Source organism: Odocoileus virginianus, chromosome 19 (assembly GCF_023699985.2).
Source record: "Odocoileus virginianus isolate 20LAN1187 ecotype Illinois chromosome 19, Ovbor_1.2, whole genome shotgun sequence".
NCBI classification, from domain to species: Eukaryota; Metazoa; Chordata; class Mammalia; order Artiodactyla; family Cervidae; genus Odocoileus; species Odocoileus virginianus.
Genome location: NC_069692.1, coordinates 29,264,972 through 29,337,060, shown reverse-complemented (window position 1 = coordinate 29,337,060; position 72,089 = coordinate 29,264,972). Strand labels below are relative to the sequence as shown.

The window sequence follows — 72,089 nt, the reverse complement described above, 5'->3', positions numbered from 1 at the left end:
AGTAGGTACAGGGAAGTAAGCTATCAATGTTTTGTGCTATGCTATAGTCCAGTTAAGAGTTAAAGTTAAGGAAGTGTAAAAAGAGTTGAAGTTTGCCCCATATTCATCACACATCTGCCTTTCAATCTTCCTTGACAGCTTCCTTTCCTTCCCCTTACCTCAAATCTTCCACTGAAGTAATGTGTCATTCATCACAAGAGAAAATTCCTATGGATGTTTCACGGAATTTCAGGGTTTACAGCTCGCTCTTTTGTTTACTATGTTCTTTAATGTATTCTTTGGCAGATGGTAAAAGCAAAGTAATTAAGGAATATAGCTTTATTATTGGTTATGGATTTGATATTTATCACCAGAAGGTAATTTATAATCTTTGATTCTAAATACCACTATCTAAAGCAAATCTTTTACTTGCACATTCACAAGATTTTAAGGTGTATTGAATGAAAACAAAAACACAGACTTGTAAAATTTCAACATTTGTTCTTAAATACTCCTATTTCTAAGTTCTTAAATTGAAAAATTCAACATGAGACTTCTTTGTTTCAAGGCACTTTCAAGACAATTTAAAAGAAGGAAAGCAGATGAATAATGGAGCTTCTACATGACAAGGCAGCATGAGGGAAAGATCTAGGAAAGTAAAAGAGTAAGATACAAATTTAGCTAGGAAAGCTCTCATGAGAAGGACAAAGAGTCGTGGTATTTTAAGACCAATGATTTAGATGGGGAAAAAAGAGAGGCAGGAAAACATACTTCACAGAAATATCAGCTAGTATGTGAATTTTTCAAGAAGAAACCAGGCAAACTAAACTCAAGGTAGTGAGGACTTGGCTGACTTTCTTTATAGGAAGGCTCTTAGTGGGCTATTATAAGGTAAAGGCAAGATACTTGTATGGTTAATGGGAATAACCCAGAAAATGTTCATGATTACTACAGTGATATCAAAACTATAAGGAACATTTAATGGAATCTTACATTATGTGGGTGCAAGTCTTTTCAATTTGTCATGTTATTTTTTAAAATGAATTTTTATAGTAGTTTTGGATTCATAGAAAAATTGAGAGGAAGTTACAAAGATTTTCCACATATACCCTGCTCACAGGTACATATGCATAACTTCCTTCATTATTAACATCCTTCACCATAGTACAATTATGTTGATTGAAAGAAAAGTGAGTTTAGCTTTATTCAGGAAATCTACTGAAGACTATGGCCTGGGAAGTAGTTTCTCACAAGCTCTGAGGGGACTGCTCTGAATGGTAGGGGAAGAGCCAGTAGGTCTATAAATTTTGACGCTGGGAAATACATGAAGTCTAGCATACACCTTGGTAGAACATTCCTGCTAATCACAAAAACAGAGATCTCAAGTTAATGATTTTATTGCTTTTCTAAGTATGGGAAGATGCAAGAATCTGGTGTCATTGAAATTCTTTCTTAGATATGCATCTTAACTATCTAGGGACTGTATATCCAAAAAACACAGAATGCTTCATCCTATTTTCTACCATCCTGAATTCCCCCCAGGTTACACTGCTGGTAGGCAACTGCAATGGGTTGTTACTTTACCCTTTGTGTAACTGGGTGATGAGCAAGACTCTGTCCTTTTTGCTTACAGCTTCAATTGATGGACCAACATTAACACATCATTATCAGCCAGAAGTCATAGTTTATATTAGGTTTACTATTATTTTTGTGCCCTCTGTAGGTGTAAACAAAGGTATAATGACATGTATCCACCATTCTAATACCACACAGAGTAGTTTTACTGGCCTATAAATCTTCTGTGCTCCACTTTCCTCCCTCCCTAACCCGTGAACAACTGATCATTTTACTGTCTCTTTAGTTCTGCTTTTTCCAGAATGCCATATAGTTGGAATTATCCATGCAGACTTTTCAGCTTGACTTCTTTCCCTTGATATTATGGTATTTAAGTTTCTTTCATGAATTTTCATGAAGGGTCAAAACACAAGGATACCACTCAGAGGATCACAATAAGAACACAATGAGAACATTAGGAAACTGAAGCTGCCTGAAGGAATAATGGATTTATCTCTCCCTTCAGGGTGAGTACTACTGAGTAGAATGGCAGGTAGAGTGATTCACATTCTTATTTTCCCTGAAAGATTAACTGTGCTTATCTTTAAATATCTTGTTTTATTTTTGCTAAAACCCTTAGTTTAAATTTTTTGTCAGTTTAATGCAAAATAATATGAGTGCACTCTATGGTTGGTTGGTTATTGTCTGAATAGAACTGTATGCAATGGCATCATGAACGAAAAATAGGAGGGATTTGTGCAGGAAGATTCTTCCTTTTGCATACTGTGCAGAAAAGAACATGCTGATGTGAAGTCACCTTGAAAGATATCACCATTTTCTCCCTCCACTGGACAAGGCAGGCATCTATTTGTCCAGTACCACATGGTAAAAGTTACAGTGGGTGTAGGAGATGGGTTTCCATCGGTGCTCATGCATACTGGTAATCTACAGCACCAGGATTTTTCATTCACCATGGTACAAGAGATAATTTCTTTTTCCTTCAAGCTTGATGATAAATCACAGGTGGTAAAGGGCCTCAGGATCACAAAGACATTGGGGAATGACTGGGTGTGTGACAGCTGGAGCAGGCAGTTGCACTAGTAGATTTTTGTTATGGGGACAATGAGGTTGGTGTTGTCAGATATGCAAAAGAAGCTGGGAAGTCATACTTTTAAAATTTCTCTAAGTTTCAACAATCAATTTTTGCTTAAAAACTAGGCTGACCAGCGTTACTCCAATCAAAGAGAGCACATTTTTAGGCCAGAGACTGCCTAACTCAATGGGGGATGGTGTAAGGTTGTGAAGCTAATCTAAGTGAAATAATTGAAGAGGAAACCCCAACTCTGAAGACATATTTGATCAAAGGTAGGTTTTCCTGAAGAAACACTACCATGGACGGGAACCCTCTGGAAAAAGCCATGCCCATAATCCCCTGGGGCTTCCTTGGTAGCTCAGTTGCTAAAAAATCTGCCTGCAATGCAGGAGACCCCAGTTCAATTCCTGGGTCAGGAAAATCCTCTGGAGAAGGGCTAGATTACCCACTCCAGTATTCTTGGGCTTCCCTGATGGCTTAGATGATAAAGAATCCACCTGCAAAGTGGGAGACCTGGGTTCGATCCCCGGGTTGGGAAGATACGCTGCAGGAGGGCATGGCAACCCGCTCCAGTATTCTTGCCTGGATAATCCCATGGACAGAGGAGCCTGGCAAGCTATGGTCCATGGGATTGAAGAGTTGGACACGACCGAACAACTAAGCACAACAAATAATCCCCTGCAGACTGAGCTGTACCTGTGTGAACTGATAGCCTTCCTTTCCCTATCCAAGCCGAATATACAGAGTAACTCCCACATGCTGAACAATGGCGCCTTCTGTTCCCCCGTCACTCTGTCCTACTAATATGTATGTCAGGTCAGCCAGCAAGAGAATGAGGGAAAACTAGCTTAGGAGGTAATGATATATACAGAGAATAAATCTAACAATTGCCTGGAAGGATGAAATCTCCTGACATGGTGAAACTAAGCACAAAGCAAGTTGAGGAAACTTAGTAGTTTTAAAAACAAGACATGACTATTTATTTAAAAAATTAGAAACACCACTTAAAATATATTTGGGTCATGGTTCATTTAGTTTTGAGTAAATTGTAAATTCTCCTTTTTTCTACTTGCTCCAGGAGATCGTGAAGCTCAGAGAAGACCAGCATGTTGCTGTCCATGGGGTCACAAAGAGTCAGACATGAACGAGTGACTGAACAACAACTTGCTCTATAGTGCTTCATGTTTTTAACTAATACCTCGCACAATACATTGCATATGGCAGATGTGCCAAGTTGCTACATTGATTTGTCACTGTAAATACAGATGAAATATGTACTAAGAAACTTTATCTATCTCAAAGCAAATTTTCCTATATGAAGATTTACAAATCCCACAGAGATCTTGAAAGATAATCAAAAATCTAAAGGGAAAAATATATGAATGGAAAATAGCAGTAAAAAAAAAAAGAAGAAGATTTAGTCTAGATTTTTTTTTTATTTTTAAGTAAAGTTTCGAGTTCAAAATTAGTTTAAAATTACAAGAGAATCAGTCCTACTTTGCCTCAAGACAGGGGGGGAGAACAGTGGGAAAGAGACAAGGATGAGCAAGGTCTAATCTTTAAATATGTACATGTTTTCTCATGTATATAGAAGAGTTCCCAAAACATTACAGAGATTTATAGATATCCTTCATCCAGCTTCCCCTAGTGTTAGCAGTTTGCATAAACACTGTAGAATTATGGAAACCAAGAAATTGCTAGAGCCACAATTCTGTTAACTATAGAATATACTTGAATTTTGCCTTTTTTTGTAATGCTCTTTTCCTGTTCCAGAAACAGGCCGGTGTCTCACACCTCATTTATCTGTCATACAACCTCATATCTGTAATCTTTGACATTTCCTCAGTCTTCTCTTGTCACTGACACTTTGACTTGTACTGCAAAGGTATTTTGCACAATTTCCTTTGAATTATAATTATCTTATTTTTATGGTTAAATTGACTTTATGCATCATGCCAGGGGGTGGCTCATCTTTTTTAACAACTTCCATTATTATATTATTTGCAAGTCTATAGATAGGTACCTTCAATTGTCTATTCTTTTTATAAATACTAAGAATATTGGGTTCAGGTTGGGGGTCACATGTATACCAATGGCCAATTCATGTTGATGTACAGCAAAAACTGTCACAATATTTAAAGTATTTATCTTCCAATTAAAACAAATGAATTAATTTAAAATAAAGAATACCACTACATAAATTTCTTGGGAAAATATATCTGCAAGACAAATTTCTAAAAGTTGGATTTCTGAATCAAGAAATTCCTGGATATTTTGACAGACGTTGCTAAATTGCTCCCAAGTTGGTACTAATTTACACTGTCATCAGCAATGCTCTCCCTACCAATTTTTTAGTAATCTACTTTTCCCCTATAATTTGAAATCATGGCTGTTTTTATTTTACTTTTTATTATAGTAATTTGTGTACCGTTTTTGTCTTCCCTAATATATAGTCAACCTATTAGAGACAGAATTTGTGCCTTTCAGTGTTTCTGAAATAATGTTATTACACATCAGAAGAATTCAGCAAACATTTATTAAATGATTGAATAAATAATGTCAGCATTAGACTTTAATTCCAGGTTACTTGCCTCTAGGCACCAGGTCACAGCTGGTGAACTACTGTTTCTAAACAATGGTCCAAATAGCAATAAGGAGATATGTACCAGGTAGTCACCATTAAGTAATCATCATTATCCAGTAACTTTGGCATCAGGCTCTCTGGACTGTAGAAATTAAACATAGCTTGTCTTACAGAATTGCTATATTCTAATAGTTTAAAAAAAATTAAGATAAGAGGCCCCAAATGGAGTCACTTTGCTAAAGCCACAGCATGAAACCAAGACTTAATTACGGTTGCAGCTTCTCCTAGGAGTGAAAATTTAGTCTAGTCAATCTGGAATTACCTGGTCAACCTTAGTGAGGAAATCTTCCCAGTAAGCCCCTGACATCCCCTAAAGGAGGGTGTATTTACCACAGTCCCCTTTTTCCTCATCACTTCCTCATCCTACCCTCTCCTGCCTAGAAAAATCTTTCATTTTGTACAGATCCCCAAAGCTCCCTTCTATCTGCTAGATGTGATGCTGCCCGATTCGTGAGTCATTGAATAAAGCCAATAGATCTTTAAAATTTACTTAGCTGAATTTTAGTTTTTAACATTATATAGTCAAGACTTTTATTTGGAGGAGGGAGTGGTTAGTCCCAGCAGCAAGAAGTGCATTCTATGTATTTAGCTTCTCAATGTAGTATTATATAGAAAGATCTAATAAACTTCAGCAAGATTTCACATTAATAGAAAGAAAAACATGTAACTGATGACACTTCTAAATGATTTCACTCTTACCAGTAGTTAAGCGGATTATTTAAGCAGGTGAGTTACTGTCTCTTAGAATTCTCTCTTGAGTGACCTACTCTTAGTGAAGAACTGTTTGAGTAAGATTTAATGTTCAGAACCACCTGCTATAGCAGAATTCTTTTTCAGCACAGTCTGTTCACTGCAAAGCTGCCACACTGTAAAGGTTGTTTGAAAGGGCAGCAGTTTTCTCTTGGGTGTGTTCCTGGCCCCTTACATCAACTCAATAGTCCCTGAGGAGTGTTGGGCCAAACTTCTTCCTTCGGGCATGGATCAGAGCTGTTATGGATGCCTAAGATCTTAAAATCTCAAAGAAAAGGACTAGAAGAAACTTAATCAAAGGTTATATATTAATTATAGAACTACACATCAGAATTTTAATTTTCCCAGAAAGATTAAGTTTCAGTCCACGACCACAATGATAATGTAAGGGTATCTATAAAATAGTTATGACCAGAACAGTCAGCTCAAAAAAGAAAGGTATAGATTATTAATAATTTTTCCATGTATTCTGGAAGCTTATCTTAGAATCTTCAAAATTATAACTTTAAATGTCTTCAAATGAGTGTCTACTTGGCAATTAATGCTGCCTTTGTTATAGAAAAAAAAAGAAAACTTTCTCAAATTATTCTTTCTCCTAATTATCTTTAAAAAAAAAACAACAACAACAACCAGGAATGGCTCTTAGCAGTAGTTTTGACTTGATAAGGAACTTTTATAATATTTTGGTTTAGCTCCCAAAGGCTTTATTAGTTCAATTAAAACAATTTCTGCAAGTCTATCACTTCTATATTATTTTATCCCCTTTTAACAAAGGTTATCTGAGAAAATATTAATAGAGCAATTAAGCTATTGTGATTAATACATATTTCCCCTTGAATACAGATACCTGAAAAGGAAAGAAGCCTCAGGTATTTAATTTTGATAATTCAAGATTTCTGGTACTACATAGTCACAGCCACAGAGATGTCCCTTCATGGTAAAACCCAAAGTCTCACATTATTTACCTCAAAAGTTATTTTAACCTGAATGGTTCAGATTGAGGCTTCTACATTTTAACTTCACATTGCCTCTCTAGCCACTGACACTCTAATTTAGGCAATGTCTCCTCTACTCTGTGCCTGACATTCATTCACTGATGGAAACTTACATTTGAAAAGTATTTTCATCCTGTCTAAACAAAATCATGAACCTGGAATAAACGAACAGTTTAGTTATTTAGGTTTTAAATATTTGAAAGCTTATAACCACCTCTCAAAGCAGTAAAGCTATTTAAACCTCTAAATATAGTAATGAGCAATAAACACACACAGTTTGATACTTAATAACCCATATATACTCGCAATTAAAGTGATTGCATCATAATGAGTTTTGCCTCATAGTGGGGGAAACTTGTCTAATGGGGGAAACTTGTCTAAATACATGTCACTGGTATTTCAGGTTAAAGTCAATTTTGCATGAGAGTGCCACTGGAGATTGGAAACTCTATGGGTACACTTTGCTGTGGAAAATACAGCCATTATTAAATAATCTTCACTCAATTTGGGTTGTAGAGAGTAGGTCAAGAGGCTGCACTGCTTTTGTCCATTTTTTGCCTGTTTGAAGGCTGCCCAGTCAATGTGCCTGGAGCTCAGAAGCTGGAGAGTTCAAGCTAATTTTGAAAAACCTAACTAAGGCTGCAGACTCTCAATCTACAAAAGTGTGGAATACAGATTTCAGCAGACAATTCTCTACCTTGGTTTTATACAATTTTACATTCACAGAAATAAGCTCTTTCTCAAGCAAAGTTCCGATAGAAGGGCAAGTATTCATTCTGTCTGAAACATACCTGATAAACAGCTTCACAGAGAAAGAGGTCACCCCTTGACCAAACCTAGAGAGCATATTAAAAAGCAGTGACATTACTTTGCCAACAAAGGTCTGTATAGTTAAAGCTATGGCTTTTCCAGTAGTCATGTATGGATGTGAGAACTGGACAATAAAAACATCTGTGCATCAAAGAATTGATGACTTTGAACTGTGGTGCTGGAGAAGACTCTTGAGAGTCCCTTCAACTGCAAGGAGATCAAACAAGTCCATCCTAAAGGAAATCAACCCTGAATATTCATTGGAATGGCCATTGCTGAAGATGAAGCTCCAATACTTTGGCCACCTGATGTGAAGAGCTGACTCAATGGAGAAGACCTTGAGGCTGGGAAAGATTGAAGGCAGGAGGAGAAGGGGATGGCAGAGGGTGAGATGGTTGAATGGCATCACCAACTCAATGGACATGAATTTGAGCAAACTCTGGGAGATGGTGAGGGACAGGGAAGCCTGACTCCTGCAGTCCATGGGGTGGTAAAGAATCAGACACGACTAAGCAACTTAACAACAATCCCTAACCACCAGTTAACGTATGAACTCTCAGGGTGAAGAATAGCAGACCTACACATTTTAAAAGAAGCTCCTCTAAGGATAGATACTTTCTGCTGAAAGTAGACCAATTCCATATGCTCCTGCTTGCTGCCTCACCTAGAGCCTGATACAGAAACACATTATCATATCCCTGGTCACATGATACAGAGACATATGTGTGCTGCCAACGGTCTTCCTTACTCAACTCCTAGCAGAACACAAGAGGTCCTAGTGCTGCCCATATAATAGGGGGCTTGAGGTGATTGAATGGGAAAACTCTGAGATATTTCAGTGATGGAAGATACTTGATGATTTTACAAAAGAAGGATCAAAACCCCTATGTTTCTCCCCACAGAGAAACTATTGTCAACTCCAGACCTTCTAGAAAATTCTTGAGAAAGAAACACTTAGGAATTCTTACAGAACATCCTTTTTTGTAATAGACATTCTACAAACACCTCTAAAAGACACAAAGAGAGATAACACATGGTTTTGCTTTCAAGATCATAACCTAAAACACAATTTCACAAATATCCATAGAGAAAAGGACAGAGGAGAACATTAAGCTAGTTTTTCACTATAACAAAAACTACTGTAATGATGTAAAGTAATTAGCCTCCAACTAATAAAAATAAATGGAAAAAATAAAAAAATAAAATAAAGTCAATAGACTATTTGAACTTTGCCCAAAAAAGACTTTTCATCTGACTAGGAAACTTCCCAGCAGGAATATTAAAATATGATTTCAAATTAAAATTAAACAGTATTATAAATGAGTTACTCTATACTTGTTTTATATATGTGTACATATGTATACTTGAGGCTGGGTACTTCTCAAGTATATGTCCCTATTAGAGCGTTCAGTCTTTATAAAAGCTGTCAGCGTTCTCCCCTACTTCACTGACTCTTCAAGCTAACTTCTGGGCACTGATTCACTGACATAAACAGCTGCTTTCCAGGCACTTGTCATGGAGGATAACCCTGGCCCACTGCAGGAAAACCAAGCCAAACTTTTTCAAGAGAAATAAAAATAAATGTCTGGGAGAATCTGCAATAGTTTTAACTCATTTAAGTTACAGAACCCTCCATTTCATTGCTTAAAAGAAACAGAGATATCTCACAGAAGCCAAGATCAGGGATGAAATCAGGCCTCAGAGATGGATTCATATCTGTATCTTACATGTGTTTTCCTCTGAATACCTGATCTATGGCTCCCTCTATCTACTGGCCAACTTTTGCTACTTGAGTTCATAAGTCTGGCTGAAGACGTCTGTGTGCTAAGTCGCTTCAGTCATGTCCGACCCTTTGCAACCCCAGGCTCCTTTGTCCATGGAATTTCCCAGGCAAGAGTACTAGAGTGGGTTGTCATGCCTTCCTCCAGGGGATCTTCCTGACAATCTTGACTATACATGAGTTTATTTTATAGTTTCAGCCTCAAGAAGAGAAACTATCACTATCACCTCCCTCTACTGTGCGCCCTCCCCCTATCCCAATTACAATTAACAAGGGAAAGAACTATGATTACTCAAGTGGTAGTGTGACTTATGCTGAACTAACAAATCATGGGCAAAGAATAGGGTCTAGAGTAAATACCAGCTTTGTCCATCTTGGAGCAGATTCCTATGCTTGATTCAGCTGAAAGGTTAGAATTATGCTTTATAAAATTGCTGCTCAGTTCAGCTCAGTTGCTCCGTCATGTCCGACTCTTTCTGACCCCATGGACTGCAGCATGCTAGGCTTCCCTCTCCATCACCAACCCCCAGAGCTTACTCAAACTAATGTCCATGGAGTCGGTGATACCACCCAGCCATCTCATCCTCTGTCATCCCCTTTTCCTCCTGCCTTCAATCTATCCCAGCATCAGGGTCTTTTCAAATGAGTCAGTTCTTCACATCAGGTCACCAATGTAATGGAGTTTCAACTTCAGCACCAGTCCTTCCAATGAATATTCAGGGTTGATTTCCTTTAGGATTGACTGGTTGGATCTCCTTGCAGTTGAAGGGACTCTCAAGAGTCTTCTCCAACACCACAGTTCAAAAGCATCAATTCTTCGATGCTCAGCTTTCTTTATAGTCCAGCTCTCACATCCATACATGACCACTGGAAAAAACACAACTTTGACTAGACAGACCTTTGTTGGGAAAGCAATGTCTCTGCTTTTTAATATGCTGTCTAGGTTGGTCATAGCTTTATTTCCAAAGAGCAAGCATCTTTTAATTTCATGGCTGCAGTCACCATCTGCAGTGATTTTGGAGCCCAAAACAATAAAGTCTGTCACTGCTTCCATTGTTTCCCCATCTATTTGACATGAAGTGATGGGGCCAAATGCCATGATCTTAGTTTTTTTTGAATGTTGAGCTTTAAGCCAACTTTTTCACTCTCCTCTTTCACTTTCACCAAGGGACTCTTTAGTTCTTCTTCGCTTTCTGTCATAAAGGTGGTGTCATCTGCTTATCGGAGGTTAATGATATTTCTCCCAGCAATCTTGATTCCATCTTGTGCTTCATCCAGCCCAGCATTTCACATGATGTACTCTGCAATATATAAGTTAAATATGCAGAGTGACAATATACAGTTGTGACGTACTCCTTTCCCTATTTGGAACCAGTTGTTGTTCCATGTCCAGTTCTAACTGTTGCTTCCTGACCTGCATTTCTCAGGAGGCAGGGCAGGTGGTCTGGTATTCCCATCTCTTTCAGAATTAATAGCACACATCATTGCTGCTATAAGCACACACGCTGTAAAAAAGCACAATCTCTTTAAAGCACACATTATTGCTGCTATCAGCTTACTGTTATGTAAATTACAGGGAAAAGAAAGGGTGTGGGTGGGTGGGAACTGGGAAGGCAACACATTGGGGCCCACAGTCGACATTCAGGGATTCCATTTCTATAGGAACTCTAAAATGTAATGTTTATGACTTGATAACATCAGCAGTAACTGCCCTGAGAGGTGGCTTGGTTGAGGCCTTTAGCGGATCAGGAGAGTCTATACAAAGACACCCTCAAGGCACTCACTATGAGGATGTTGTTTAGGATATTATTTATTATTTCATGTAGATATACAAGAAACTCATTCCAATCTCCATATTGAGACAAATATATTTTTGTTTTATGGATCCCAGGGTACGTGTTAACAAAACATGTTCTCTTCACATTTGCTTCTGGATATTCAGAAGTACTAAGTATATTTTTAGATGTCTTTTGTATTTTATCCCCCTATCTTGATTCATCTTTTTTTTAAAAAAAGAAACTTTATTTTTGCCTGTGATCCCTCATTTATTTTAAACCATTTTCCTTGTGATTTTATGTACAATTAAACTACCCTTTCTATCTTACTGAATTAATTCTGGAATTTAAAAAATCTCGAGTTTAGAAAAAATATTTTAATATTCAGGTCTGTATCTCAGAAAAAAATAATTTTTAAATGGAAAAACAATTTTTAAGTGGCAAAACTGGATGTTTTTTGATACTATAAAAATGCAGAAAATTTCCCAGGGCTTGCTCAGCAAGTTTCAAGTTATTTTTCTGTTTTGGGCAGTCCTAGTTGGAAATCCTTCTCTTCCTTCTATTTACTCATGCTCTGTTGTAATTATTGCTTCTTGGTCCCAAAAGCCTTCAAGTTTCCTTCCAAAAGTAAAGATGACATTTTTTAAAATTCTCACATGGTTAGAAATTTCAAAACATATGCCCAAAAGGGACAAAATGAAGAGTAATGCTGTGTTTCAAGCAGCTTTTCATGTGTCAAGAAAAGAATATCTGCCTGTGTTTCACTCCACAGGGAGACAGGCATATACGTGACCCTCCTCTGAAGTACTGACTCTATACAAACTCAGAATCTCTTTTACTCCACCCCTGTATCAACTTGCTATTGAGACACAAGTCATTCAGGTAAGTTTTCAGCATAGCCTGGATAGCCAGATTAGACAGTCATCTATCTAGAAGTGCTGCCTTTATCAGAAGCACTGCAGTTAACTTGTGTGTCTCGCTCTTAAAAGAGCTCTTTCTGTCTTTAACCCAGGCAATGTGCTGAAGGCCCAGCCCTTTGGCATCTCTAATTCTGTCATGGCCTCACAGCTAGGCATTCTGGCATGTCATGGTCAGTGCCTCGTAACTAGAAAACATCCTATCACAGCTGGATAAAACATTTACTTTCTAGCCAATATCCACATATGTTTGACCTATTAGAACCCACCAAAAATGCTAAAATAGTGGTGTATTCACAATTAAACTAGTAGACAAGCATGTTCTTTTGAACTCTATTTCAGCTATACTTGTGTCTCTTGAATCCTTCCCCCTTAACCTTTATTTCCCAGACACATACTAATTCCTGCAACTCCACTCTGTGGAGAGTGATGTCATCTGTAGGTGGGGTGACTCCAAGGAAGGAGACAGGAATTGGGATGCCCACCACCAGGAGTCTTGTAGCTCAGGGGACTTTTCAAAGCTCTTCCATCCCAGATGTTCCAGCATCCTTTGGGTTCAGTAGGCTTGGCTTGACTGCAGGAGGTCATCCCCCAGCCCCCAGAGCCGGAGATTCTCCCAGTCCTTCAGTAGACAGCTCATTGCCAGGCACATCTTCCTAACACCCTCAGATCCAAGACATTCTAGCCCTGGGATCCAAGTCTGCCCAGGTTCCAGGGATGTGACACCAGCCTAGGTCACCATGTCTGAGTGGACTTGAGTCAGCATTTCCTTTTCTTTTTTTTTCTATTGTATCATTTGAATTGGGGCATATAAGTGACTTACAATGTTGTGGATCTTATTATCCAATAGGCAGCAGTTTTATTCACTTATTGGAGAAGGAAATGGCAACCCACTCCAGTATTCTTGCCTGGAGAATTCCATGGACAGCGGAGCCTGGCAGGCTGCAATCCATGGGGTAGCAAAGAATCAGACACAACTGAGCGACTTTCATTTCAACTACACTTAAATCCTCTCTTTTCAGAAATCTTCAGTGATGATACTTCAGATTGCTAGCAGGGGGGTACCAAGAGTTATCATTTACTGAAGTAAAAATGACTGACCTTTGACAGCAACTCACTGCTGGCCTTTAAAACACCAATCATCTATTTTTATTCCATTCACTCTCTAAACATGTTAAGCACCAAGCATTGGATTTGTGAAGGTTAACAAGACACATTTTCCTGATTCTTGAGCAGATTGGATCCCAGTACAGGAGACAGAATGTAAAGAATTAAGTTATGACTTAATGGGTATGAGGGAAAAAGCTGAATCAATGATGAAATGCTCTTAGAGAATATTAATAGGACAAAGGAACCAACTTGGGATAACATTTTATTTTTGGGGGGTGGATAACATTTTAAAGATGTACTGTCCTTTGAGCTGAATTTTAAGATGGGTGATTAGAGGTTTGGAAAAGAAAGGATGTCACAGCAGGTGCCTAAGATGCAATCTGGGTAAAGAGCCACAGCAGGGCTTCTCAGCTTCAGCACCACTGGCACTCAGGGCTGGATAATTCTTGTTGTGCAAGGTTTCCTGTGCACCTAGGCATGTACCTGGCCTCTACTCACTACACATCAGTAGCAACCCCCACAAACCAAGTTGTGACAAATAAAAAATGCCTCCAAACATCACTAAATATTCCCTGAGACTGAAAGCAAAATTGACCCTAGTTGAGAACAGCTGACCTACAGGAATTAAAGCATCAGATACGGGCAGGGGCTGGTTAATGGTGACTGAGAGGGAGATTGGTGCGAGACTGAAGGGTCTGATGCTGTTGCTGTTTAGTGGCTAAGCCATGTTTGACTCTTTTGCAGGACTGTAGCCTGCCAGGTTCCTCTGTCCATGGGATCTCTCCGGCAAGAATACTAGAGTGGGTTGCCATTTCCTTTTCCAGGGGATCTTCCCAATCCAGGGATCAATCTCATATCTTCTGCACTGGCAGGCAGATTCTTTACCACTGAGCCACCAGGGAAGCCCAAAAGGTCTTAGACACCATGCTAAAATTATTTTGAATGATTTGGGACATTTAAACAGAGTCCTACATTTCATTCATATTAATATGTACTGCCTCTCCAAATAAACCCTGAATACTTAGACTTTATAAGCAGTTTAATGCTGCATATATCAGAGATATTAATCAATTCCTAAGTGTATCTTGAGAAAGACTGCTTCTTGTTTCCAGTGCATATTTGATTGTACAATTTCTCCTCCAAATGCTATTTAATCCTATTTTTAGGAATGTCTTAGATGTCACCATTGACATCACTCCATTCTGTAGCTTCGAAGCAAGAATGGCGCTCATTAGCATTTTAAAAATAAATCACTGCATGGATACATGCACAGGTGTACTTAAGTGAAGGAAGGGGAGAAATTAAGGAAAAGAGGGAAAAGAAAGATGCTAATGGCAGAAGGAGGAAATCTTTCAACACAGTATTAAACACACAGCTCTTGTGTAGTGAGAAAATTGGCTCTAAACAAAACTAAGCAATGACATTCTTTTTAGAAAAGAAATAAAAGATCTTTTCCAAAGGAGACTATTAAAGTTAGTAATATTCGTTAGGCCATAAAGGGCTGATATACTGCTGAAAAGTCAGTCTCACTGTTGTATAGTTAAACCTTGTATTCAGTCCTCAAAAATGACTAACAACAAAAAAGCAATGCTAAATTGAGAACTACTAACTATGATTTTAAGGCAAAGGGCAACTTGGGCATAAGTTTTAAAAACCTGAAATCATGCATTTGGGATCAGACACACTAAATATTATGTCCTTTCCATCGTTCAAGCCAGAGCTTTGAGAGTCTGACACCATGAAGTAAGCTGCCTGATAAGGATCAAGGCGTAGAAAGTACAGTGCAAACTGGTTTCCTGAATTTTAAAGGCAGGATCGCCACGCGCATCAGGGTGTAAAGGGAAGACGCTGGTGCCCCAGAGACGCAGCTCAAGCGAGACTTCCTTTTTGTAAGTAGGGTTTGCAACAATTTGATGCTGAATGCCTCTGCTCACCTCAGGAGATTTTGCAAGAGAAAAGAGAGAAACAAGAAGAGACATCTCTGGAGATAATTTTTCAAAAAGTTATCTGGTGGCCTTCAGTAACCCAGCATGTTGTCCTGAAAAAAGACTTTTTGAATCCTTTGATTCCAGTGAAAGGATGCTCTCACTTCCTATTTTCTCAGACAGGTAGATAAGGAAATTATCAGGTTGAGAACTGTATACAGTACAATGTGTTTTATACATATATGTATATATACACATATATAGTTATATATAGTTTCACAAATAACTATATGTTATATATAGTTTCACAGAGGTTTTGTGCAGTTACTGTGCTTCTTGATTAATCTCTTTTCCTACTTTTTTTTACTGTGGTAAATTATATTTACCATCTTAGCCATTATTAAATGGTTCAGTGATATTAAATACAGCCACAGTGATGTGACACTATCACCACTATCCATCTCTAGAACTCTTTTATCTTGTAAAACTGAAACTCTATACCCATTAAACAATAACTGTCTGTACCCTTCTCTCCCCAAATCCTAAGAACCACAATTCTAATGTCAGTCTCTATATATTTGACTAATCGAAGCAACTCTTACAAGTGAAATTATACAGTTTTTGTCTTTCTGTGACTAGATTTTTTTCACTTGGCATCATGTCTCCAAATTTTATCCATACTGTATTATATCTCAGAATTCCCTTCCTTTTAAAGGCTGAGTAATATTCCATTGTACAAATATGCCACACTTTCCCCAGCATCATTTGTTGAAAATACTGTCCTCTTCCCCTTGAACGGCCTGTATATCTCTGTCACAAATCATTTGACCATATATGTAAGGATTTATTTATGGCAGTGCATGTTATTCAATTTTCTATTTATATCTTTATGCCAGTACATACTGTTTCAGTTACTGCAGGTTTGTAGTAAGTTTTGAAATTAGAAAGTGTGAGTCCTCTGGCTTTGTTCGTTTTCAAGATTATTTTGGCTATTTAATGTCTCTTGAGATTCCATATGAATTTTATGATGGGTTTCTCTATTTCTGCAAAAAAAAAATAAGTCATTGGGATTTTGGTAGGGATTACACTGAAATTATAAACCTGCTTGTATACCTACCTTCAGTCACCACTACTGAAGGCAGTCCTGACAGCTTAAAAATATTCTTTCATTCCATCAACATGAGATGTGCTCCCATTTATTTACATCTTTAATTTCTTTCAGCAATGCTTGGTAGTTTTCATTTCACTTCATTGGTAATGCTAATGCCAAAGTATTTTACCCTGTTTTAATGCTGCTGCTGCTGCCGCTAAGTCGCTTCAGTCGTGTCCAACTCTGAGACCCCCTAGACGGCAGCCCACCAGGCTCCTCTGTCCCTGGGTTTCTCAGGCAAGAACACTGGAGTGGGTTTCCATTTCCTTCTCCAATGCATGAAAGTAAAAAGTGAAAGCGAAGTCGCTCAGTTATGTCTGACTCTTCGCGACCCCATGGACAGCAGCCCAGCAGGCTCCTCTGTCCATGAGATTCTCTAAGCAACAGTACTGGAGTGGGTTGCTATTTCCTACTCCAAATTTAATGCTAGGATATATAAATAGAATTTTTTAAATTTCCATTTTCATACTGTTCTGTTGATCTATATAAGGGCAACTGATTTGCACGTTGACTTTATATACATCTTCTGTGAGTCTAATGGAGAAGAAAATGGCAACCCACTTTAGTATTCTTGCCTAGAGAATCCTTCTCTGATGAGAAATTTGCTCATAATTTTACTGAGGATCCCTTGTGTGTGACAAGTCACTTCTCTCCTGCTACTTTCAAGATCCTCTCACTATTTTGTCTTTCGAAAGTCTAATTATAATGTGTCTTGTATGAGTCTCTGGGTTCATCTTACTTGGAGTTCACTGACCTTCTTGGATGCTTACATTCGTATCTTTCAACAAATCTGGGAAGTCCTCAGTTATTGTTCCAATATTTCCTCTGTCCCTCCCTCTGTCTCTTCTTACTAGGACTCCCACAATGTGTATTATTGTTCTATTTGATGGTGTTCTAAAGGTCCCTTGCTCAGTTGCAAGATCATTATTGATTCTTTGCAACCCCATGGACTATAGCACACCAGACTCCTCTGACCTCCACTACCTCCAGGAGTTTTCTCAACTTCATGTTCCACTGAGTAAGTAAAACTAACCATCTCGTCCTCTGTCACCCCCTTCTCCTCCTGCCTTCAATCTTTCCCAGCATCAGGGTATTTTCCAGTGAGTCAGCTCTTGCCACCAGGTAGTCTAAGTATTGGAGCTTCAGCTTCAGCATCAGTTCTTTCAGTGAATATTCAGGGTAGATTTGCTTTAGGATTGACTGGTTGGATCGCCTTGCTGTCCAAGGGACTCTTAAGAGTCTTCTCCAGCACCACAGTTTGAAAGCATCAATTCTTCAACACTCAGCCTTCTTTATGGTCCAGCTCTCACATCCGTATGGCTACTAGAAAAACCAAAACTTTGACTACATGGACCTTTGTCAGTAAAGTAAGATATCTATGCTTTTTAATTTGCTGTCTAGGTTTTTCATAACTTTCCTTCCAAGGAGCAAAAATCTTTTAATTTCATGGCTGAAGTTACCATCCACAGTGATTTTGGAGTCCAAGAAAACAAAGTCTGTCACTACTTCCACTTTTTCCTCATCTGTTTGCCATGAAGTGATGGAACCAGATGCCATGATCTTAGCTTTTTGAATTTTGAATTTCAAGCCAGCCTTTTCACTCTTCTCTTTCACTGTCATCAAGGGGGTCTTTAGTTCCTCTTCACTTTCTACCATTAGAGTGGTATCATCTGCATATGAGGTTGTTGATATTTCTCCTGGCAATCTTGATTCCAGCTTATATACATTAGGCTTTCTTCAACACTATTTTTTTTCTGCTCCTTAGACTCAGTCATTTTTTATTTTCCTATTTTCAAGTTTGCAGATTTTTTTTTCCTTCTGTCTACTCAAATCTGACTTTGAATCTCCCTAGTGATCTTTTTACTTCATCTCAGTTATTGTAATTTCAGCTCCAGAATTTTATTATATTTTTAGGTTTCCTATCTCTCTAATGATATTTCCATTTTATTCACATATGGTTCTCTTCACTTTTTTCATATCTTCCTTTAGTTATCTTGAGTATCTTTAAAACAATTGTTTTTAAAACTTCATAGATCTGCCATTAGCAATAGTTTGTTGATTTTGTTTCCTTTGAATAGATTTGACTTTCTTGTTTATGTGAGTGCCTTATGATATTTTTACTGAAAAGTAGACATTTGAACCTAACAATATGGTAAAGACCAGATTCACCCTATTCCCCAGGATATGCTGGTTTTTGTCATAGCTTCTTTGTTTGTTTGGGGTTTTTTGATTATTATAGAAGATTGTCTCTGTGTCAAAGATAAGCCTAAAGTATAAATTTAAGGTTTTCTTAGGTCTTTTTTTTGAGCTGGTGACTTTCTATTGGTATGTGCTGTCACTTAATTTTACTCATAGTTGCTTTGGTATGGTTGCCTTTGAATGTCTGATTTTTTTAATGTTTGCCTCCCCAGTGGGGAAAATAAGTGGAGAAAGAGTCTCAGGCCTTGAAATCCCCCTGGAAGTCACTTCAGCCAGATAGGGAGGGGCTTGCAACACTGTGAGAAGCTACAAAAACGATGGCTGCTTGCCTCTTTGTCTGCATATCTGTGGTCAAAGCACCAACTGGTGAAACACACAGATTCCTGATACTTGAAGGACAACATCCATTTTTCCCCAGCGTGACTCCCTCAAACTCCTGGAGCACACATGCACAGCTACCTACCATGGGGCTAGGGTGGGAAAATGCACGAAGAATTAACCCAAATTGACCCAAATTAACAGCAATGTACTGTCCAACGCTCTACCTGAAAGTTGCAAACCTTAAATAGACCCTAGTGTCCCACAGTAGTTACGTAAGACAGATTCTGGCAGGGCCACTGTCATCTAGCAGAGGACAGATTCCTGATACCTCCTTCTCTACCATCATAGAATCGCCCTCAATTTTATACATATTAAATATTTTATACATATTAAAATATTTTATTATTATTTCATGTAAGTGTGAATCATATTATACTTGGTTAAATATAGTGTCCATGAACTTGCAACAAAGTTTGTCGGTTCACTTCTTTGCTGGAAGAATGACTCCAGAGGGCTTTCTTCTTTTTTTTTTTTTTTAGTATTATATGTTGTTCGGTCACTCAGTTGTGTCTGACTCTTTGTGACCCCATGGACTGCAGCACACCAGGCTTTCCTGTCCTTCACTATCTCCCAGAGTTTGCTCAAACTCAAGTCCGTTGACTCAATGATGCCTTCTAACAATCTGATCCTCTGTTACCCTCCTTCTCCTCCTTCCTTCAGTCTTTCCAAGCATCAGAGTCTTTTCCAAAGAGACAGTTCTTTGCATGAGGTAGTCAAAGAACTAGAGCTTCAATTTCATCATCAATTCTTCCAATTGATATTCAGGGTTGATTAGTTTAGGATTGACTGGTTGGATCTCCCTGCTGTTCAAAGGACACATAAGAGTCTTCTCCAGCACAACAGTTTGAAGGCATCAGTTCTTCAGTGCTCAATCTTTTATATGGTTCAACTCTCACATGCATATATGACTATTGGAAAAACCATAGCTTTGACTATATAGACCTTTGTTGGCAAAGTAATGTCTCTGCTTTTTAATATGCTGTCTAAGTTTGTCTTAGCTTTTCTCCAAGGAGCTAATGTCTTTTAATTTCATGGCTGCAGTCACCATCCACAGTGATTTTGGAGTCCAAGAAAATAAAAATCTGTCATTGTATCCATTGTTTCACCATCTATTGGCCATAAAGTGATGGGATTGGACGTTGTGATCTTAATATTTTGAATGTTGAGTTTTAAGCCAGCTTTTTCACTCTCTTCTTTAACCTTCATCAAGAGACTGTTTAGTTCCTCTTCCCTTTTTTGCCCTTAGGGTGGTGTCATCTGCATATCTGAGGTTATTATATTTCTCCCAGCAATGTTGATTCCAGCTTGTGCTTCATCCAGCCCAGCATTTCACATGATGTACTCTGCATATCAGTTAAATAAGCAGGGTGACAATTTTCAGCCTTGATGTACTCCTTTACCAATTTTGAATCAGTCTATTTTTCCATGTCCAGTTCTAACTGTTGCTCCTTGGCCTGCATACAGGTTTGTCAGGTTAGGTGTTCTGATATTCCCATCTCATTAAGAATTTCTTTCTGTTGTGATCCACATATTCAAAGGCTTTAGTTTAGCCAATGAAGCAGAAATAGATGCTTTTTTCTGGAATTCCCTTGCTTTTCTATTATCCAGCAGATGTTGGCAATTTGATCTCTGGTTCCTCTGCCTTTTCTAAATCCAGATTTTACATCTGGAAATTCTTGATTCACATACAAGTGATGCCCAGCTTGAAGGATTTTGAGCATTCCTTGCTAGCATATGAAATGTGCCCAATTGTGTGGTATTTTGAACATTCTTTGACATTGCCCTTCTTTGGGATTGGAATGAAGACTGATCTTTCCAAGTCCTGTGGACACTGTTGAGTTTTCCAAATTTAGCATTTTAACAACAGCATCTTTCAGGATTTGAAATTGTTCAGCTGAAATTCCATCACCTCCACTAGCTTTGTTAGTAGTAATCCCACTTGACTTCACACTCCAGGATGTCTGGCTCTAGGTTACATCATTGTGGCTATTTGGGTCATTAAGATCCTTTTTATACGGTTCTTCTGTGTATTCTTGCGAACTCTTTTTAATATCTTCTGCTTCAGTTAGGTCCATACCTTTTCTGTCCTTTATTGTGCCCATCTTCGCATGAAATGTTGTTCTCTTGGTATCTAATTTTCTTGAAGAGATCTCTAGTCTTCCCAGTTCTATTGCTTTCCTCTATTTTATTTTATTTTATTTTATATTTGCATTGTTCACTTAAGAAGGCTTTTAAAATATTATATCAACAGGAAAATCATTCATGTTAACATGAAATAACTTAGTCAGAAAAATACCTAAGATAATAACAGGATACTCCACCAGCTGTTACTTCATTTTACCAGTTTTAAAATAATGAAGTTTATATTTTTAGAACTTAAAAGAAGCAATGCTTGATCTATGAATACTCTAGAATGATGTAGATAGGAATTTATATGCATATATTTATTGCACATTTACACATCAAATTGATGCACATAGTATAATATGTGGTCCTTTTGTGAAGCCTGGAACTCAGAGGATTGCATTTTTTTCTCCTTTTGGCCTATTCTGAGTAATTGCAGTGCTCTCGTACAGAAATAACAGGGCAAATCTATTCTTCTGTTGGCTTTTGGCTGTATTTGTGCACTAAATTTTTATTCTAAAAAATTAAATGGAAACTATAATTTTTAAAGTGAGAATTTTCATTTATACTACTTTAAAATCTTAATGAGAAAAATTTTTTTTAAAAAGCAATGGATCCATCAGTCCAGATTTGACTTCCTGCTTTTTATCAAAGATCCTTAGCCTCTTAGAAATTAAAGTCTGAAAGAGTTTAAAATCAAATGTGTATAACAGGCTAAATGTAAGTTGTTATCAAATAAATTATTTATTTTACCTTATGTTTCTGGATTTTCAAAGAAAAACCTGACCATCACATAAAATTTGATAACAAAAAACTATAAAAGTTACAGAAACTTCTCTTCAATTCCACCACTCTTAACATTTTGACATAGAAAATAGTCACCTTTGGTCATAGTACTAACATTTAAATACAGTTTCTTTACCCTTATTCTATTGCATTTTTTCTTTTTGCATTGTGGAGATGTTGCTTTATTTTACTCTGCTTTAAGGTTGGTTTGATACTGTATCATTATAACTTCAAGATCTTTTAAACTCCTCTGGAAAGTCTTCAGTAATGGCTAAGTAGCAGTCCTTAAATGAGTACACAAGGTTTAAAATAAATAAAAATGAATCTAACTTTTAAAAATTTTAATAATAATAAAATAGCAAGCATCTGTTAAAATTATTGACTTGGATCTAAATGTACTAATATGAAAAAATTCTGTAAGATTCTCAAATGAGTAATATGTAAGATGATCCATTTGTGATTAAAGAATACATACATGTGCATATTTAATGTGCATGTTAATATAAAGGCAAAGGAAAGGAAGGATCCACTGCAAATGCTAAGAGAATTTACCTCATGAAGAGAAAATTTGCTAGGAAAATGTATTATTACACTCAATTGAAAAAAAATTTAAGTATTTTAAAACAAAAGTACGTGCTCATGGTAAAAACTTAGGAAATATAAAAGGTTATGAAAATAACTCATTCCCAGCACTCAAAGAATCACTGCTATTTTTTAATTTATTTTTTAATTGAAGGATAATTGCTTTATAGAGTTATGTTAGTCTCTGTCCAACATCAAAATGAATCAGCCATAGGTATACATACGCCCCCTCCCTCCGGAACCTCCCTCCCACCTCCCTCCCCATCCTACCTTTCTAGGTTATTACAGAGCCCAGGTTTGAGTCTCCTGAGTCATACGGCAAACTCCCATTGGCTATCTATTTTACATATAGTAAAGTAAGTTTTCCTGTTACACTCTCCATACATCCCACCCTCTCCTTTCTCCTCCCACCCCATTTTCCATAAGTATGCTTAGGTTGCTCAGTCAGTAAATCATGTCAGACTCTGCAACCCCGTGGACTGTAGCCCACCAGGCTCCCCTGTCCATAGGATTTTCCAGGCAAGAATACTGGGTGGGTGCCATTTCCTCCTCCAGGGAATATTTCCAACTCAGAGACTGAACCTGCATTTCCTGCATCTCCTGCATTGGTAGGTGGATTCTCTATCCCTGAGCCACCAGGGAAACCCAACTATTTTTATATGTAAACTTCTAAATATAAGGTTTTATATTCATATTGCATGTCATTTCTTATAAAAATTATATCACAAATACTACATTTATCACTTCCCTGCTATCTATGTTATATTTCCATATTAATCAATTTTATAGCTGAATGAAATCTACTTAAAATGTCCCTCTTTATGGTTACTTTATTTTTTTGCCTTCTAAACAATGATATTGCACCATATACTTATATCAACAATTTTGCATTTGTGTACAATCATTACCTTTTATGAAAGTAATCTGTCTACCAGAATCTCTCTTAAAATGGCTTACATTACTTAGCTCCCATAAGGATAACTTTCTTTTACCTGCTGTTTTTCTCTGGGGATCCAGCTTAATTTGATTTCTGTCAGTAAAGTATATTTAGTTTTTTTGTCTTCTGACATATGTATTCCAAATAAAAATTCTTTTTCAAAGTGGCTAGAATATAGATAATTTCCAAGGATTTCATTTTTAAGGCATCATGTTTCATACTTTGCATAGGCTATTTGAGTTTCCCTTTCTAATTATCATAAAATAATCTTAATTATAGGAAAATAATTTATTTCAGAATTCAAATTCATATAATGTTAGCTAACTGAAGGCCTGAAAATATTTTAGCATCATAAACACATAGATTAAAAGATAACTCTTCTAAATAAAGAATGAGAAATACAGGTGGAGATTTAAAGTATAAAAATATATCTTTTATCATATATTGTGAGCTTTGCCCTTTTGAGCAGATACAACAAGGATTAGAAACACTTTAAAGTTCTTTCTAACATTCTATCATTTTATGACCAATGTGCTTGTCTTTCAGTGTTTTTAAAACACACACCCTGGGATACGCTTGTCTATTTATGTTAGAGATGGTATGATCTTGATTTATTTATCTGTGTGCAGGCATAATGTTTCATTTATCAGGAGTGACAGGAAATAAACTTTGTGAACTAAATCATTAAAGCAACATTTTCAGGTCAGTACTTTTAATCCCTTTATGCACAAATATGTTTTTTCAGTTTTTTTACAAACTTTCTGTTGAAATTTTTCCATGTATATTACCATGCATTGATGAAAGAACTTTATCTCATTAGGAACAATTATTACACTGTGGTAAAGTATGGAAACTTAGTTTGGGGGGTTTCAGAGCTATTTGCCTCTTTAATATCTGACCCCACATTAATGTAATAAAACACTTTAATTAAATCATATGTAAGCTACATTTATTTATAAGAACGCATCTGATCTTCCAACATGTGTTTTGTCTAGTTCCTCTGTTGATTTCTGTCACTTTTCCCTGGTGATTTATTGCTGGTAAATCTACTTCTCAAGTTTATGTAAAATAATCTGGGTAATGGCACTTAGGTCCTCTGCTATTTGTTTGCTGCTTAGGTATTATTTTCATTTATCTTTTGCTTTATTCTATATTTTAAAGTTTGATGTTACTGGACAAAACGAGATTTTAAAGTGTTCTTGAAGTTCCTCTGAAAAAAATGTCTCCCCAGCGTTTTCAATTATGAATCTTTTTATGATGGTATTCTAAAAGCAAAGCTGTATTATTGACACAATTATAAGGAATTCCACCATATACTATGAAGGCTGTACAAGATCCCTTGTCATTTTGCGGCTTCCCTGGTAGCTCAGCTGGTAAAGAATCTGCCTGCAAAGCAGGAGGCCCAAGTTTGATTCCTGGATCAGGAAGATCCTCTGGAGAAGGAAATGGCAACCCATTCCAATATTCTTTCCTAAACAATTCCATGGACAGAGGAGCCTAGTGGGCTACAGTCCATGGGGTCACAAAGAGTCAGACCCAACTGAGTGGCTAACAAACTGGTGACTCAGCTGGTAAAGAATCCACCTGCAATGCAGGAGACCTAGGTTCTATCCCTGGGCCAGAAAGATCCCCTGGAGAAGGGAAAGGCTACCCACTCCAATATTCAGGCCTGGGGAATTCCATGGACTGTATAGTCCATGGGGTCGCAAAGGATCAGATACAACAGAGACTTTCACTTCACTTCACTTTGTCATCTTATCAATTCAAGAACATACTCCAGCAAATTCCACCCCCCATCTCCCATTACAATGATCATTTTCTTTCTACTTAACCATTCCCTTGCACATATAAGCATTCTGTCATTCTACCATCTAAAATATTTTTAATCCAACTTTTCCCATCACCACTTTCCCATTTCTTAGTCTCTCTTCAAGCAAAATGCATCAAAACTTTCTGTACTCAATGTTTCTCATTTTTTGTCTTATTCTTCCCTCATTTGGTCTAGCTTTTGGCCTCTACCTCTCCACTAAAACTATAATTTATAAAGTTGTCCAATGATTTCCACATTGCAAATTCCTATGGTCAATCTCAATCTTCATTCTACTTTGCATAACATCAGCATTTGACACATTTAACCTCTCCTTCCCTCCATATACACTTTCTGAACTTGGATTCAAAAACATCTCCCTCATTGTTCCTTGCCAGTCTCTTTGCTTGTACTTTTACCACAAATCTCTTAGTCTTGGAATGCTGCAAGACTAAGATTATCATCCACAGTTATACCATGGAATAGTATGCCATTTGTTAGCTATGCCATTTATTCTCCTGGTCTTAGATACTCTTTCTATGAGGATGACTCCTCAATTCACATATATAGTCCAGATATGTCTCCTAATTCTAGAATTGCATATTCAACTGTCTACTCAACGAATCCTTTTAAGAGTCTAATTAACATGTCAAACCTCATCTATTCAAAACTAAACTTTTTCTTGTCCTTAAAACCTGCTTCCTCCAGCCCTCCCTACCTGAGTTGACTGCGATGCCAACCATCAAATTCCAAAGGCCAGAAACCTTAGAGTCATCATTGGCTCCTATACTCCACAGCCAATCTGTCATGGAACTATCTTTGTTTTTGTTGTTATTCTTCCTTCAAAAGACACAGAAAGAAAGCATGTAATAGGAAAAAATGTTAAAGATTAAAACTAATTTTTTAAAAAATGATAAAGGTGTAAAGTCTTAAACTGGTTAAAAAAAGAAAGAGAAAGAAAGTGAGAGAAAACCCAAATTACCAACATCAGAAATGGATTGGTACATACTCTGTAGATGTTTAAATAAGAAAGACATTAGGCATGATTCTATGCCAAAATATTAGAAATTTTTAAAAAGGACAGATTATTTAGAAAAACACATCTTACTAAAACTAACAAGAAAAAAACTAAAAAAAAAAAAAAAAAAAACCTATCAAGAACATTTCCACAAAGAAATCTTCAAGCACAGTTGGTTCTGCCAGTTAATGCTTCTAAACAGTTGTTAGAAAATTTATTTTACACATATTCTTACAATAAAAAGGAAAGAAATAATATCTACCAACTCTGTTTTCTTTCTGAGGCTAGCATTTTTAAGTCCAAATCTTTACAGATATCACAAAAAAAGGAAATTAGCTATCTCTCTCATAATCATTTCAAAAAATTTTTATAAACTAAATCTAGTGATATCACTGCTTTATTTGAATTTTGTATTGATGTTCTAGCTACTGCTATTAGTCAAGAAAAACATCTAGTATAAGGATTGGAAAGGAAGAGAGGAATATACCATTCTTCACAGAAGACCCAGTCATGTCTATGAACAAACTAGTAGAAGTAATTTTACAAAGACACTTGATTAAAATGTCAATATAAAAAGTGTTTCTAAATACCAATAAAAATAACACATTTTATTAAGGTTTTGTGTACAAAGGTCTCAAAAAAATCAGATTTCTAGGGAAAATTTTAATGAAGAGGTGCAAGATCTGAAATTAAAAATTACAAAATTGAGAGAAATTAAAGAGGACCTAAATAGACAGGAACAAACCATAATAACTCATTACTCTAAAGATACCCCTCAAATTAGTTTTCAGGTTCAATGCAATTTACCAAAAATGCAAGCAATTTTCCTATGGAAATTTAGAAGCTAATTATAAAACTTATAGAGAAATGCAAAGGGCAAAGTTCAGAAGATCTTCAAGAAAAGAAAAAAAAAAAGCTGAATGGCAAAATACCAGAAAAACATCAAGTATAATTATAAGTTAAAACTTAAGACAGTGAAGTATTTGTGTTCATATAAACAAATAGACCAATGAACCAGAACAGAGAACCAAGAAATAGACTCACATATAGTATCTCATCCATGACAAAGATATCAAAGAATAATATTCCCAAACAAATGGTATTATATCAGTTAGATCAGTTTGAAAAAATAACCTTGATCTTTACTTCAGTCTAGAAGCAGAAATGAATTCCAAATAGAGCATTAAGCAAATGTGACTGTTAAAGCAACACATATGTTAGAAGACAACATACTATAATATTTTGTGATCTTGAAGTAGGCAAAGATGTCTTAAGCAGAGTATAAGAAGGCACTAACTATAATCAAACATCTTAAAAACTAAGAACTTCTCCATTACAGCATTATTTACAATGTCCAAAACATGAAAATAATGTAAGTATCTGTCAACAGATGAATGAATAAAGAAAATGTACTATATACACACAATGGAATACTATTCAGGCATAAAAAGAAGGAAATTCTGCCATCTGTGATAACATGATAAGCCTAGAGGGCATTATGCTAAGTGAAATAAGTCAGACAAAGACAAATACCATATGATTTCATGTATATATGAAACCCAAGAGATAAACCTCATTGAAACAGAATGGATTGGTGGTTGCCAGAGGCAGAGACTAGGGCCAGGAGGGAGGGGGAATGGATGTAGGTAACAAGGGGAATACATTTTACTTATAAGATGGATAACTTCCAGAAATCTAATGTACAGCATGGTGACTATAGTTAACAATACTGCATTATGTATTTAAAAGTTGCTAAGAAAGTAGATCTTTAAAGTTCTCACCATACACACACTCAAAAATGGTTACTGAAGTGATGGATGTGTCAATTAAACTTATTGTGGTAATCATTTTATAATATATATGGATACCCAACTTGTTAAATACCTCCAACTTACACATGTTATACATCAATTTTATCTCAATGAAGCTGGTGGGGAGAAAAGAAACTAGCACAGATTCTGACACTCAGGAGTACATAATAAAACATATTAAGAACTTCCCTTAAAGTTATAGCATTTAAACAGTGTAAAGGCAAGCCACAGAACAGATGTTTGCGATAAGTATACACAGTGGACTATGCATTAGTTTTCTGTTTTTACCATAGTACTTTACCAAAAAGCTAACAGTTTAAATAACACAACTACTATCTTACAGTTCTGTAAATCAGGATTAGGACATGGCACTCACTGGGCTAAAATCAAGGTATTAGTGATTTAATACCTTGGCTGTTTTTCTTTCTAGACAGTCCAAGGGAGGATCTATTTTCTTGCTTATCAGAGTGGTGGTTATAGGAGTAAGGTCCCTGTTTCCTTGCCTGGCTGTAAGATATAGAGCTGGGCCCAGTTTCTTAAAGTTGACACATTCCTTGATTCAAGGCCCCCTTCTTCCAACTTCAATGCCAGCACTGGTGGGTCAGATCCTTCTATCCCGTCCCTCTGATCTTCTCTTCTGCTTTCCTCTTATACTTTGAATGACTCATGATTAGACTGGCATCACCCAGATCATCCAGGTTCAGTTCAGTTCAGTCACTCAGACATGTCTGATTTTTTTTGTGCCCCCATGGACTGTAGCACACCAGGCTTCCCTGTCCATCACCAACTCCCGGAGCTTGCTCAAACTCATGTCATTTGAGTCGGTGATGCCATCTCACCATCTCACCCTCTGTTGTCCACTTCTCCCACCTTCAATCTTTCCCAACATCAGGGTATTTTCCAAGGAGTCAGTTCTTGGTATCAGGGGCCAAAGTAATGGAGTTTCAGCTTCAGCATTAGTCCTTCCAGTGAATATTCAGGACTGATCTCCTTTAGGATTGACTGCTTGTATCTCCTTGCAATCCAAGGGACAGTCTTCTCCAACATCACAGTTCAAAAGCATCAATTCTTCAGCACTCAGCTTTCTTTATAGACAAACTCTCACATCCATACTTGACTACTGGAAAATCCATAGCTTTGACTAGATGGACTTTTGTCAGCAAAGTAATGTCTCTGCTTTTTAGTATGCTGTCTAGGTTGGTCACAGCTTTTCTTCCAAGGAGCAAGCATCTTTTAATTTCATGGCTGCAATCACCCATCTGCAGTGATTTTGGAGCCCAAAATAATAAAGTCTGTCACTGTTTCCACTATTTCCCAATCTATTTGCCGTGAAGTGATGGGACCAGACGTCATGATCTTAGTTTTCTGAATGTTGAGTTTTAAGCCAGCTTTTTCACTCTCCTCTTTCACTTTCATCAAGAGGCTCTTCAGCTCTTCTTCGCTTTATGCCATAAGGGCGGTGTCATCTGCATATCTGAGGTTATTGATATTTCTCCCAGCAATCTTGATTCCATCTTGTGCTTCATCCAGCCTGGCATTTTTCATGATGTACTCTGCATATAAGTTAAATAAGCAGGGTGACAATACACAGCCTTGACATACTACTTTCCCTATTTGGAACCAGTCTGTTGTTCCATGTCCAGTTCTAACTGTTGCTTCTTGACCTGCATACAGATTTCTCAGGAGGCAGGTCAGGTGGTCTGGTATTCCCATCTTTTGAAGAATTTTCCACAGCTTGTTGTGATCTACACAGTCAAAGGCTTTGGCATAGTCAATAAAACAGAAGTAGATGCTTTTTCTGGAACTCTCTTGCTTTTGTGATGATCCAACGGATGTTGGTAATTTGATCTCTGGTTTCTCTGCATTTTCTAAATTCAGCTTGAACAGCTGGAAGTTCACAGTTCATGTACTGTTGAAGCCTGGCTTGGAGAACTTTGAGCATTACGTTGCTAGTATGTGAGTTGAGTACAGTTGTGCTTAGTTTGAACATTTTGGGCATTGCCTTTCTTTGGGATTGGAATGAAAACTGACCTTTTCCAGTCCTGTGGCCACTGCTGAGGTTTCCAACTTTGCTGTCATACTGAGTGCAGCACTTTCACAGCATCATCTTTTAGGATTTGAAATAGCTAAACTGGAATTCCATCACCTCCACTAGCTTTGTTCATAGTGATACTTCCAAAGGCCCACTTGACTTTACATTCCAGAATGTCTGGCTCTAGGTGAGTTACCATACCATCATGGTTATCTGGGCCATGAAGATCTTTTTTTGTATAGCTCTTTTGTGAATTGTTGCTACCTCTTTTAATATCTTCTGCTTCAGTTAGGTCCATACCATTTCTGTCCTTTTTTGTGCCCATCTTTGCAAGAATTGTTCCCCTGGTATCTCTAATTTTCTTGAAGAGATCTCTAGTCTTTCCCATTCTATTGTTCAGAACAAAATCTATTATTCAGAATTCTCCAGGTCAGAGTACTGATCCCTTCTCCTGGGGATCTTCCCAACCCAGGTATCGAACCCAGGTCTCCTGCGTTGCAGAAGGATTCTTTACCACCTGAGCCACAAGGGAAGCCCTGTCATCCAGGCTCCTCTATTTCAAACTCATTAACCAAATCTGCAAGGCCCCTTTTGTCAAGAGAGGTAACATATTCATAGGCACCATGGATCTGAATGTGGACACTCCTGAAGACCATTAATCTGCCTACCACATATATAAATACAATATAAAATAACTTTCATAAATCAGTATTGGGAAAGACAAGCCAGTAGGAAAAAATGGACAAAATGATCTGAATGGTATTTTACAAAAGAAGATATCTAAGTGACTATTAAGCTTATGAAACATCTTCAGATTTCTAGCCAACAAGGAAATGACAATATCAGTGGAATTCCTCTCCCCATGCTCCAGAACACTCTATAATGTGAAGTATATACAGTTCTGGTATTGTTAAGGATATGGAACAATTAAAATTCAATTCTTACTAATAGACATGGAAATTGGTATAATCACTTTGGCAAACTCCTTGACAGTGTCCACTAAATTTGAACAAAAGCACATTCTGTGACCCAGTAATTTCAGTACTAAGTGTGTGCGAAATTTAAAAATGCCTATATGCGCTCATCGGAAGAAGTAGAAAAATGTTCATAAGAAGCATTGTTCATAATAGTCAGAAGAGGGAACAAATTGAATGTTTATCAAGTGGAGAATGCATAATAAACTATAGCATCATAGAATAGTAACCAATAATGAGAATGTAGGAACTGCAAATACAATTCACAAATGTAATATTAAACCAAGTATACCAGGTATAGAGTACAAAACACGATTTTTTTTTTTTAACCACAAAGTTAATCTGGTTTTAGAAGTCAGGGCAGAGATTTCCTTGGTAGGAAGCAGTGACTGGGAGATGGCAGATGGGAAAGATTATGGGTATTAATAATATATTTCCTGATCTGAATGTTGATTAAATTGGTGAACCTATTTTGTGAAAATTCAGGAATTTGTGCTTTTACGATTTGTACATTTTCTGTACTTACTATACATCAAAAACCTTACCACTTCTTTGCCTAAAATTCTTCAATAGCTCCACATATTTTAATAGTAAAACCCTAAAGCCCTATAATGGATTAGTGCCCTATATACCCTGGCTCTTAATTGAGGTATAACTGATTTACAATATTATATTAAAGTTTCAAGTGTACAGTATAGTGATTTAATATTTTTATAGAATACCCTCCATTTAAAATTGTTGTAAATATTGGCAATCCTGTGTTATACAATATATCTTTGCAATTTATTTATTTTTTTTCCATTTATTTTTATTAGTTGGAGGCTAATTACTTTACAACATTGCAGTGGTTTTTGTCATACATTGAAATGAATTAGCCATGGATTTACATGTATTCCCCATCCCGGTCCCTCCTCCCACCTCCCTCTCCACCCCATCCCTCTGGGTCTTCCCAGTGCACCAGGCCTGAGCACTTGTCTCATGCATCCAACCTGGGCTGGTGATCTGTTTCACCCTAGATATACAGGTTTTGATGCTGTTCTCTTGAAACATCCCACCCTCGCCTTCTCCCACAGAGTCCACAAGTCTGTTCTATACATCTGAGTCTCTTTTTCTTTTTTTGCATATAGGGTTATCATTACCATCTTTCTAAATTCCATATATATGTGTTAGTATACTGTAATGGTCTTTATCTTTCTGGCTTACTTCGCTCTGTATAATGGGCTCCAGTTTCACCTATCTCATTAGAACTGATTCAAATAAACTTCCAAACTCATTCTATGGGGCCACCATCACCCTAATTCCAAAACCAGACAAAGATGCCACAAAAAAAGAGAACTACAGGCCAATATCACTGATGAACATAGATGCAAAAATCCTTAACAAAATTCTAGAAAACAGAATCCAACAACATATTAAAAAAATCATACACCATGACCAAGTGCGCTTTATCTCAGGAATGCAAGGATTCTTTAATATCCGCAAATCAATCAATGTAATACACCACATTAACAAATTAAAAGATAAAAACCATATGATTATCTCAATAGATGCAGAAAAAGCCTTTGACAAAATTCAACATCCATTTATGGTTAAAACTCTCCAGAAAGCAGGAATAGAAGGAACATACCTCAACATAATAAAAGCTATATATGACAAACCCACAGCAAGCATCACCCTCAATGGTGAAAAATTGAAAGCATTTCCCCTGAAATCAGAAACAAGACAAGGGTGCCCACTCTCACCACTACTATTCAACATAGTTTTGGAAGTGTTGGCCACAGCAATCAGGGCAGAAAAAGAAGTAAAAAGAATCCAGATAGGAAAAGAAGAAGTGAAACTCTCTCTGTTTGCAGATGACATGATCCTCTACATAGAAAACCCTAAAGACTCTACCAGAAAATTACTAGAGCTAATCAATGAATACAGTAAAGTTGCAGGATATAAAATTAACACACAAAAATCTCTTACAATTTATTTTATACATAGTAGTTTGTACCTTTTAATCCTCTTCCCCATTTTGCTCCTACTCTCCCCACTGGTAACCATTAGTTTTGTCTCTATATTTTTGAGTCTGTTTCTGTTTTGCAATATTTATTCATTTTATTTTTTTAGATTTCACGTAAATGATAACATATGGTATTTGTCTCTCTGAGTTATTTCACTAAGCATAGTACCACATTTTTATAAATGACAGAATTTCCTTTTTTATGGTTGATGATGGCATCACCGACTCGATGGACATGGGTTTGAGTAAACTCCAGGAGCTGGTGATGGACAGGGAGGCCTGGCGTGCTGCAATTCATGGGGTTGCAAAGAGTCAGACACAACTGAGCGACTGAACTAAACTGAACTGAACTGAATATTTTATTGTGTAAATATACCTAATCCTCTTTATCCATTCATCTGTTAATGGACACTCAGCAGCATTATTTATAATATTTAAAATATAGAGGCAGCCTATGAACGTTTGATCTTTTCAAATTTGTGTTTTACTTTTCTTCAGCTGTATACCCAGGAGTGGAATTGTTGGATCATAAGGTAGCTCTATTTTTAGTTTTTTGAGGAGCCTCCATATTGCTTTCCACTTTCCTCCATATTGTGGCTGTTCTAATTCACATTCCAGCCCGCAGTGTACAAGGATTACCTTTCCTCAACATACTCTCCAGCATCTGCTTTTGTGGTCTTTTTGACGATAGCCATTCTGACAGGTGTGAAGTGATAACTCATTATGGTTTTTGATTTGCATTTCTTTGATGATTAGCATGTTGAGCATCTCTTCATTTGCCTATTTGCCTATATGTCTTCTTTGGAAAAATGTCTATTCAGATATTCTGTCCATTATTTTAGTAGTGTTGAATTTTTTTCTTTTTTTTGATGTTGAGTTGTAAGAGCTGTTTATATGTCTGGGACATTAACTTCTTAGTTATACCATTTGAAAATATTTCCTCTGGGTCTAGTGCCAGCACATTGGCATGTAGGGTCAGGTCCTGAGCCCTCAAGTTGGCAAGGCTGTGTCCAGGGGCAGCTGTGGGCCCAAGGCCTCTTTGGGTGGCAGGCCTGCTGGTAAGTGGAACTGTGTCTCCCCACTCCACCCCAACTATTTGCTTTGCCTGAGGTGGTCCAGTACTGGTGCCCACAGCCTGGTGGGCGGGGCTGCGTCCCAAGGCTAAGGGTCTAGAGAGGATTCTAAAATAGTGCTGGAAAGCACCAGTGCTCACCAGAAAGAATGAGTCCCAAAAGTTGCTGATGCTGGTGTCCACATGCTAGAGGTGAGCTTCAGCTGCCTCCTTGCCTCTCCAGGAGACTCTCTGAGATCAGCAAATTACTGCTCTCCTTTCAAATCACTTGTAGCTCAGTCAGTAAAGAATCTGCCTGCAATGCAGGAGACCTGGGTTGGGAAGATCCCTGGAGAAGGGAATGGCAATCTACTCCAGTATTCTGGCCTGGAGAATCCCATGGACAGAGGAACCTGGCAGGCTACAGTCCACGGGGTCGCAAAGAGTAAGACACGACTGAGCAATTAACACTTTCAAATTACTGCTTCTGCCCTGAGTCCCAGAGTCCTGTGTGCACTCTGTAAGAGTGGAGTCTCTACTTTCCAGGGCCATCTAGGCTTCCCCAAAGAAAGCCCTGTTGGTCTTCATAGCCAAATGCTGTGGGGATTCATCTTCCTGGTGCAACATCCCTGAGCTAAGAAGCTTGATGTGGGGCTTAGAGCCCTTATTCCTTGGTAAAAAAAAACTTTGCATTTGTAATTATTCTCCTATTTGTGGGTCACTCACCACTACAGTATGGTTCTTTACTATATCTTGACATCACCCCTCCTACCTGTCACTCTTGTAAAAGGTCATTTCTGGTATCTGCCAGTCTTTCTAGTGGGGGCTCTGTAAAGAGTTGTAATTTGGCGTGGGCGGTGAGAGCAGGTGAGCTCAGGGTCTTTCTGATCCACCATCTTGCAATCTGGCTTCCTTCTCATTACCTTCCTGGTCTCATTTCTTACTATTTCCCTAGCTTACTCTGTTCCAGCTGTGCTGGGCTTCTTGCTGCTTTCATGTCATTTCCTCTCCCACCTGAGAGCTTCATTTATATCTTTTCAGTCTTCATGGAATTCTCTGCTCATATATCTATCTCCCTATCTTGATGAAGTCCTTCAAATCTTTGCTCAAGTCTCACTCTTTCTAGAAGGCCTACCCTGACCACTTCCACCCTCAGCACAAGCATAAAAACTGACTGCCCTGAGTTTCTTAAACTGTCCTATTTCTACAGCCTTATCTTCATATTTTATATATATATATATATATATATGTATATACATATAACTTATTAAATCTTTTGTTTACTGTCTCTCTACTCACTTTAGCGTTAAGTACCATTTCCACAAAAACAGATATCTTGTATCCCAAGGACACTGTGCCTAATATAATTTGGATGAATGAAGTGAATGCATTAATCAAATAGCTCAGTCTGAGATGCATTCCTCTGTTAGTGCTTGGTGGATTTCTCAGAGACAAACAATAGAGTTTACCTCTAAATATTGTCCACAGCTAACTGTCTACTAAAGGAAACATACTAGAATTCCTAACTGGATCATTTCTACCATTTAGTAAGGAACAATTTGCCCAAAAGTTTGTTATATGTTGGTAAGCAAAGAATAATCTAGTGTCTCATTGCACAAAAGGATTAACATAGAAGTCCTGTTGGCTATCTTTAGAAGGACCTGCCTTCAAGGTTGTTCCTTGACTGACATCTGGGAACTTGAATTTCTGGAGTATTTCCATGATTCTCTAGCTGATTGGTTTATGTATCTAGATTCTGCAAACAGTGTAGACTTTGTTAAATGCTTGCTTTCCTCCTAGGAGTCCTTAATGTGGGTACACGCTAAGCAGAGGGTACCTACAATCTCTCAAAATCCTGGGTGCCAAGTCTGTAATGAGCTTTCCCATCCATACCATTCTATATGTGCTGCCACAGTCCAATGCTGGAGGGATTAAGCAGGTCTGGTGTGACACATCGAAGAGAGGAGTCTTCAACACTTGTGCCTAGTTTCCTCCAGTTTGTCCCATGTTCATTTTCCCTTTGCTAATTTTTTCCCTTATCCTTTTTTATAATTAATCTAAGCCATGTACATGACCATATGCTGAGTCCTCTGCGTCTTGCCAGTATATCACCAAACCTGAGGAGGTTCTTGGAGACCCTTGACACATTCATCACACACAAATAAGATAGTAGAAAATGTATAGCACAATCTTCTCACTTTACACAGTATCTCAGAAAACAAATAGAAAGGAATGCAGATACTGTGACTTATTCATTAAGAAGATGGTACAGTAACTAGGGCAGAACCTGTCTATTGCGGATATAAAGAATATATACACGGTGTGAAGGTCTCAGTCCCAATAGATCTAAAAATAAAAAATAAGGAATGACTTTTATGCAGCCAAACATAATATCTGAGCTGCTTCTGATCATCTGTAGCAAGTGCCCTCAGAGACCAGGAATATGCCATGCACAGTGAAGTGGGTCTGGAAGGATCTGAGGCAATGTGGAGTACCGCTGTCCAGACCACCAAAGACAGGAGCTGTCCAGGGGTGGCTGATTGTAGCCATGCAGAATTTGAAGGCTGATACTTCTATGATTTTGAATTCAAGTCAGAAAATCATACTTTAAGTAAAGGCTTCCAAAATTTAGTATGGCAACAAACTAAATATTTTTAAAAGGCCAAAGTATACCCTATGTAGTCTACCAGTTCAGAATCCTGTCTGGCATATATGAATTTATAAATTGATGTTGGTTTCTGCTGAACATCAACATGAATCAGCCATAGGTCTACCCATGTCCAACCCACTTGAAGAAGTCAACACAATACTATAAAGCAATTATCCTTCAATTAAAAATAAATTAATTAAAAGAATTATAAATATATGTATTTAATTTATATCTTAAGCTTCAAATGAAGAGAGAAATATAAATCAAATTGCAATATAACAGTACTACAAAGACCTGGAATCATTAGACAAAATAATCTTAGCTCTTGCTTGGTGGTAATTTGCTTTCAGAGAACAGAATTAGAGAAGTTCATGAACAACAAAGCAAATGACATCAAAGATGGATATCATTAGAGTCATTTGAATAAATTAACAGAGCCAAAGTGTTTATTATTTCATCCTCTAGAATAGAAACCTTTATTTTTCACAGATACCAAAATGATAATGTCTTTTTTTTTTAAGTCCAAAGCACAAACATAATAGTGACCACACCCTCCACAGAAGAGCTGATCTGTTATTAATCCAACTCACCTCATCCCCAGGATGAACAGTTCCAAAATTACCACTTGGCTCAAGATCTGGTCTCACCAGGACTGTGAAAATGAACACAACCAGTGTGAAGTCCTCAGGCATTCACACAATAGATTTAAGACAATCACTTCGACCTCTTGTCTTACTATTTGCCTTTTCTCTGAGTTATTGATTTGCTCTCCAGATCAATCCAAGAGAAATATGCCTTTGTAGAAATGTTTATTATCTTTTCAGTGGGTTCCTAGTGGAAGTTTGAATTCTCTAAACTGGACTGCTAGTCCAAGCATGATTCAATCTTATCCATATTGAATGTGATGTGACTTTAAATGGACCATTTATCTGCTTGCCCAGAAATATCTGAGTAGGAGGTAGAAAAGTAACATATTCAGAAGTAAAAATGTTCATGTTATTATCCCAAACACAAATGTTGATGATAACTATTCTGGGCAGCTTATTTCGCTCTCCCTATTTTCAAGGTTGTAGCTCAATAACAGATCTCTCCTTACTAAAAATAAACCATTTGTCTTTCATCAAATTAACTAAATATGTCCCAGATATGTGTGAGACTGTATTGCTCAAAGAACAAAATCTCTAAGGGTTGATTTATTCTGTTCTAGAGAAAACTAAAAATGCTCAAATGATTTATGTGTATGTCTGTGTGTGTATGTATATACATATATGTGTGTGTGTGTGTGTGTGTGTGTGTGTATATTCAATATATTTTTCTTAATATATATTCTAATTCAAGAATAGGAGACATTTGTTTCATTACAAATAGCAGTGTAAAATATAATTTTAAAAACTCTCTTTTTTCATTGAATTAAGTTTCTTTAAAAATATACACCTTGCATAATCTTGATAGGGCTAAGGATAAAGTTTTAGAAAATAAAAAATCACAGACGCATCATAATTATTCTTTGAGAAAAAATAATTCAGCATCTTTTTTTCAGTAGGAAATGAGTTACTTTGCTGCTAAGAATGAAACATTTGGGTTAGGTCAAGTTGACTGGGGCTTAGGAGGACAGTTTTTGTTCAGGATATTCAAGGCACTATCATTCATCTCAGAAATAATTGGAATAGATAACAGCTGAAGTTATAGGCACCAGGAAAAATTCTGTTCAAGGATGCATCTTCTATCACTTACTGGCCCCACTGATTTTGCAAGAAATTCTACAAGTTGGTAAATCATGGCTTTACTGTGCATTTCCCTCATTCTGTGTCCCTATTTTAAAACACAAATATCTCAGAAAGGTGACAAATTAAGTGCCTCACACCATTATATGAGGCTTCCCATGTGGTTCAGCAATAAAGAATCTGCCGGCAGTGCAGAAGACCTGGGTTATATCCCTGGGTCAGAAAGATCCCCTGGAGAAGGGCATGGAAACCCACTCTAGTATTCTTGCTTGGAGAATCCCACAGACAGAGGAACCTGGCAGGCTACAGTCCATGGGGTCACAAAGAGTTGGACACGACTGAAGTGGCTTCAGCAATACATGAACTGTGGACTTCCAGATGTTCAAGCTGGTTTTAGAAAAGGCAGAGGAACCAGAGATCAAATTGCCAACACTCGCTGGATCATCTTAAGAGCAAGAGAGTTCCAGAAGAACATCTATTTCTGCTTTATTGACTATGCCAAAGCCTTTGACTGTGTGGATCACAATAAACTGTGGAAAATCCTGAAAGAGATGGGCATACCAGACCACCTGACCTGCCTCTTCAGAAACCTATATGCAGGTCAGGAAGCAACAGTTAGAACTGGACATGGATCAACAGACTGGTTCGAAATAGGAAAAGGAGTACGTCAAGGCTGTATGTATATTGTCACCCTGCTTATTTAACTTCTATGCAGAGTACATCATGAGAAACCCTGGGCTGGAAGAAGCACAAGCTGGAATCAAGATTGCTGGGAGAAATATCAATAAACTCAGATATGCAGATGACACCACCATTATGGCAGAAAGTGAAGAGGAACTAAAAAGCCTCTTGATGAAAGTGAAAGAGGAGAGTGAAAAAGTTGGCTTAAAGCTTAACATTCAGAAAACTAAGATCATGGCATCTGGTCCTATCACCTCATGGCAAATAGATGGGGAAACAGTGGAAACAGTGTCAGACTTTATTCTGGGGGGCTCCAAAATCACTGCAGATGGTGATTGCAGCCATGAAATTAAAAGACGCTTACCCCTTGGAAGGAAAGTTATGACCAACCTAGACAGCATATTAAAAAGCAGAGACATTACTTTGCTAACAAAGGTCCGTCTAGTCAAGGCTATGGCTTTTCCAGTAATCATGTATGGATGTGAGAGTTGGACTGTGAAGAAAGCTGAGAGCCAAAAAATTGATGCTTTTGAACTGTGGTGTTGGAGAAGACTCTTGAGAGTCCCTTGGACTGCAAGGAGATCCAACCAGTCCATCCTAAAGGAGATCAGTCCTGGGTGTTCATTGGAAGGACTGATGCTGAAGCTGAAACAACAATACTTTGGCCACCTCATGAGAAGAGTTGACTCATTGGAAAAGACCCTGATGCTGGGAGGGATTGGGGGCAGGAGGAGAAGCGGATGACAGAGGATGAGATGGCTGGATGGCATCACCCACTCGATGGACATGAGTTTGAGTAAACTCCAGGAGTTTGTGATGGACAGGGAGGCCTGGCGTGCTGCGATTCATGGGGTTGCAGAGTCGGACACGACTGAGCGACTGAACTGAACTGAAGTGACTTTGCACAGATGCACGCCTTTATACAAATAGTGTGATCAGATTGCTTTTCTCTTCAAAAGGGCCCTAAAAGCATTCTCTGATCTTTAGCTGCTCCTAGGAAGGTGTCACTTTCACTTTTCACTTCCCTTTATTGGAGAAGGAAATGGCAACCCACTCCAGTATTCTTGCCTGGAGAATCCCAGGGACGGGGGAGCCTGGTGGGCTGCCGTCTATGCGGTCGCGCAGAGTCGGACACGACTGAAGCGACTTAGCAGCAGCAGCAGCAGCAGGAAGGTGATGGGGTTTGGAAAAACAACTGAAAACAAACTTTACCTATTTCTTGTACTCACCATCCTCACAACAGTGAAAACTCTGCCCTAAATTTATTATTTATCAAGTTTTCATTTGGATTATCTTAATGATAATGAAATTTTACTAATACTGTATTTTTACTAACATAAATATAGCACCATTAAATTTTAAATATGGTATTTGTTTTGTACTATAAATAACTTCTATTTTTTGACTAAAGTAGTGGTGAAGGTTTTTGTATAGGTCTCAGATGGATTAAGAATTGTGATGTTGCTGATCTCAACACTTGCCTGGACTTAAACAGCACTGGAGAATCAAAGATGAAACTCAAGCTATCCACTGCTTAGTGACTAGTGATCACATAGTACTGGATCTTCTCATTATCTACCTCAATTCCCTGCCTTTATGGTTTAATATTAGAACCTAAGTAGGGTTATAGAAGGAGACCAACAGAATTCACTAAAAATTCCAACACCTGATACTAATATGACATTGTAAATCAACTATGCTTTAATTTAAAAAAAGAAAGTAGTAAATAATAGCAAATGCTTTAAAAGATTTTTCCAACTTTAGAATAGTTACTGGGCTATTTGTCCCTATTCATAAATTATAACTTTGCCTGTGTAGAATATAGTCTTTCAATCCAAGCCACACTCATCCAAGTTATTTGGCTGGAACACTAGTCATATACATACTCTTCAGCCTACCCTGGAACTAATGGGGAGTACCATGTTGGTCTATGTCTCAGAAAGATGCTTGGCAGGTCCAGACACTAAACATGCATTGCCAAGTGCTTCAGAGACGTGAAGAAATAGTGGAGCCCCTCATCACCCACATGGAAAGATCAGACTATATGGCTCGCCTCTCAGTCTTTTAGCACAAAGAGAGTATTCAAGCTACTGACAACTTGCCCTGTATTCTAGTCTACTGATTAGGGCCTATTTCCCTCTGCATTCCCACTACCTTGCTACGCAGAGGCTAGACCTTTTTTTCCCGTGCTCTGCCTCATTTTCCCCAGGATGCCTCAGGGGGCTTGATGCTTCCATTATTACTTTCTGTACCCCTTACTTTACCCAACACCCCTCCTCCCAGATATAACAGACACATTTGGATGTCTATTTCAGTCTGATTTGAATTTGCCATGCTCCCATCCAAACCTGATATATAACTCTTACTTCATTAATTCCAGTTCCTATCACTGACCTCTTTCCTGTGCAAATCCACTTACCACTCAACTCAGCACTTTTTCTCCCAGCATGTTACCCAGCTGCACGTGTTTCAAACCCACCTGTAAATTCATGTCACACATCCACTCGATCCCCCTTCTACTTAAAAATTCCTGACTTCCACTGCTAATTCCCTGCCTGCTCCTGCTTCTGCCACACCATGAGCAGCAGGTATTTCAAAGGGCTTTTCATAGCAGCCTTGACGGTCTATCTTTAAAAAAAAAAAAAAACACTGCACTGCCCTCCCTTTTGCCCTTCACTGAACTCTACCAGGCCCAGTGAAAAGTTTAGTAAAGTTTGTGCTTGGAAGGTATTATGTTCTGCCAGACCTAGCCATCATTTTTCTAACAAATTGGATTTTAGGGCTCATCAAGGCAACTAAACTGGTCTGTGCATTTCAGATTCATGCCTCCCCACGCCCTCACCATATTTCATGACCAATGTAGTTCTGTTTGGTTGCTCCTCACCCATCTCTGGCCCTCCTTCACTTTGGTCAGCTCCACTTACACCTGTGTTGGTAACTTACCCAATTTGATATTTCACCTTCTGCAAATATCTCCATGTCTGCGAGAAGTTTGGAGCAAGCAGCACAGGAGAAAGGGGTGGGGAATGGGTCAGCTGCCAATGAAACAGACCATGTAGAAAGGCAGATAAAAAGAGAGAAGCTAATGGCAAATCACCAACTTGTTATTCATGAGTATATCTGAGCATATCACTTAGATCATGTAAATAGTGTCCTATTGCATAAATGAGAACTCTCATGTAAATTATCTATAGACCTATAACCTCAAACTTCTGAGCACAACACTTCAGGGTCACTTAGACATACTGCTAATGCTTAAAAATAAAAAGAACCATCAAACAAAATAACTCTGAAAAAAAAATACTGTATGATTTGGGGAACTATATGCACATACGTGAGCTTCCGTGATGGCTCAACAGTAAAGAATCCACCTGTTAATACAGGAGTTGTGGGTTTGATCCCTGGGCTGGGAAGATCCCCTGGAGAAGGAAATGGCAACCCACTCCAGTATTCTTGCCTGGGAAATCCCACGGACAGAGGATCCTGGTGGGCAACAGCTCGTGGGCTTACAAAAGAGTCAGACGAGACTGTGACTAAGCAACAGCAATGCAACATGCACATAGGAAGAGGAAGTTTAGATCAATAATATCACCACAAACAAAGAGCAATACCTCTTAGGTCAAGGGAAGTAAGGTTTACTGCTTTAATAGAATGTTCTTTCCAATGTATATGACAAAACAAAATATTTTTCACTAACAAATCATCAGGAAAAGTATTGACTAACTTATTATTCCTTCTTATTTCAAAATTTCCATTCCATCGTGTAAAAACCACTAAGAAATCTGGGGTAGCAGAGTAGTCTAACTGCATTAATCATTCCCAAGAATAGGGTAAAAAGCCTCAGTAACTACTTCAAAGAGAGAGTTTGATCCACAGGCGAAGTTCAATTTAGAGATGTGACTTCAGTTTGAAGATCGTATAAGGAAACTAAAAAGCTTATTCTTGCAGTTTACCACTTTACCAAGAATGAAATGATGTTCACAGCGCCACACAAAGAATCAAGTTTCAATCACTTCAGTTCTTAACAGAAACTTCTGCAAATATAAGCTTTTTCTATACTCTTCTAAACAGATACTTGCAGGTATAATGCAAAGCTACTTTCCTGATCTAGTTGGACAACTGTGAAAAACTATTCACTGTAATGAAATCATTTCTCTTTACAAAATGTGCTTTCAGTGCCTCCTTCCCTGTTACTTAATAAAGTAGTTTGGTTAATAATAGGCAAAACACTTGGCTTACAGTCTTAAAATCATTCTTCTGACAAGAATTTATTCATCTGGAACTGTGTTTATTTTTATGCATGCATACATTATCCCAAAATGGATACGTAAAATATAGTCATTACTGTTCTTGATAAACATGAATTAGAGAGCATTCATCCACTTGTCTTTTTGATTCATGAGTACTTATCAGGTAGTATCTTCCAGAAAGATGCTCCAGAAAAGATTTAACTATTGTCATCACTACTGAGGTACTTGAGCCTTCCTGACCAGAAGAAATAACAGAACTCAAGGTGACCAAAATGCAAAAAATGTCTTGAACTCATAATTATGGTCACATCTCTTATTCTCTGCTAGTGTATATCAGAAATAAGTTGTATTTGATAAAAGATATGTAGTCACAAGGCTGGTACACTTGCCTGCTGGAGCATAAATATAGCTCTGATAATATAAGCTCTCATGGGAAGGACAATACTTTTCTCAGTCTTTATTAACCTTTTCACAAAACGTGTGACCATATCATTCTGCACAACTAACCCTCTAAACCACCATGTGAAACATTGCTTCCACAAATCACATCTCTTTATAGTAAGCAAAATAACTCTAACCCTGAATTAACTCAGAGAGAAGGTACCATCTGAAAGCAAAGGAGAAAATAACATTTAGGTCTATTGAGTTAAAAGGGTCTTACACCACTCCCTGTGACACCTTTAAAATTTTGGCCAAAAGAACACTTTTGTGTTATTGTTATTGGAGCTGAATTCTAGAATGCAAACTTGTTTTCAATGAGAGAATACTTTCAGCCCTACAAGACTTTGATTATAATTCAGAGTAAATCCCTATAATAACATTTAAGTTTAGCCACTAATAGGTATATTGTCAAAACAGGAAAGGAAATAGGCAGCTTAGCCCATATTTATTTTTTTAAAAAATGAATTTCAACAATTTCCCATGACTATTAGCTTAAATACACAAGTAAACCATTCCCATGTCCAAAATAAAAACATGTATTTTAAAATTAAAAAAGCCTATTTGTAGTTATTTATAATAGATACATATTGGCTGTTAGATTTTAAATATTCCAGAGGTCTTAAGTTCTAACCTGACATCATGAAGGTTATTGCCTCTCTATAATCAATAGAGCAGATTGAATTAAAGTGTATGACCTCTACTATGAAAAATGATTCCACAAGCAAATGGAAATGAAGAGACAATAGAAAGACAGCAGAACCAAAGCAGCAAATCATCTTGTCAGGGAATTATCTTGTGATCTCAGCAACCAGATGCATTAGCATCACTCTGCACATGTCTGCTACTCCACAAATATCTTGGGTAGCTGTAGCATCCACTCAAAATGTGGTCACCTGGGAGCTTGTTAGAAGCACAATCTCAGACATATTCCAGCCCTACTGAATCAGAATCTGCATTTTAACAAGAGCTCTAAGTGATTTGGATGCATGATAAAACTGGAGAACCACTATTTCAGAAATTTTGAAACCCCATTTTTTTCTGAATTCAGGGCAATGATGCATCACAGTGATTAACTCACACAAGTCATCTTTTCAAGGAAGACAGAGAACAGAGAAATCCTAGAGAGATACATAGAATTTTCTACAAGGTATGGGGTAAAGAATCATGTCTATATAGAAGGAGGGATTAAAGAGTTTCTCTAGAAGTATATATTTTCCATAAGGTTGAGAAAATATCCAATATCCATGCAAAGAATGAGGAAGTAGACAGGGACACTTGGAATATTCTTCTGCCCCAAAATACCAGCAACTATTTATGCCACTGGGGCTTCCCAGGTGGCTCAGTGGTTTAAAAAAAAAAAAAATCTGCCTGCCTAGCAGGAGATGAGGGTTCAATCTATGGGAAGGAGAGATCCCCTCAAGAAGGAAATGGTAACCCACTGTAGTAATTTTGCCTGGGAAATCCCATGACGAAGGATCCTAGTGGGCTACAGTCCATGGGGTTGCAAAGAGTCAGACACAGCTGAGTGACTAAACAACAATAATCTTGTCACTTCTAGAAATTTTATTTTTATCGCTGAATTGTATCCTTAAGTATCCTCAAGAAAGGGAAACCAGTATCAATAGTTTTAGTCAGACATTATATTGAAGAAAAATTCTATCTGCAAATCTGAATAGCAGTTGAGGAGAGCCCTAACTGCTCTTGATCTATTCCAGGTATTTTCAATTGTTGTTCTGAATTTGCATTTTTCTAATTGTGGCAAAGTTTATAGTTAAGTAAAAGGACTTGAAATGCATGTCAGCTATTCATCCATTCCTTTATTCAAACACTTCTGGGACTATCTGGAACAGTCCCCAGATTGTGTATAGGTGCTAAGTGCTAGAAATACAATGAAAAAGACATAACTTCTGCTCCCTCAAAGCACAGCCAGCCGAGACAGCATACAAAACAGTAATTACACTAAGATGTTTTCAGTGCACAGAAGAAAACAGAAATTGCTCAAATATAATAATGGAACCTTCTTGAAAGCATTCAGAGAAAGAAACACATGGTCTGTGACTTTCACTTCACCACTGTACGTATGTCATTAAATTCCATTAGCCTCTGTATGTCATAATTATTTAAATGTGGCATACAACTGCCTCAAGGCATGTTTTTAAAAGCATCCCATTATTGAGGGTGCTAAAAAGCAGCCACACATATTACTATCAATTACTACTGGGAACACCTAGAGCAGAACGTTTTGTAAACAGACCGAAACATACAACTCCAAATAAATGCCATCCTTGCAAAATACGTCACCTTCAGTGGCTTACAGTTATTTGATCTGTCTGTTCTGAAGTACTGACTGATTTTTAAATTTATAACAACAAATTTAACAGTGATTGGCTGTTATTTACAAATAAAATATCATAAATGTAACTATTTTTATGGCAAAGCCAACATTTGTTAATGACAACTCTATAGCAAAAGGTAATTAAATTATTTGTAATGACTCAGGGAAAAAACTGAAGGAAATAATGTATGCATAACCTTTTAAAAGCTGGTTTTATTAGGTTGGTGCAAAAGTAATTGCAGTTTTACACTGCTGAACTTTGCTGTTTGATATTGGAATCAGTTCAGTTCAGTCACTCAGTCGTGTCTGACTCTTTGTGACCCCATGGACCACAGCGGACCAGGCTTCCGTGTCCATCACCAGCTTCCGGAGCTTGCTCAAACTCATGTCCACTGAGTCAATGATGCCATCCAACCATCTCATCCTCTGTCATCCCCTTCTCCTCCTGCCTTCAATCTTATACATTCTTAAATAAAAGTGGTTATGTTGTACAGCATTCTGATGTGAATTTCTCACTTTATTATTTTTTGCTAATGACTTACTACTTGTTGTTTATTTTATATTTATTTTACACTAATGAAATGATGTTAGACAAAAAGCAAATTCAAGCAATTTTCTTATTTGAGTTCAAATTGGGTTGTAAATCAGTGGAGATAATTTGCAACATCAATGACACATTTGGCCCAGGAACTGCAAATGAACGTACAGTGCAGCAGTGGTTCAAGAAGTTATGCAAAGGCAACAAGAACCTTGAAGATGAGGAGCACAGTGGCCAGCTATCAGAAGTTGACACCGATCAATTGAGAGCAATCATCGAAGCTGATCCTCATACAGCTACATGAGAAGTTGGTGATGAACTCAACATCAAGCATTCTATGGTCATTTGGCTTTTGCAGCAAATTCAAAGGTGAAAAAGCTCGATAAATGGGTGCCTCATGAACTGACCACGTCAAAAAAAAAAACCACTGAAGTGCTGTCTTCTCTTATTTTACACAACAATGAATCATTTCTCAATCAGACTGTGGAACATATTGTATACCACAACCATCGACGAACAACTCAGTCGGACTGAGAAGAAGCTCCAACGAACTTCCCAGAGCCAAGTGAAAGTGAAAGTCGCTCAGTCCTGTCTGACTCTGCGACAGCATGGACTATATGGTCCATGGAATTCTCAAGGCCAGAATATTGGAGTGGGTAGCCTTTCCCTTCTCCAGGGGATCTTCCCAGCCTAGGAACCGAACCCAGGTCTCCTGCATCGCAGGCAGATTCTTTACCCGCTGAATCACAAGGGAAGCCAAATTTACACCTAAAAATGTCATGGTCATTGTTTGGTGGTCTGCTGCCTGTCTGATCCACTATCGCTTTCTCAATCTGGCAAAACCACTACACCTGGGAAGTTCAGCACATCAATGAGAAGCACCAAACACTGCAATGCCTGCAGCTGGCATTGGTCAGCAGAAAGGACACAATTCTTCTCTATGACAATGTCTGACTGCATGTTGCACAACCAATGCTTTCAAAGTTGAATGAATTGGGTTATGAAGTTTTGCCTCATCCTCCATATTCACCTGACCTCTCGCCAATTGACTACCACTTCTTCAAGCATCTCAACAACTTTTTACAGGGAAAATGCTTCCACAACCAGCAGGAGGCAGACATGCTTTCCAAGAGTTCATTAAATCCCAAAGCATGGATTTTTACTCTACAGGAATAAACAAACTTATTTCTCATTGGCAAAAATATGTTGATTGTAATGGTTCCTATTTTGATTAATAAAGATGTGTTTGAGCCTACTTATAATGATTTAAAATTCATGGTCCAAAACCACAATTACATTTGCACCAACCTTATACATTAAATGCAGAATGAATGAACCTTATGATCACTAGGTTAAGACAGTTCTCAGCTCCCAATCTTTTCTGAGGTCAAAAATAACTTTATATCAACTGACAAAATGTATAAAAATCCTCCCAAGTTAAAACATACTCCAGCAGAGTCACATGTGGGCTTTATATAACAGATTATATTCAGGTAGACAAATAACTAGAGACTAGAGTATGCTCCTTGGTCTTTCTAAAATAATTGTGAAACTGAAACTTTCTTTGTAATGATATTCCTTTTAAAGTACCCCTGAAGGTACCTCTAGCTTTAGGATGTTCAGATTTGGCTGTGCTGTTGGGTTTCAATTGACGGTAGACCACTATATCAGAAAATGTGAGAGCAACCTGTATGCATATAGGTATTGTAGACTTTTCTCTTAGACTGCATCTTTAGAAATGGTATTGAGGTATGTCACATTGTCTAAAATATTTTGGAAGATTCTTTTCTAAGTTACCTCTTAATCACTTTAAATGAAGCAAATCATTTCTCCTTCGGGGTAAATCTGATTTTTAAAACAGCTAACAGTCAGTCAGATCCAAATTTGATGAATTACATATATAATCATGAGACTATTTTTCTAAATATCAGGCTAGAGGGGAAAAAAGCATGATTACAAAGATACTGATTTTCTTACAATGCTTATGAACCAATTACAAAAACTATTCTTAATTTCAAAAAATATAGTAATATTAGAATAAACATAGGATACAAAGTTCACTAATAATTTTGTTCTAAAAAAACTGATGAATTATTTAAGCATAACTAGACTATCCCAAAGCCTTTGACTGTGTGGATCACAATAAACTGTGGAAAATTCTAAAAGAGATGGGAATACAGGACCACCTGACCTGGCTTTTGAGAAACCTATACTCAGGTCAGGAAGCAACAGTTAGAACTGGACATGGAACAACAGACTGGTTCCAAATGGGAAAAGGAATACGTCAAGGCTGTATATTGTCACCATGCTTATATAACTTATATGCAGAGTACATCATGAGAAACGCTGGGCTGGAAGAAGCACAAGCTGGAATCAAGATTGCTCGGAGAAATATCAATAACCTCAGATGTGTAGATGATACCACCCTTATGGCAGAAAGTGAAGAGGAACTAAAAGCCTCTTGATGAAAGTGAAAGAGGAGAGTGAAAAAGTTGGCTTAAAGCTCAACATTCAGAAAACTATCATGGCATCTGGTCCCATCATTTCATGGTGATTGCAGCCATGAAATTAAAAGATGCTTACTCCTTGGAAGGAAAGTTATGACCAACCTAAATAGCATATTAAAAAGCAGAGACTACTTTGCCAACAAAGGTCAATCTCACGATGGTGTGATCACTCACCTAGAGCCAGACATCCTGGAATGTGAATTCAAGTGGGCCTTAGAAAGCATCACTACGAACAAAGCTAGTGGAGGTGATCGAATTCCAGTTAAGCTATTTCAAATCCTGAAAGATAATGCTGTTAAAGTGCTGCACTCAATATGCCAGCAAATTTGGAAAACTCAGCAGTGGCCACAGGACTGGAAAAGGTCAGTTTTCATTCCAATCCCAAAGAAAGGCAATGCCAAAGAATGCTCAAACTACCACACAATTGCACTCAACTCACACGCTAGTAAAGTAATGCTCAAAATTCTCCAAGCCAGGCTTCAGCAATACATGAAACGTGAACTTCAACTTGATGGACATGAGTTTGAGTAAACTCGAGAGTTGATGATGGACAGGGAGGCCTGGTGTGCTGCAATTCATGGGGTTGCAAAGAGTCGGACATGACTGAGAGACTGAACTGAACTGAACTGATGGCTTTTCCAGTGGTCATGTATGGATGTGAGAGTTGGACTGTGAAGAAAGTTGAGCACCAAAGAACTGGTGCTTTTGAACTGTGGTGTTGAAGAAGACTCTTGAGAGTCCCTTGGACTGCAAGGAGATCCAACCAGTCCATCCTAAAGAAAATCAGTCCTGGGTGTTCACTGGAAGGACTGATGCTAAAGCTGAAACTCCAATATTTTGGCCACCTCATGTGAAGGGTTGACTCATTGAAAAGACCCTGATGCTGGGAGGAGAAGGGGATGACAGAGGATGAGATGGCTGGATGGCATCACCGACTCGATGGACTTGAGTTTGAGTAAACTCCGGGAGTTGGTGATGGACAGGGAGGGCTGGCGTGCTGCGATTCATGGGGTCGCAAAGGGTCTGACACGACTGAGCGACTGAACTGAACTGAATCACAGTTTATCTGGGCTTCCCTGGTGGCTCAGATGGTAAATAAATCACCTACAGTGCAGAAGACCTGGGTTGGATCCCTCGGTCAGGAATTTCCCCTGGAGAAGGGAATGGCTACCCACTCCAGATTTCTTGCCTTTAGAATCCCATGAATAAAGGAGCCTGGAGGGCTAGAGTTCATGTGGTCGCAGAGAGTTGGACGTTACTGAGCGACTAAGCACACACACAAACATGGTGTATCTCTACCTTATGTTGTGTAAATATCGTGATAGCAATGTAGGAAATGACTTAAATGATGATATATTTCTCTAGATCGAGTTTTTTAATTGTGGGCATTATGACTTCAATTTTTATTTCCAGTTCCTAAGAAAGCTCCTCACACAGAACCGGCACTCAATGTGGAATAAATAAGTAAATGAGAGCAATTGAGTACTTTGGTAGAATTCATATAATATTGTGAGCTATATCCGGCATGAATATAACCATACTTCTATACTAGTCTAACTTAAAGAAATTCTAGATCAGCCCCAAAACATCTGAGAAGACAATGAATAATAAGAACGTCTTATCTAGAAATGATCCAAGCAAAATATTTTTAAAGAGATGAAAATTTTAGAACAACACATTCAAATATTTATCAGCTTCCTCATACAGATAAACTATGACATCAAACTAAGAATTCATACTCTGGCTAGAGTCCTCAATCTTTATACAATAATGAGAACAAACACACTTCCCTCTCACCATTCACTACCACCAAACACCCACAAGCCCATTCTGGGTTCTTGACAATGCTGTTTTTCACAGAGTATACTTGAATCTTCAAGGATTGCAGGTAACAAGTTTCCGAAAATTAAGTATTAATTTAAATTTGTCTATAACTTTGTAGGCTTATAGTGGAAATGTCATTCATATACAGAAATATGTATTGAATAATATGTATATAATTCATATGCTTAGAGCAGATGTGTGTGTATGGTATAAACAAGGCTTTCCTTGTGGCTCAGATGAATCCACCTGCAATGCAGGAGACCCAGTTTTGATCCCTGGGTCAGGAAGAGCCCCTGGAGCAGGGCATGGCAATCTACTCCAATATTCTTGCCTGGAGAATCCCAAGGGCAGAGAAGCCTAGTGCCTACAGTACATAGGGCCGCAAAGAGTTGGAGACAACTAAGCGACTAACAAATACACGGTATAAGCAAGCAAATTATGTGAAGACAGTTAAGGAAATAAAGGTAAGTGGATAGAAAATATCCCCAAAACAAATTGAAATTTAAATTGCTAAGAATGAATTACCCAGAAAACTCAGTAGATTTTGCTCCTACTACATTGAGATAAAAAATGCATCGTAGATCTTATAAAAAAATTTAAGTATGCAAAAACTTAGGACCCAAAAATCTCTAGTCAAAGCTCCATGTCTCATCCTAAGCTTTATTTCCACATGTCAGAAAATGCTGTCAAACATGAGTAGTTTTAACTGTATATCTATATAGATATATATAACTCATTACAAAGCAAAAAAATTAAATTTTATTCATTTCACCCTGACTACTTCTAGCAAACAAACACATAAAATCAATACATTTTATATGTAGTGTAATAAACTTTACAAGAAATAATGATTCAAGAAATGTGAATACCACTTGATCATTTATTTTTTAAATGCTCTAACAGCAGCAATAAAAGAAAATCTGCTCCAAGAGTTTCTGTTCACCCAAAGCAAAAGGCCTGGCATAAATAATAAATATAAATATTAAAGGAAATTAAGCAATGGTAATAATTCATGATTCCAAAGTCCAAAGACTTCTTTTAATATAGTACAATACTCTTCAGAATCCTGAAGCAAGAGAATAGGCTCATGGACACATTGAAACTTAATACTTCTTCAAAGAAAGTGTCACATAAGGGCAGTGGAAAAGATCTAAGAAATCAGTTACACCAAGATAAGTAAGACTTTCACCTTTTGGAGATATCTTTCTTCCAAGACAGCTAATTCCACAGGGAGGTATAAGATCAACAGAAACCAGGAGAAAGGAATTGCTCTTTTCTTTCCTCAGAGGCTTCCATGAGAAGTAGCTCAGACTTACAAGCACTCAACCTGAAAAAGTGGGTTGAAGACCTGACTTCAAACCATTTAAACAGCATCTATCCATAGCAAGGCAAAAAGTGAAAAGGAGAGAACTATCTTGTGTGTATGTCATCTCCAGTTTATTGTGGCAGGGGTTGAGTGTTTAAAATATATACATATATATACCACACAGGCTCAGCACCAAACTGTAATTTAGAAACAATTCCAATTACAATGGAGACAATCCTAAAGATATTAGGAAAATGCTCACAATTGTCGATTGAAGTCCAGACAAACCATTGCAGACACTTGCTATCTTGCGTCAAACACAATCAGATGTTCAGTGGCATTAAAAATTTATAATTTGGGGAGGTCTACTAAGGGTAAAAGCACAGCATGAGATTCTATCCTTTTAAGTAATCTTCATAATATACTGTGGGATGCTAGCATGATACATTCCTAATGAGAACCCAAGGAATCCCTTCACTAGCAATACTTTGAAGGTTAAAGAAAAAATATTTTTTATCTTTTTGTCTTAAAAAATTTGAGACCCAAAGAAGGCACATGGGATTAACAGATAAAAACCACTGTACATAAAAAGAGATAAGCAACAAGGATTTATTATATAGCACAGGAAACCATATTCAATACTCTGTAATAACTTATAGTAGAAAATACTCTGAAATGTATATTATCTATATATATATATATTATGTCTACAACTAAATCAATTTGCTGTACATCTGAAACTAACAAAATACTATAATTATACTTCAATAAAATACATTTTTATACATGCATAGAATTCAGACTTAAGTTGAAGAAAGTAGGGAAAACCACCAGGCCATTCGAGAATGACCTAAATCAAATTCCATACAATTACACAGTGGAAGTGACAAATAGAGTTAAGGGATTAGATCTGATAGACAGAGAGCCTGATGAACTATGGGTGAAGGTTCCTGACATTGTACAGGAATGGTGATCAAGACCATCCCCAAGATAAAGAAATGCAAAAAGGCAAAATGGTTGCCTGAGGAGGCCTTACAAATAGCTGTGAAAATAAGAGAAGAGAAAGGCAAAAGAGAAAAAGAAAGATATACCGAGTTCCAAAGAATAGCAAGGAGAGATAAGAAAGCCTTCCTCAGAGATCAGTGCAAAGAAACAGAGGAAAACAACAGAATGGGAAAGACTAGAGATCTCTTCAAGGAAATTAGAGATACCAAGGGAACATTTCATGCAAAGATGGGCACAATAAAGGACAGAAATGGTATGGACCTAACAGAAATAGAAGATATTAAGAAGAGGTGGCAGGAATACACAGAAGAACCATACAAAAAAGATCTTCATGACCCAGATGATCATGATGGTGTGATCACTCACCTAGAACCAGACATCCTGGAATGTGAAGTCAAGTGGACCTTAGGAAGCATCACTATGGACAAAGCTAGAGGAGGTGATGGAATTGCAGTTGAGTTCTTTCAAATCCAAAAAGATGATGCTGTGAAAGTGCTACACTCAGTATGAGAGCAAATTTGGAAAACTCAGCAGTGGCCACAGGACTGGAAAAGGTCAGTTTTCATTGTAATCCTTAAAACACGCAATGCCAAAGAATGCTCAAACTACCACACAATTGCACTCATCTCACATGCTAGCAAAGTAATGCTCAAAATTCTCCATACCAGGCTTCAACAGTATGTGAACCGTGAACTTCCAGATGTTAAAGCTGGTTTTAGAAAAGGCAGAGGAACCAGAGATCAAATTGCCAACATCTATTGGAACATCCAAAAAGCAAGAGAAATCCAGAAAAAAAAACATCTACTACTGCTTTATTGATGATGCCAAAGACTTTGACTGTGTGAATCACAACAAACTGTGGAAAATTCTTCAAGAGATGAGAATACCAGACCACCTTACCTGCCTCCTAAGAAATACGATGCAGGTCAAGAAGCAACAGTTAGAACTGGACATGGAACAACAGACTGGTTCCAAATTGAGAAAGGAGTACATCAAGTCTGTATATTGTCATCCTGCTTATTTAACTTATATGCAGAGAACATCATGAGGAATGCTGGACTGCACAAAGCACAAGCTGGAATCAAGATTGCTGGGGGACTCGGTCCACGCCAGCTGTCGGGAGCATTAAAGCTGTTCTGTGGCCTCTTCCAGTGCCGTCTTTGCAAATGAGCAGAAAGGTGGCTTGGGTTCCCTTCCGCGCGTTCGAGCTGGCTGTGAGCCTCTCCGTGATCGGCCATCTCGCCCAGAGCAAGGAACGAGCAGCGGTCGGCTGAACCCGCGGGACTCGCCTCTGTCGCCGCCTCTCCGGGTCCCGCTGTCTCCTCAGGGGCCATGATGGCAGCGGCGTGGATGGACCCGGCGGGGCTGTCTGTGACGTTCGATGACGTGGCTGTGACCTTCACCCAGGAGGAGTGGGGACATCTGGACCCGGCCCAGAGGACCGTGTACCAGGAGGTGATGCTGGAGAACTGCGACCTCCTGGTGTCTCTGGGGTGTCCTGTCCCCAGACCTGAGCTGATCTACCAGCTGGAACACGGGCAGGAGCTGTGGATGGTGAAGAGAGACCTCTCCGGAAGCACCTGTCCAGGTGACAAAGGAAAACCCAAGACCAGAGAATCTACCACTTCTGAGCCATCCGTTTGAGGGAGCCTCAGTCCAGGAACACCTAACACACAGTTTCAGAGGAGTCCCAGTTGGGCCAGATCAATGATCCAGAAGAGCCGTTGGAAAGACCTGAAGGACACTTGAGACCAGAGACACAACCCCAGGAGGGGAAGCTCCCTGGGAAGCCAAGCTGTGAACACGGCAGCTTAGGGACAGCTCGTGGTGTGTGTTCAGGGGTCAGAGAGGAGCCAGTCCCTCCAGGGGGTGCTGTCCATGACCGTGACGCCGGTGGATCAGATAAAGGTCCTCTGATTCAGGACGAGGAAAGTCTCTTCAAATGCAATGAGTGCGGGAAAGTTTTTAACAAGAAACGCCTCCTTGCGCGACATGAGCGGATTCACTCTGGAGTGAAGCCCTATGAATGCACAGAGTGTGGGAAAACGTTCAGTAAGAGCACTTATCTCCTGCAGCACCACGTGGTCCACAGCGGGGAGAAGCCCTATAAGTGCATGGAGTGCGGCAAGGCCTTCAACCGCAAGTCACACCTGACGCAACACCAGCGGATTCACAGTGGGGAGAAGCCTTATAAATGCAGTGAGTGTGGAAAGGCCTTCACCCACCGCTCCACTTTTGTTTTGCATAACAAGAGCCACACTGGAGAAAAACCCTTTGTGTGCAAAGAATGCGGAAAAGCCTTCCGAGATAGGCCAGGTTTCATTCGCCACTACATCATCCACAGTGGCGAGAATCCATATGAGTGCTTCGAGTGTGGCAAGGTGTTCAAACACAGGTCATACCTCATGTGGCACCAGCAGACCCACACTGGGGAGAAGCCTAACGAGTGCAGCGAATGTGGGAAAGCCTTCTGTGAGAGCACAGCCCTCATTCACCACTATGTCATCCACACCAGGGAGAAGCCCTTCGAGTGCCTCGAGTGTGGCAAGGCCTTCAACCACAGGTCATACCTCAAGCGGCACCAGCGGATCCACACTGGGGAGAAGCCCTATGTGTGCACTGAGTGTGGAAAGGCCTTCACCCACTGCTCCACTTTGATCTTGCATAAAAGGGCACACACTGGCGAGAAACCTTTTGAGTGTAAAGAATGTGGGAAAGCCTTTAGCAATCGGGCAGATCTCATTCGGCACTTTAGCATCCACACTGGAGAGAAGCCGTATGAGTGCACGGAGTGTGGGAAGGCCTTCAACCGCAGGTCTGGCCTCACCAGACACCAGCGGGTTCACAGTGGAGAGAAGCCCTATGAATTCATGGAGTGTGGGAAGACCTTCTGCTGGAGCACAAACCTCATTCGACACTCCATCATCCACACTGGAGAGAAGCCCTATGAGCGCAGTGAGTGTGGAAAGGCCTTCAGTCGCAGCTTGTCCCTCACTCAGCACCAGCGGGTTCATACTGGCAGAAACCCCATCAGTGTGACAGAAGTGGGAAGACCCTTTACAAGTGGGCAAACCTCAGTCAACCTTCAAGAACTCCTACTGGGGAAAGACTTTATGAATGTAACCACTGAGGAAAATCTTTTGCCAGAAGAAACACTTACTCAGAATCTGATCATTCATACCAAAGAGAAACCCCACAGTTTTCTTCCCTGTGAGAAAAACTATTGCAGGATATTAATTGTCATCTAAAGAGTTATATTGGAAATTGCCCCAACCAAGAGCCTTATTCTGCACCTGAGAATTCATCAAGGAGAGACACCCAGTGGTTATTATGCACTTCGGGAAAACTTCAGCTCCATCTTTCTTCTTAGTTTACATTTCAGTATTATCTCAGGAATGTTTTTAAAAAAAACAGAAGGGAGAGACTTAGAAAATGAACTGCAAAAAAGTTTCTTTCAGACTTCCTTGCCAGACTGTGGCACTTTGTCATAGATTCATTCCTTAGTTAACTTGTAGGAAGCGCATTTTGTTTCTGTGGTAAAGAACCTATATACTATGTGTCTTGTGTATACATTCATTGCTATCCAGTGTAAGGTGAGTTAGGTCTGGAACCTTTCATCGAACATCTTTGTTCTAAAACATTGTCTCTGTTCTTAAGGAGCTTAAATTTTGGTTTGAGCCACTAAATACCTTTATATTTAAGGAGGTAAGAATTCACATATGAACGGTCATGTTCTTTTGCACCGTTTAAGACTATTTAGGCTTTGATTTTTTAAAGACAAACCTGTTTTTCATATGTTTTTAACGACCTAACACTCAGATGTTTTCTGCTCCTGTACTAATCCTGGTTTACTGATTTCTTTAATTATATGGTAAGTCTTTTAATTGGGTAAAGTGATTCCTCTTTACCCAGTTCAGTCTTCTTATTTAAAATGTCAGTCTTCTTATTTAAAACTGATTTAGCATCCTCATTATTTTGAATTTCCATGTAAAGTTTTGTGTTAAGTTTTTACTAGCAAAATTACTGACTTTTGAAAGAAATTGAGTTAAATTGGCAAATTAAGATGTTTAGGGTCAGCATCTTTGCTGTTTTCGGTTTTTTCCAGTTTATGAATGTATTATCTCTGTATATTTATTTGCTATCTCTTGATTTATTTCATTATTATTTAATAAGCCTCAATAATAGGTTCTCTACAATTTTTATAAGATTTATACACAGACATGGGTTTTTTTGTTTGTTTGTTGTTAGTAATTCTAGATTGCATTGATTTTTGAATTTTCAGCTTCCATAGAGTCTTTATTAGTATACAGAAATATATATATATATTTTTCATATCCTACAATCTTTCTCTTTCTTTTGATAGAATGCTTTGGATTTTCTACATAGAAATATCCTCTGCAAATAGAGAAGTTTTCTTTCTTTCTTCCCATCTATATACCTGTCATTTCCTTTTCTCGTCTTATTGCACTAGCTAGAACTTCCAATATGATTTTGACTACTAGTAGTGAGAAAACATGTCCTTGGCTGGTTCCTGATAGTAGGGGGAAAACATCCATATTTTCATCATTAAACTGTGGTGTTAGTTGTAAGGTCTTCTTCATAGAGCTTTCTTTATCAAGTTTAGAAAGTTTCCCATATTCCTAATTGGCTGAGAATTTTTTGTTGCTGTGAATGAGTGTTGAATTTGTCAAATGATTTTTTTTAATCAACTGATAGAATCTTGTGTTTTTTTCTTTTGTAGCCTGTTGTTATATATTATGTTTATGTGAGTTTTGAATGTTGAGCCAGGCTTGTATCCTTGGAATAAGCCCTACTTGGTCATGGAGTACAGTTATTTTTATATATATTACTGTATTTAATATGCTGGTATTTTGTTGAAGTTTTCCTCTCATTTCATGAGTGACAGTGGTACGTTTTAAATATATATATATTTTTTTCTTTCTTTGTCCATTGTCAATGTCTGGTTTTGGGGTCTAGGTGATTCTGGCCACCTAACATGTGTTAAGAGGTGTTCTATCCAAAAGACAGTGTATAGTATAGAATCAGTTTGGCATGTTCTTTTAATGATTGATAGCATTCTCCAGTGAACCATTTGGTCTTGAAGAGTTCTCTTTTGAATGCTTCTTACTTATTTATTTTATTTAATATGTATAAAACTCTTCAGTTTCTATTTCATATCAGATAAATTTTTACAGTTTATCTTTTTCTAGAAATTGTCCCATTTCATCTAAACGTTCTTATTTGTTTAAAGTGTTCCTTTATTATCATTCTGATGGCAGTAGACTCTGTATTTATAACCCATATTTTATTCCTGATGTTAGAAATATGTTAATTCTCTTTTATGTTTGTCAGTCTTCTTAGATATTTGTCAGTTTTTGAAATCATTTTAAAAACCAGCACTTTATATCATTTTTCCCTCTGTCTTTTCCAAATTTCACTGATTTTTTTCCCTCTCTGATCCTTATTACATCATTGCTTCTGTTTGCTTTGGTACTATTTTCTTCTGCAGTTGCTTGAGGTGGGTGCTTAGGTTATTGATTTGAGGATTTTTTTTTTCAGTTTTTTTAATATAAGCATTAAATTCTATAAATTTCCCTTAAAAAAAAAAGATTGCTGGGGGAAATATCAATAATCTCAGATATGCAGATGACACCCCACTTCTGGCAGAAAGCAAAGAAGAACTAAAGAGTCTCTTGATGAAAGCAAAAGAGAAGAGTGAAAAAGTTGGCTTAAAACTCAACATTAAAAAAATAAGTTCATGGCATCTGGTCCTATCACTTCATGGCAAGTAGATGGGAAACAGTGGAAATAGTGACAGACTTTATTTTTGGGGGGCTTCAAAGTCACTGCAGATGGTGACTGCAGCCATGAAATTAAAAGCTGCTTGCTGCTTGGAAGAAAAGCTATGACCAACCTAGACAGCATATTAAAAAGCAGAGACATTCCTTTGCCAATAAAGGTCTGTCCATTCAAAGCTATGGTTTTTCCAGTAGTCATGTATGGATGTGAGAGTTGGACCATAAAGAAAGCTGAGTGCCAAAGAATTGACCCTTTTAAACCGTGGTGTTGGAGAAGACTCTTGAGAGTCCCTTGGACAGCAAGGAGTTCAAACCAGTCAATCCTAAGGGAAATTGGTCCTGAATATTTATTGGAAGGACTGATGCTGAAGCTGAAATTCCAATACTTTGGCCACCTGATGTGAAGACTAACTCATTTGAAAAGTCCCTGATGCAGGGAAAGACTAAAGGTGGGAGGAGAAGAGGACGACAGAGAATGAGATGATTGGATGGCATCACCAACTCAACAGATAGGAGTTTGAATAAACCCCAGGAGCTAGTGACAGACAGGAGGCCTGGCGTGCTGCAATCCATGGGGTCTCAAAGAGTCCGATATGACTCAGCAACTGAACTGAACTGAGAATTCTACTGTGTTCTAAAATCTGGCTCAAGTTACCTTCATCTCTTAGCAGTATTACTGAAATAGCTTCAGTCAATCAGTCAGTTCAGTCGCTCAGTCGTGTCTGACTCTTTGCGACCCCATGAATCGCAGCACACCAGGCCTCCCTTCTTCACCAACTCCTGGAGTTTACTCAAACTCATGTCCATCGAGTCAGGGATGCCATCCAGCCATCTCATCCTCTGTTGTCCCCTTCTCCTCCTGAACCCAATCCCTCCCAGCATCAGGGTCTTTTCCAATGAGTCAGCTCTTCGCATGAGGTGGCCAGAGTACTGGACTTTCAGCTTCAGTATCAGTCCTTCCAATGAACACCCAGGACTGATCTCCTTTAGGATGGACTGGTTGGATCTCCTTGCAGTCCAAGGGACTCTCAAGAGTCTTCTCCAACACCACAGTTCAAAAGAATCAATTCTTCGGCGCTCAGCTTTCTCAACGGTCCAACTCTCACATCCATACATGATTACTGGAAAAACCATAGCCTTGACTAGATGGATGTTTGTCGGTAAAGTAATGTCTCTGCTTTTCAATATGTTCTCTAGGTTGGTCATAACTTTCCTTCCAAGGAGTAAGTGTCTTAATTTCATGGCAGCAATCACCATCTGCAGTGATTTTAAGGCCCAAAAAAATAAAGTCTGACACTGTTTCCACTGTTTCCCCATCTATTTGCCATGAAGTGATGGGACCAGATGCCATGATCTTAGTTTTCTGAATGTTGAGCTTTAAGCCAACTTTTTCACTCTCCTCTTTTACTTTCATCAAGAGGCTTTTTAGTTCCTCTTCACTTTCTGCCATAAGGGTGGTGTCATCTGCATATCTGAGGTTATTGATATTTCTCCCAGCAATCTTGATTCCAGCTTGTGCTTCTTCCAGCCCAGCGTTTCTCATGATGTACTCTGCATATAAGTTAAATAAGCAGGGTGACAATATACAGCCTTGATGTACTTCTTTTCCTATTTTGGAACCAGTCTGTTGTTCCATTTCCAGTTCTCTTTTTTTTTTTTTTTTCCCATTTCCAGTTCTAACTGTTGCTTCCTGACCTGCATATAGGTTTCTCAAGAGGCAGGTCAGGTGGTCTGGTATTCCCATCTCTTTCAGAATTTTCCACAGTTTATTGTGATCCACACAGTCAAAGGCTTCAGCATAGTCAATTAATAAAGCAGAAATAGATGTTTTTCTGGAACTCCCTTGCTTTTTTGATGACCCAGCAGATGTTGGCAATTTGATCTCTGGTTCCTCTGCCTTTTCTGAAACCAGCTTGAACATCTGTAAGTTCACAGTTCACGCCTAGTAGTCTTCAAAAGAAGAAGTGGGCAACAGAGGATGACATGGTTGGATGGCATTACTGACTCAAGGGACATAAACTTGAGCAAATTCCCAGTGATATTGGAGGACAGAGGAGCCTGGGGTGCTGCAGTCTTTGGGGTTGCAAATAGCTGGACAAAACTTGGGCATTGAACAAAAACAGTAAAGTAGTCTTCAAACAAGTTTGCTTACACACTCCTGTAAATATTTCTAAGTCAACAACTGAAATGTTCATTATGCATTTAAATTGCTGTAAATGAACTTTTTTATTTTATATATACCTCATGGAATCTAAAAGTCATATCAATTTAACCCCATCCACCAATTAAAAATATGAATAAGTACTTTTTTTAAAAGGTATAAATAATAAACTCTTTTCTTTACTAATTAAACTTGTTTTTCCATTCTGTAACCACACAGAAGTTTATATTACATATAATACTATATTCCATATATTATATAAATATATTTTTACATAGGTTTATATTGTTGTTTAGTCACTAAGTTGTGTCCAACTCTTTTGTGACCCCATGGACTTTGGCCTGCCAAGCTCTTCTATCCGTAGGATTTCACAGCAAGATTACTAGAGTGGGTTATCATTTCCTACTCCAGGGGATCTTCCTGACCCAGGGATCAAACCCATGTCTCCTGCATTGTAGGCAAATTTTCTCGACTGCAAAATTTTTTGACTGCTGAGCCACCATGGAAATTTAAAACTTAGAGGTGTGCTGTGAAGCATGTTGTGGTCACAAAAGAGTCAGACACGACTAAGCAACTAAACAACAACAACGAACAACATGTTGCCCAATAATCATTAGCCAGTAGCAATATGTGGCTACTGAGCACTTGAAATACAGCTAGTCCAGAGTGAGAAGTGCTGTAAGGTAAAATGCACACCACTGATTTTCATAAAATCAATATGAATACTGAGTATAAATTCTCTCAATAATTTTTCTATTGATTACATAATGTTGAAATAATGTTTTGATATATTGGACTAAAAAAATAAATTTAAATGAACACACCTATTTTAAAAGTTTAAGTTACATTTAAAAATACATGGTTCACATTTGTAATTCTGTTAGAATTACATTTTGCTTGTAGTGCTGGTTTAGAATGCTCTACTGATCACCTAACAATTTTCTGTAATAAAAATCTAACGAGTTTCTTTTCATTTCCTGAGCCTATAACATCCTCAATTCTTTTAAAAGAGATTTTTTAATTTTGTTATCTTTCCAGTTATCAGTGGAATACAGTTTATGGAGGCAATAAACTTTAAAATAGTTCATAATTAAGTCAACATAAAATTTTACTGGAATTGTACATCTTAATGAGATAGATGGGGCTTTTTCCCCCAAATTAGTTGGTATATCCATAGATGAAAATTTATTGTATAATAAAATTTAACAGCAATTCAATTGATATTTTTTATTTTCATACTGAGACACTCTAATCATACAAATGGGTAGGGATAGAAATTTAGGGTTTTTTTAATGTTACTAAACTATTTGACCTTCATCCAAATTTCATTACAAAAATCTATAGTGGTCTACCAATAAAGTTTTAATAATCAACTGATAATTTAAATATTTAATTTTGATAAACACAAGAAACTCAAACTCCAACCTGTTTTTTGTTTGTTTTGTCTAATCATTGGAGTCATTGGCTTCTAATTTATGGTGAGTATACTGCAAAAAAAAGAATTATCAATTATTTTTACAGTATACTGCAAAAAAAAAAAGAATTACCAAAAAGCTACTCTGTGCATCTATTACTCTTTCAGTTAAAGGCTCTTTCTTCTACCAGATACAATTAAAAAGGGTAAAGACAAAATCAAAATTATATTCCTAATGATTTTGGAGATTTAATTTTTAGACAAAATATTTCTTATCACAGTCTTTAAATATATCTTTGCCAAAGCCATAGAGCTACAGATTTAGTTAATTCATTTTAAGGAAGATATGGAGTTAGGAAATCAATTCTCATTATTAAACCAGTTTGCCCACAATTAAATTTTTTTCTGTCAGAAAAGTCTGATTTGAGTTTTCAATTTAAATAATTTTTTTTAATAAAGATCCATTTGGAAACAATCTTCTGAATCTAAATTCAGCTAATTTGAGCTTCTATGATAATCTAAATTTCTATGATATAGAGATAAATAGACGAATGGATAAAGCAGAAGGCAGAAATCTGTGACACAATAAAATTAGGTATTTTTCTCAATCTCATTTTGTTTTTGCTCTCAAAGTGATCTCCCACAGGGGTGGTGGTTTTTCTGGCAATAGAAGGGACGTGGACGAGGTGACAATGTCAAGTCTAAGTATTTGAGATTGTCTCTTCATTTTTCACTCTAGAAGTTTTTACACCTTGGGGGAATGCACCACGGTAAAATCTGGAACGAATGAGAAAAAAAGCCTTTTTTTTTTAAAGTGAAAGGAGATGTCAGATGGGAGATGGGAAGGATGAGCAAGCACAATGCCTTGACCTCAGATTCATTACAAGGGAGCTAAGTTTCAGGCAGTGAGCTGATCTGGAAATTCACTCCTTTAAAGACTATGTCCCTGTAAAATTTTCAGGCAGCTCTGGAGGTTGTATATCTAGCTTGAACACTACTCCATTATCCAATTCACTGTAGCCCTGCTTCCATCTCCAGCTCCTACAGCCTGAGGTGCACAGTGCCCAGAATAATTCTTTCAGTTCCAAAATAGAAAATCACTCCTCTGCTCAAAACCTTCCAGCAGTTTCCCAATCTCACACTCAGCAAAATCCAACTATCTTGACAGCAGCCTACAGTGCTCTTAACAATTTCCCTTAAGCCCCATCAGTCCTCTAGCACAATGTCCCACTAAATTCCCTTGGCTCAGTTTGCCATTCCACACTGGGGTCTTTGATGGCCCTCAGATTCTCAAAAGGCTATCATTTCCTCCCCTAAAATGCTCTTCTCCTTGACCCCCATGACTTACAACCTCATTTTCACTAGATTGTTACTCAGATACCTTCCCAATGAGGTTTCCCCCGGCCACCCTACTACTGATCGCTCCTATTCCCCTTTTCCTGCTTTATTTTTTCCCCCAAAGTACCTATTACCATTTGACTCTATATTTTCCTGTTTATGATTTGCTTTTTAATCCTCTATAGAATGTGAGCTCATAAAAATAGGATTTTTTTAGTTCTATATTCCACTAAAATAGGGGACTTTCTACGTGGTTCAGTGGTAAAGAACCTGCCTGTAATGCAAGAGACGCAGATTCAATTCCTGGGTCAGGAAGATTCCTTGGAGAAGGAAATGGCAACCTACTCCAGTGTTCTTGCCTGAAAAATCCCATGGAGAGAGGAGCCTGGCGGGCTACAGTCCAGGAGTTTACAAAGAATCAGACACAACTTAGCAATTAAACATACACAGTTGAGCAATTAAACATCAGAAGCATTATCCAACAAATATTTCTCAAGTGAAAAAACATGTGACCCCTTTAATAAATGAGGCAAATTTCTATGTACACTGGAGAACAGCCTTATTTGTTTAAGCTTGGTTTTTTTGAATATTGTGAAATTTGAGGAATCATTAAGGCTTAAAAGAAAGTTCTAATACATAGCATCAGGTGGATCTCTGGAAAGGACACCAACATTATGCTGAATTCACCTGATTCTGTACATGTGATCCACATGTATGCATATTCCTTGGAAAGCAACATACTATTTGTATTTATTCATCCACTATTTAGCCCAATAACATACACATCATTTTCAAATGGTTTCCTCCTTTTTTAATAAAAATTGTATATTCTTTGACTCCAAAGCAGTCTCCTTAGATTTATAAGCTGTAATTAATGAAAATATTAACTTTACCAATGGCAACATATTAATTGATTCTGTTTTCATATACTTTAATCACATGTCTGAAAAAAAGCTATATGGGTGCTGCCCCTAAAATTAAATAACTTCTCTACATCAAAATGTCCAAAAAGAATGTAGCTAGAGTGTTAATCAATAGTAAATATATACAGTTGACAGCACATTGGAATTGGGTACCCTGAACTGTAGCCAGTCGTGGATGTTATCAATTTTGTCCCTAAAAGCATTTAAGGCAAGCTTGCCAGCTGTCACTTTCAGACTATAACTTTCCCTCTTGTCTTTTCAGTCATTTAAAAATCCCATTGGATTTCATTTTATTAACAAGTTAATAGATCTATTACATTTCACTGGAGTACTATTGACTATGCTTGAAAAATTATCCTCTTTGCCTTATGTCACTTGTGTAGTACTTCTTTTCCAGATATCAAAGTATCAGAACCAGAAATGCTATCAGTCTTGAAGATTGTTTAATATAGTTTGATGGACATTGAACATACTTCACAAAAACCATGAGCCGTATATATGTTATATATATAGAATCATAAATGTATATTCATTCAACAATATTTATAGAGAACTTACTATATGCTAGTTACTGTGAAGAGATACATTCACAACACATACTTGATGATCAAAGATCTAAGCTAAAAGAATACTAATACCACAGAAAATGTATGAATTATGTAAGGTGACCCAAATGGAACTCACAGAGGAAATTAAAGAAGAAATTAAAGAAGTCAAACCAAAAACAAAAGAATATTAACGATCTCAAAGATATTTATCCTATAAGCAAATAGTGATATAATCTTAGTTTAAAAATCATTCCAACTGACACCTTTAGAAAAAAATCATATAACACTTAAATTATTCCTGTGTTCATGCTCTAGAAATGGTATCCAGAGATCCACAGAGAACCACCTCAACAAAGGTAAGACAAATAATGGCCCTTAACATTCCTTTTTCCATAGAGAATGTTCCACCTAACAGACGATTTATGGGTTTCAAAGAAATGTTAAGTCCTGATGCTGGGAAAGATTGAGGGCAGAAGGAGAACAGGCCATCAGGAGATGAGATGGCTAGATGGCATCACCGATGCAAAGGACATGAACTTGGGCAAGTTTCAGGAGATGGTGAGGGACAGGGAGGCCTGGCATGCTGCAGTCCATGGGGTCCCAAACAGTCAGACGTGACTGAGTGATTGAACAACAATAAGCCTGCTAAGTGATTCATTAAAATAAGTATTATTTAAGTATGTTTTAAAAGTACCAAAAAAGACCAGTATTCTCTTTCAAGAAAAATAGTGATAAGTAGCCTCCTTTATCTTTAAAAAGACTTTTCACAAATATTCCCCTAAGGGGACGATTCACTCTTAATAAAGAATTTTCAGTGGATATACAAATGAACTATGATTTAGAATTAAAGTTCTAATGAGGTCCTTATGAAATACTAGAGTAATAATATGATTTATTTTCTGGCCATCACCTGGACTTAAACTATGAAAGACATTCAATAAAAATTGCTGAGTTTTTTATTTCTCACAAAAGGTAGCATAAAGAATAAATAAATATACTTGCTAAATACTGCCAGCTTTTAAAACTCAGATTTCAAAAATATAGTTAATGCTCCCAAAGAGTATCCTTTGTAGTCTGAAAATTCTTAGCACTTTTTCAAATAAAGATTTTATGATTTTTATTTTGAAAAAGTCTCTGAAGTTTTAGCTTTCTTTGAAGCAATGTTTCACAGCATTACATATCAGTTTGTACTTAGATATTGTAGAGCATTAGCTCTCCACAGTACAATTTATTAGTGTTTCACAGTAGAAATGAAATATAGTATGTGCATATTTTATATAGAGTATTCTCTGAAGTAATTTGAGATATTTATCAACTGTTTTTTATAACAAAAGTATGCATTTTGGAAGATATATTACCACAAGATATATTACCACAAGTATTTTTCTCTGATTATAATATTTGAAGAATAATCAATTTACATTTAATATAGATTTAATACATAGATAAAGCATATAAAATAGTAAGAAAAATTATATTTTAAATGTGGTTGAATTAACCTGAGTTTTGTAAGGTTTGAAACTAAATATTAAATGATGTACAATTACACTAATTTTGCAGGATAAATGTTATTACTTTAATTTTTAGATAATAGATCTTTAATTAAATAGATCTTTAATTAAAACTTTGAGTGAAATATATAATAAAATTCATACTATGTAAGCATCAGTTTGCATAATGCATATTCAGCAAAAGTAGGGAAAACTGAAGATAATATAAAACACCATAGCTTTATTCACAAAGTGAGTAATTTTTAGGCAAGTAATAAATGTTGGATTTTAAAATGCCCCATTTTTGCCATTGCAAAGATAGCTGGCCCTGGATTATGATTATGTGTTCATAATGTCAAGTATGCTGATGGAACTAGGCATGTTAATTACCATTTTACCTGCAGGATAGCAAACATTCAATTATTTGCAAACTTCTCAATGATTAGTTGAATTATATACAGCTTATCTGCAGTGTTCAGTGACTCTAGAATAGAGAGATAGCTGTAATTAAAAACAGCCAACTTTTCTTGGCAGTCACCTCAATGAGATAAACAGGAAAGTCTCTTAATCAGTGCTTTCTTCTCATCTATCTCTCCCAGTAACTCTTCAACAAGGAACTATAATCAGTGTTAGTCAATTCCCCAAATATGACTGATCTACAAGGCATAACAACAAATAGTAGACTGCACTTTGAACAATTCTACTTGCCATCTACCCTCTTTGGGCCATCTGGGAAGTAGATACACAAAAGCAAACTTGTTTGGTGGATGTCCCAAGTCAAACATATTTACTTAGGGCTGAAATAAAACTTGGAAAGCTTACCACATTACAGCCACCTTTTGAAGATGACTGAATAAATTTATTTTCTGAAGCTAAAAATATACCAGAATGTAAAAGGTTTATCAAACAATCCAAGTATCAGATAAAATAATCTATTAAAAACAAAATTCAGAGAACCAGAAAAGGAAAGCAGACTAAAGGATCTGTTTTCCTTCTCTAGAAGACTGCTGTATATGAAACTTCTCACCTACTGCAGAGACAAAGAGTAACATAGTGGGGACAGAATCAGCCACCAAGGACAGCTGGTTTCTTAGCCAAGTATATTCGCTAAACTTGATGACTAGAGAAATCAATGGTTATGACTTTTCTGGAACATTTTAGGAAGGAAGTATATTCTACAACATAAAAAGTTATTTTGTTAAAGCTCTTGAAATGCTCTGTAGGAAAAAAAAAAATGCTCTATAGAATTTCTGTTTATTCCCTGTGGTCATTCTTTGCTTTACAGAGCGCGTTCTCCTATGGGAAAACTCTTTTCATGGATAATATCCTAACACATAGTCCTTCTAAAGCTACAGCGTCAAAACACTTTCCTTCAACATTAAATAATACCTTACTGCTAAATTCTAGCATCTTAAAGGCACAGACAGAGCAATACGGCGTAACTGAGCGGAGGTACTGTTGGTCACAGCATGCGAAACAACCTCAGCTCAGGGCTCCTTTAGCAGAGTTTGATGGCCAGACACTTTATATGTATTTCTAATCTGAATTCAAATTAAGTTGATTGATTCCAAGGTAGCCTTTTTTTTTTTTTTTTTTAATTCTAAGAGTCAAAAAAGCACTTTCATAACCTGGAGTAGTACTGCTACTGAAGGGAAGTTCCTCATTTTCTGTTTTCAGTTGTAATTCTGTCAGCGTGCTTTATTTTGCAGACATGGGTTTATCCAGATAATGGGTTTATCCTCTATGGGAAAGAAAGTGTGTTTATTTCATTCTTTCACTAGATATCCTCACACATAGAATGTTTGAGATTTTCACACACATAATGTTACTGAAAGAGGAATACGGATTGGAATGTCTTTACTCTGCATTTTCCACTGGTGACCCTGGTTAGTTTCACTTCACCTGAACACCCACAACTTCCACTTCACCTCAGTTTCTCTGTATCTTCAGCGCAGAGTACAAGTCTCTGATGAAACATCCTTTTATCAATGAAGCCTTCCCTGCACACCCTGTATAACAAAACCCATGGCCTTCCCCAGACACCTCTTCTGCTCTCCATTCTTACATGGACTTTTGCAGTCTTCAAAGCATTTAGATCTGCCTGACCTACTATATATTCATCAATATATTAGTGTCTTATTCTAAAACATGGTTTGCTGTTCCCTTCCGTATATCCAAATCTTAAAGAGATTACTTGATTCATAGTACATATTCATTAAATAATTTGCTGAGAGGATGAATCAACAGTTTAAATTCCATTTTGAAAATGAGTTCCATTCATTAGTTTATTTAAATGTGTCCTTAAATATTTAAACATCATTGTTAATATGCATTTTCACTTTTTCTGTTCAATATTTAAACACAAAAGATATTTTGTACATAACACACATACAAAGAGCTGAGTTCTTTTAAATATCTTTTAAAATTCCAAATCATCATCAGTTGTTTAAAAGCAAGTGAAAATGTCAAATTGAAAAATTAAGGGTTTACCCCCTCAATTGTTCCAGTGAGAGTGAAATTTACTCCTAAATTTAGTGTAAAAGTAGGAATAGCAGAGACTTGATTTACTTTTTAAAATTTTATCTAAAAACTCTGGGTTTGAAAGGCCCTTACTAAGGAAAGACACTTATTCCAGGTGAAATGAGGTTAAAGTCCTTCAAGGATACTGAATGAGAAATTTGCCCACAATATCCAGTTGTGATGTACCTTCACAACCATGAAGGTACCTGAAGCTCTGTGTGCAGTGAGAATCTTCTTCAGTGTCACATGAGCAAATGAGTCCTTCAGAGTCTCTGAGAATAAGAATCTGCCTGCCAATGCGGGGGTTTGATCCTGGCCTGGGGAAGATTCCACATGCCATGGAGCAACTAGGCCTGTGAGCCATAACTACTGAGCCCACATTCTAGAAACTGCCAGCCGCAACTACGGAGCCTGCATGCCCAGAGTCCATGCTCTGGGAGAAGCCACAACACTGAGAAGCCCACACACCACAAGGAAGAACAGCCCCTACTCTCAGCAACTAGCGAAAGCCAGTGCAATACAACAAAGACTCAGCACAGCCAAAAAATTTTAAAAAAAAGAAACTCACAGATTATACCTTAAACTGCTTTCACCAAGTCAGTTTGTGATTTTAATTAAGTAATTAAAGATAAGAAAAATGTGCTTTGTGCATACACGCCAAGCTGCTTCAACAGCAACTCAAAGACAATGCCATTCAGATGGGGATGATATTGTCATTTAAAACCTCTAATTCCCTTTGAACTCTAAAGAATAGCAGCTTTTTCTGGCTTATTACCTAATTTTGATAGTTGTATTTTTGTGACCTACTCTCCTTGATTTCTTCACAACCTGAGTGTGTTCAACCCATCTGTTAACCAACTGAATTTGATCATTAGCCAGAGCTTTAAGGTCATTGTAAAGGCAGAATTCATGGTCCCTGTAGATATCTCCAGATACCACTCCTTTCATTTTTAATCTTATTTTAAATAACTGAGGCATTCTTATGTAAGAGGTTCACAGATAAATTCAAGTACTTAAAGCTCCAGCTGAATCAGCAGCCCCTAATTCTCTTCTTTCTACCCTCACCATAAATCCCAAATTTCCCAGCTCTTCTTGGAGCTATGACGTAAATTTCTCACTACTGCAAATATACAAAGCCAGTAAGGGAAAATCGCTTGCTTTATTAGTCTAAAAGAAAGTGAAATCACTCAGTCACGTCTGACTCTTTGCAATCCCATTGACTGTAGCCTGCCAGACTCCTCCATCCAAGGGATTTTCCAGGCAAGAATACTGGAGTGGGTTGCCATTTCCTTCTCCAGGGGATCTTCTTGACCCAGGAATCGAACCCAGGTCTCCCGCATTGCAGGCAGACGCTTTACCATCTGAGCCACCAGGGAAGCTTATTAGTCTAAGAAGGAGAAATATCCTTTTTTCTCTTGGTTCCATGAAAGAAATAATAGTTTTTACTAGGAAGAATTAACATTTATTAAGTGTTTATTTATTTAGTGCCTATTATGTGTTATTCATTTTATATGTGATATTCTATTAATATTCACAGTGAAGTGAGTTATACTTTATGGATAAGAAACTGAATTAGAGAAGGAAATTTCTCAAACACATGCTGGCAGAGCCCCAACACAAACTTGAGTATGTGTAACTCTTCCTTCAAATATAGGGTGAGGCTACACATGTAAAATCCTAGAAATGTCCCAAAAGTTAGGTTTACAGAACACAGAGGGGCTTCCCAGGTGGTGCTAGTGGTAAAGAACCCACCTGCCAATGCAGGAGACGTAAGCGACATGAGTTCAGTTCCTGGGTTGGAAAGATTATCTGAAGGAGGAAATGGCAGCCCATTCCAGTAATTCTGCCTGGAGAATCTCATGGACAGAGGACCGTGGACAGGCTACAGTCCATAGGGTCACACAGAGTTGGACACTACTGAAGTGACTTAGCATGCATGCACAAAGGCATATTTCTTATCTTCCATTACTTAATTAAAAAGTAATGGAAGCAGTTTAACTTGGTGAAAGCAGTTTAAGGTATAATCTGTGAGTTCCTCTTTTTTTTTCTTTTTTAAGTTTTTTTGGCTGTGCTGAGTCTTTGTTGTATTGCACTGGCTTTCCCTAGTTGCTGAGAGTAGGGGCTACTGTTCCACACTAGCTACTGTTCCACAAGGATGTGGTGTGTGGGCTTCTCAGTGTTGTGGCTTCTCCCAGAGCATGAACTCTGGGCATGCAGGCTCCGTAGTTGAGGCTGGCAGTTTCTAGTGTGTGGGCTCAGCGGTTATGGTTCACAGGCTTAGCTGCTCCATGGCACGTGGAACCTTCCCGGACCAGGATCGAACCCCCACATTGGCAGGCAGATTCTCATTCACTGTGCCCTCAGGGAAGTCCCTGTGTTGGTTTCTTTTTATGGGCAATTCTTACTCCATTCAGTTCAGTTAAGTTCAGTTAAGTCCAGTTCAGTTC

The 72,089-nt window shown here is 37.7% G+C and overlaps 1 pseudogene; it reads left to right on the top strand.

Moving 5' to 3' along the window:
• The first annotated feature begins 54,571 nt into the window (after window positions 1–54,571).
• On the top strand, window positions 54,572–58,649 carry LOC110148413 (zinc finger protein 805 pseudogene; annotated as a pseudogene).
• Window positions 58,650–72,089: the final 13,440 nt, after the last annotated feature.